The sequence below is a fragment of the Panicum virgatum genome, chromosome 3K (genome assembly GCF_016808335.1).
Source record: "Panicum virgatum strain AP13 chromosome 3K, P.virgatum_v5, whole genome shotgun sequence".
In the NCBI taxonomy this organism is placed as follows: Eukaryota; Viridiplantae; Streptophyta; class Magnoliopsida; order Poales; family Poaceae; genus Panicum; species Panicum virgatum.
Window position 1 is genome coordinate 336832 of NC_053138.1, and position 50652 is coordinate 387483.

Below are 50652 nucleotides of genomic sequence, written 5' to 3' on the forward strand. Positions count from 1 at the left end.
CTGCGTCGGCCGCTCCCCACGTGCGCGGCGGAGGCGGTCGCCGGCGGGAGCGCCCGGTGACAGCGCGCGGCCTGTAGGGGGTGGCGGCGGCGAGCGGCAAGCAGGGGCAGCGCTGAGGAGTGGCCTGAGGGGGGGCGTTGACAAGCGAGCAGCCTGCAGGGGACAGCACCGGCGAGCGGCCTGCAGGGGGTAGTGGCGGGAAGAACTCGCGAGACGGGGAGAGTGGAGAGCACGGGAGGAAAAGGCAGAAAACATTCGATCCAATCGATTGTCAAGGGATAGGGTCAGGGGTAAAATGGGTACTTCATATGCTTAGAAAAAAGAAAACATCAACAAAATTCGCAAAATTATGAAAATGAGCTGAAATCCCCATTTCGAAAGAATTCGCACGCTCGGTGTCATATTTTGAAAGGACTTCGAATTTAATGTAAAAAAAGTGACGTATTCGATGGCAAATATGGAAATTACTCGTATCCAACGCATGGCATTCCCTTTCCCTTCCCTTTTTGTTTGGTTTTTGGCAGGGCAGTAGTATCCCCTTCCTTCCATACCAGTAAGACTGTAGACCACGACAGATCGATCGTTCCGATGGCGCTCCGCGACGGGGACGCCGCGCTGCCCAACCTCTCCATCTCCGGCGCCGCCCTCGCCGCGCTCCTCCACCGCTGCGCCGCCGCCACTGGCGACTGCGACGGCCTCCTCTTCGGCCGCGCGTCCCACCTCCCGGCGCCGCCGGCCTCCCTCTCCGACTACGACGACCTCGCCGCCGCCGCCCCGCCCGCCCCCGCGCTCACCATCTCCGTCTCCAGCCACTGCTCGCTCTCCCACCCCTCCTCCCTCTCAGATCCCCTCGGCCGATTCCATCCCCCCTCCTCCTCGGATCCCTCCTCCGCGTCAGCGGGCGCCGCCGTCGGCTTCTTCTCCTCCCGCCGTCGCACCGCGCTCCGCCCCTCCATGCGCGAGCTCGCCCTCGCCCACTCCCTCTCCAAGACCCTCATCACCGCCCACCCCCTCCTCTTCATCCTCGTCTCCCCCTCCGCCTCCCCCAATTTCTCCACCCACTCCTACGACTACCGCGCCTTCCTCCTCCTCGCCTCCCGCCTCGTCCCGGCCTCGCTCACCGTCGTCAACGTCGGCCCCGGATTCAGGGACCAGTACCACGCCTTCTCCCCACAGTCTCCCATGCCCTGCCTGCCATCCTCGCCTGCGCCCGCAGGTCACGCTCACACGACCCTCGGAGAGAGCAAGGCGGTCGATGAAATGGTCGACGGGTTCGGGATCGGGAGGCTGCAAGGGATCCTGGGCTCTGCGGCAGGGCAGGCGGCGGAGATGGATGACATGTATGCAGGGATGCTCAGGAAGCTGGAGAAGCTCGCCAGGGAGGTGGAGAAGAGCAATATCCGTGTTCTCGAGCAGGTCTCTAAGTCTGTTTCTCAGATCCTGCAATTCCTATCTACTAGTATGCTGTTACTGCTCATCTCTAAATTGATTCTCCTGCAGAACTGCGGTTGTCGCATTGTGAATGGTTCAACAGAGGGACTGAGAATTTGTAGTAGTTTCTTTCCTGGTTCTCGCATTGTGGATTTTTGGTCGACGCAGGAAACCTATACACACCTTGATTAGTTGCTTGCATCTGCATTCAACAAATGATTTTGCTGGGATTGACCGTAACTATATCCATTACGGTTGCTTAAAGTGTTGTGTAACATCGGATGCTGACATCTAACAGAAGTCGGTTATGGATTCCCCTCAGCATTCTTGGGGGATTGGCTCAACTCTCCCATGCACTCCCTATTTCAAACTAGTTGTGTGTATTTGTATCGAACTATCCCTAGCAGGCTAAGGGGCACTATTTATTAGGCAGGTCTTGCATATTTTTACTTTTTCTTTCCATCCACGAGTGAGAACTCTTACAATCTTATATTTATTATCTCATTGATCGCACATGGAAACAAACATCAACAATCAATAACAAAAATTTGGAGCACAGAGGAGCAGGCTTTTCATTCCAGCATGTGCAATAAGAATGACCCAAAAATCCGATAATACGATAAGGTCATTGCATAGTTCTGTACTATCTTTGTCTTCCAATCTTGGAGCACCATAAACTAATTGTCTAGTGATAGCAGCCGGAGTTTGTAGTAAAACAATTATGTAGGCATGCAGCTTTTATTTTTCATGGCAAGCTAATGTAGTAGATTGTGACTTGGAGTTTCAGACTCTTAGCATGTAAATCTCTGTTTGGTTTGTTACATTGACGGACCCCTGTGTAACATTTGGCACCTGTTAAATTACCCCATAAGCTAGGCTCCTTAGGACCTATTTAGCAGGAGTCAAATTCAGAGACTACAATAGGTGTTTCTCTCTACAGGTTTCTATTGGAACGACTTCCCATGAAAAGATGTACTCAGTTGCATCAAAAATTTCAGGCCCTTATCCTCTATATCAAACCTTTTTCCCCCACTGCTTCCTCAGTTGTTAATTAGCCGATAAAGGATATATGTTCATCAGTTATTGATAATATGTTTCTTTCGCTCTATCATTGAATTGCTTTCTGAAGTTGATTTTGTTAAATTTTGTTCATATTATTTTTGTAGGAAAATCGGAACCTGCTGCTGAGGTTCAAATGTGCAGGAATGGAATAGGACCATAGTGTTTCTTGGTCTTATTAAGGTATGTATCGCAAGTTGAGGGGTTCTTCTTATTATGTCATGCAGATTTGAAATGGCTTGAATTGTTCATTAATAGTTCCAAGTTTTACTCATATATTGTTTTTTATGTGACCTTACTTTGTGACTGACTGCTTTTGGTACAGTAATCAAATGATTCTGAAGATAACCATAACATTCTTTTTTTTTATATGGGAAATGGGAGGGGCACTGCCCTCATATTAATACTGTGGATAGGAATACATAGAAACATGGGCTAGTAAAGTAGCCTGTTGCTGATTTACATTATTCTAAAGCTAACTAGCTAAGAAACATGAAGCATCAGCTATGCTGTCTGAAAAAGCTTTAGGTCACCACTCTCTTGGTGTGCTAGCCTGTGAATGTTAATCCGTTTCATTGCACACCAAGCTACCTGGAGCTGATCAAGGTTCTCTCCTTGATCTTAACTGCACTGCCTATGAAGCTCCCATAGTTCAGTTGTGTGATGGTGTTTTGCTGTTCTGGAGTTAGTCCTCATGGTTGTAGCTGTTCCTGTATTCATCACTGCTATATGTGTTGTGTTAAGCCGTTAAGCTTAAGCATTGGAAACAGTGCATTGCGTGTTAAGATTCCAACTCATTTTGTTGTGTGGTAGCTGGGCATGGTGGTTAGTTTTTTTTTTTTGTTGGATACCATCACTTGTGTATATGCTACATTGCACATGTTGTCATTGGCAGCACAGGTGGTCATTGGCAGCAGCAGTATTGATAGTTTTTGGATCCTGTTGTCATTATGATCATCATCATGCGCTGAATTGCTGATGGCTGTTTCCATCTGGTTTGCAGGGTTTCTAATGTTATGCCCTAAGGTGTATATGATGCCAGAGGATTGTCCCTCCAAGTTGGGAGCTGATAGTGTGCATTGGACCCGGCATGCACCGAGTAGCGAGTAGGGATGGTTGTGTGCCCGCGCGTGCGTGTGTTGGGTGTGTGGCGCCTGAGGATGGAGTCGGACAAAAACGGTTTTGTGTATGGCGGTGGTGGTGTCATTGATGGAGCAGGTTGGTGCCAGTAAGTTTGATGCATGAAGCATCTGTATTATATACTTATGAGTGTAGTGTAATGCAATCATTGTTGGAGCTTCCCTATCAGTCGTTGCTGAAGAAAAGAGGAAAAGAGCTTTGTTTGCTCACTCCATGCTGTGCTTTCATGTTAAGTACAGTATATTTTTTTTCATTTGATTTCTTTTTCTCGAACACGTAGGAGAGCTGCTTTTTCATTTGATTTTGTGCCGTACAGAAGCTTATTACAGTAAAGTAGAGAGTTGAATTATCCAGAATAAGATCCTGGTCGGACGGTGACTTTGTGTGAAGAATGAACTTATAAAGAGAAGGGAAGGGAAGGGAAGGTGGCCACTCTGAAAAGGACTTGTGAATTGTTGATGATTCAGGGAGGGAGGACGCTCCCAAGGACAGGTGGTACCTAGGGTGCTGCCGCTGCGGTGGAGACGATGCCTGCTGGAGTGCTGGTGGTAGGCGCAGGGAGGGAGGGAGCATCTATCATGGGCTGGATGGATGAGCATGACTCAATTGGGCAAAATGGAAGGAAGGCCAACCATGTGTTGGATTGCTGTTGCCTACGAGTGAGAGTACCACCAGTGGTCGTCGTTATCTGACAAGTCAACGTACTTGGAGCCTTGCCTGGATTCTGGATTCGAACTCCCTCCGTAGCACCTTCGTACGGCACCATCCATTGACCATTGATTAATAAGTTCAAAGTCAGTGCAATACATGAGTCCAAACCATATTTCGGCTTCCTTACTTTTCTTTGATCACTGATCTTTTTTATCTAGCATTTACAAGTGGGTGAAGTGGACCGGATCATCCATCCATTCATTCCATAACAACTGTACGGCCGCCAAATGGTTGTGGACTGGATAGGATATATCAGAATGCTACACTATCTTCACGATACTTCATCCATCCTAAATTCTAAATTATTAGTCATTCATTTTTCTAGATGTATATATAGAAAAGTCAAAACGACTGACAATTTGGAATGGAGGAAGTAGCTGACATGTAGAAATGCAAGGAGCCTTCTTTGTTCTTTCTTTCTATGAAAAGTGAGGCTTCATTACCAACTTTGGTGTTTTGTACATAAGAAATTATGCAGCTCTTTTTTCTTCTTTTAATAATTAATACCCTCAAAGCACCTTTTTATTTATTTGTCCCCTTGAGTTTCATGGGGTTTTGCTATTCTACTACACTCGATTGAGAAAAAAAAACTTGGAGAGGGGGACAAAGGCAGGCGGACAGCCGGACAGGCTGTGTGAAATGAGAGGTGAGGCTTGCCTTGGCACTTTGGCAACTAAAGCAGGAGAAGATATCTGGTGTACATGGGTGTTACCGTATTATAAAACACAATAGCATATGAACCGGTACAGGTAAAATTGTAACAAAAATATGAATTGACAGAGGACACAATTATCTGTGTAAATGTAAAATTTGAGTTTGAATAACGATTTGTGCAAGGAGGAAAAAAAATCAGCACTTGAATAGTTTCGGGTTGTGGATCAGACATGAACAGCTCCACCCTAACCATTTAGGTGTTGATTTCTCTTTTTTGTTTCACTTTGCACATATATATGATACTAGGCAAAACGCGCGCTACGCCGCGCCGGACTGGATCACGCCGCCCCCTCCTCTGCTCTCTCTCAGCTCCGGCCTCCCCTGCCTCGCCACATCTCGTGCCGCCTGTGCTCGTGGTCGAGGCGGCCCCAAGCTTTGGCGCAGAGCTCGACCTCCGGGACAAATCCGCCCACCGTGAGGTCCGCCGCCCCCTGCACGCGAGCCCGAGCGCCTTCTCCCTCCCTCCCACGCCGACGGCCCGCCTCTCCTCCAGCTCCTCCTCGACGGCGGAGAGCTGCGCAGCGTGGCAGCGGCGGCCGGATCCGCCCATCACCTGCGCAGATCCGCCCCTCCTCCCTCCTCCCTCCTTGCGTCTGGTGGCGCCTCCTCCTTCGAGCTCCGCGGGGAGGGCGCTCCACCCGAGGGCAGAGGGTGCAGCGCGCGCCGGAGCAAGGGCCCCTCTTCCCTCTATTCGGGGCGGCGACCACCGCCTCGGCCCCTCCGCCGCCACCTCCTTCCCCAAATCCGGCGAGCCGGGGGGCCTCCTCCTCCCTGCTCGCGCATTGAGCTCGCCGGCGGCGAGCGGGCGGGCCTCCTCCCCCCTCGCCCCTCCTCGTGGCCCGCGCTCCGGCGGAGGCCCGATCAATCCAGGCCCCGCGGCGGAGGCCCGACCAATCCGACCCCCCGCTGGGCCCCACTGGAAGGCGAGTGGAGGCAGTGCGGCAAAACCACGGCTCGCGTCGCGCGTCTCTCCGCGGGGGGGGGGGGGGGGCACGTGGCGTACTGTGGACATCATGTGCCTCTCAGCGCCCCTTCTCCAGGGCCGATAGTATATAGAGTATGTTGTCGGCAAAGCAGATAGAGCCTTCCCAGGGAGATGAAGATGAGTGGTTTTGCTTATCAGGGTAAGGCGACTACTAGGCTGAGAGGATCATATCATGGTGGGGTCAGGCGTTGGTCCTTAATATTTTAGGTACGACGCCGCACACCACCAACGTCAGCCAACCAATGTTTCAAACTGTACATCCTAAAATAAAGGAACACAAAAGAAGGCCGAATAGACAGGGTTTAGGTATGTGCATGAAAAAGATGCATGCCTTTGCTAGATGCCCAACAGAGTGAACGGTGCAGAGCTTTCTCATTCTCATCCAGGGTTTTTTTTACCGACCGGTTGCCTGAAACCGCCGGCCTCCGGTTCCGATAAACCGAACCGGTTTGACCAGTTATCGGAAAAAAACCAGTCAAATTCAAATTCAAAAGCGCCAGTTCAATCGGTTTCCACCGGTTAGCCGACCGGTTTGGCCAGTAAACCGGTCCGGTTTGAGTGGAACCGAGGAGTTGAAAAAAACCCGACAGAAAACCCACTTTAGTTCAAAATTTGAATGTTTGTATAACATGTTTTAGCCTAAATGAACCCTCCAACTCCCTTTTGCACTACTTTTACATTAATACAATGTATAACATATTTTATATTGTATTTGTATACTTTTGTATACACGTTTTTTTTGTTTAAATTCAAATGCCCGCAAAGTATACTAAATGAACGAATATTTGAAAAAATTTGACACCATTAGATTCGTCGCAACTTGAAGTATTTTTAGAATTTTTTTCATTTTTTCGAATTCCAATTTGAATTTTAAATTTGGGACGATTTAAAACCGGCCGGTACCGGAACCGGTCCGGACCGGTTTGACCGGTTACCGCGGTTTCCGGACCGGTTCCAGTGGGTAAAAAAAAACCATGTTCTCATCTCCAAGTTAGGTCTGTTGTTGACAAATACCTAACATTCCTTTCCTCTGTCCAAATCGTCAGCTACTATCCTCCTAGTTGAACTGGCAGTAGCTACAAAAAGAAGCATATAATTTGTGTCCTACTTTTTTTTTCTCTATCAGACGACACCGGTATAAGCACTACAGAAATGTAAGCGTAGTACCAACATATCAAAACAATTATTATGGTCTCGAATAAAACATATTAAGGCTTCTTAAAGTAAAAAGAAAGAAAGCGAAGGAATACACAAATGAATTGAGAGTGAGTAATTTAATTATTACTGTGGGTAGCTAATGGTGTCCGTACTAGTAGTACCTGGTTAATTACGGTGGACCCGCAGAAGACGACGGACGGCGGTATGGGATTGCGTGTCGCTGACAAAGACACGACGAACGGAACGGAACGGAGAGCCGTCCCCGGGGATTTCAGCAGCCAAGGTGCGGGGCCCACGTGTTGGTGACCAGGTATGTATGTTTAGGCTTGGCGTTTCGTAGTACCAGGCTGTACGATGCCGTCCTCCCCCTCCCCCGGATCGTCCTTCCCCACTCCACCTTCCTCCAGGAATTAAATTCCATTTCTGCCCCCGCAGGTACGCCCTCCGTACCGTACCTTCTCTCCAATCAGATTCCCATACCTTCTGTCAATTTCCCGTAATATCCCCGCTGGCGCTGATTGCCGACCAGCATGCAGGATCCTGGGGGCAAACATGGAAAACACACGAGCAACCCGCCGCGCCCAGAGAGCACCACGTTCCAGGGGCATTATCGTCATCACTCCCCTGTCTTGTGGTTAGTTATTCTTGTTGCGTACTACTCGCCGGCCATCATTCACCGCCTCCATTCCTCACCTGATTCAGACCACAAAGATCAATAGCCCATGGCCGCCGCCGCAGCCCACTGCCACAACAAGCGCCGCCGCCTCTCCCTGCCCCCCACCACCACCGCGCCCCCTCTGGACTCGCTCGCCGACGAGCTCCTCTTCCACGTCCTCGACCGCGTCGCCGCCGCCGACCCGCGTGCGCTCAAGTCCTTCGCCCTCGCCTCCCGCGCCTGCCACGCCGCCGAGTCCCACCACCGCCGCCTCCTCCGCTCGCTCCGCGCCCACCTCCTCCCGGCCGCGCTCGCCCGCTACCCCTCCGCCTCCCGCCTCGACCTCTCCCTCTGCGCGCGCGTCCCCGACGCCGCCCTCGCCGCCGTCCCCTCCGGATCATCCATCCGCGCCCTCGACCTCTCCCGCTCCAGGGGGTTCGGCACTGCGGGCCTCGCCGCGCTTGCCGGGGCATGCCCGGACCTCGCCGACCTCGACCTCTCCAATGGGGTCCATCTTGGGGACGCCGCCGCGGCCGAGGTGGCGCGGATGCGGAGCCTCCGGAGGCTGTCTCTCTCGCGCTGCAAGCCACTCACCGACATGGGGCTTGTCTGCGTCGCCATCGGCTGCCCCGACCTCAGGGAACTCTCGCTCAAGTGGTGCCTGGGGGTCACGGATATGGGGCTCCACCTCCTCGCCCTCAAGTGCAGGAAACTCACCACCCTGGATATCTCCTACACCATGGTGAGTGCCGCAGCTTTCTTCATTTCTTCACCCTTTCTACTTTGTGTGATTCCTCCTACAGTGATTTTCTTGATTTCAAGCCATGGGATCTGGGATCTCCCCTCTTAATCCATTGGACTAAAAGTACTTGTTTTGCTAAATCTACTGGCTTCAGTTAGCGCTTAGGGGATTGGACCACAGCACAGCAGTGTATGTATAGTTTCTTGATCTGCAACTGCTCTTATCGATACATAGCAATTGATCTATGCAACAAAAAGGATCACAAGTTTTGGTACCCAGTTTTATTTTGTCTTCCCATCTCTACATTTTGTGTGGCCATAGATCCATCCATTGCCGTGACTACCAGACGCACCTATCATACCGTGCTCAACTAATGGAAACATTTCGTGTGGCCATAGATTCAGTTTCTCTTCAACACCCGTGAGTACCAGACGCACCTATCATACCGTGCTCAACTCATGGAAACATATCTTGCATTCATTCTTGCAGATCACAAAAGAGAGCTTTCTTGCCATCATGAAGCTACCCAATCTCCAGGTGTTGACACTGGTTGGGTGTATTGGAATTGATGATGACGCTCTTGGCAGTCTTGACAAAGAGTGCAGTAAATCACTACAGGTGAGTAGTCATGTTGACAATATTAGGTTCTGAACTCTGTAGATGGCTAGATGCTTGATCTGAAGTTCTGAACTAATCATGCTGTACTAAAACATGTGAGGGACCGAAACCGGCGACCAGAGGGGGGTGAATGGGAGCCGATCAAAATTTCTTCCGAAATCGATCCGTCGGCCTATATCTCAAAATCACCGCAAACCCTACACCTAGGGTATGTGAGAATAGCTATGAACAAGCTATCTCACAATAGCACACCATAGAAAACTTCGCGGAAGCAAAACTGGAAAAACTCCACAAACTGCAGCACACTGAGTCAGACCGGTCTGACCGCTAGCACAGACCAGTCAGACCGGTCGGGCTGGAATTCAAAAATCCAGACCGGTTTCAGAGACCGGTCAGACCGGTCCCTTCCAGACAGCCCGAGACCAAAGCTTCAAAAGGCAAATCTTGAGAAAACGAAGTCCAAATTCGATGAAACTTAGAGGAAAACTTCGTAACTACCCCGTGAACATATCCCCAAAGGATCTGACCCAAAAGATTCACGGATCGAGAGAAATCGAGGAAAGATCAAAGAGGATTGGGGTTTTCTCAAGAACACAAAATCGCCAATTCGTGAGAACTCTCGATTCCAGTAGGTTTAGCACTCGGCTAGAAGGATTAGAATCGTCACAAAGAGTCCATCAAATCACGAATTCAAGGGTTGGTCTCCTCCAAACAAGAAACACACCAAAAGAGGAGAATTAAACCCAAAACGCAAGAAAGAAGGGGAGGACGAGATGCTCAGCACACACAAGTGAATCTCAAACAAATTTCATCCATTAAACTCAGAGGAATTCACCTATACAAAGGCTAGAGCCATCCGCCCATCATCCATCCACTAGATTGAAGAGAATAGCTATAATCTAAACTCTCTTTGCGTTGGAGTCCTTGGCCCTAACCTAGAGCAGAGGCTGGGAGAAGGAAAAACCCAGAGAAAACAAAAGACTCAAGAGACTCAACCAGCCACGGGCTGGTGGGGGTTTTTATACCCGGCTGCTGCGGCCAGACCAGTCCAGCGGACCGGTCAGACCGGTCGTGTCAGCAGCACCCTGCTGTACAGCTTCGATCGACGGCGGAGCTTCTTTCTTCGACTCGAAGTCTTTGCTGCGATGCCGCCACATCGACGAAGATCCGGTCCGCGGTTTTGGATGGTCCGCGAAACCCGGGTAGGTGGCCGGTTTTGAGAAAACCGCCAAAACCTCACGCGCGGGAAGATTCCCGCCTCCACGCCGTGGCCCAAGACGCCGTTCCCGCCTCGGCCTTCTGATGGCCCTAGACACCGCCCGACGCCCGTCACCTCCTCGCCCGCAGCGAGGCCCGAGACGCCGTCGACGCCCGTTGCCTCCGCCAGTTCCGAGACCGACGCCCGTCACCTCCACAACTTGGCGTCTTCAACCGCCGTCCGCCACCTTGGTTTTGTGGCGCAAACCAAGAAACCCGCCTTCTGTCGCCGCTTGCGCCCTCGATCCAGGAGTGGACGCCACAGCTGCCGCCCGGTCCGAGCTCCGGTCCCGGCTGCCCTTCACCGCCGTCCACCGCACGGTCCATCGGTCACAGCACCTCCACGGCATCTCCCCGTCGACACTCGACGCCCGTGTACCTGCAATCCAAAGACCAAGCGCACGATCACACCGCACGGTTGACAATTCACTCATCACAAGCAGGATAGAGTACTCTCGTTCCTCAATCTCCCCCTTGATGAGTGCATTGTCAACACACCACAAACGAACCAAGAGAAGTGAAACCAAAGAAGAACAAAGAAGCACGAAAGAGAAGAACTCAAGCAAGTGACGAAAGGCTCAGAAAGGCAAGAACAGTCACTTACTCAAGCAAAGATCGATCCCCTAAGACAAGGGCAAAGGCTCGACGCAATCGATCAAAAGCCAAAACATGACCCCTCAATGACAGAGGTAACGCTCGACGCAGTCATGCAAGAAGCAGAGGGAAAACGAGGAAAACCCGGAGCCAAGAACAAAGCAGAAACTCCTCAAGCAAAGCTTTTCCCTCTCACAAGTGCAGCTCTCCCAAAATGATGCACTCTCAAAGCCCTGTGCACAACAGGTTTTTCAAAAATCAAACAAGTCTCCCCCTTGTTCGATCACTTCTCTCAAAATTCTCCCCCTTGTTGGCACATGCACACATCAAGTCTAAAAAGACCTAAAGCTCCCCCTGAAGCTGAAACTCCCCCTGAACAGATGCTATGCAATGAATGCAATGCAGGAGGTGTAAGTGAAAGCATTCAGGGATACAAGGATATGAGCAACATCTAGTCACAAGCACGTGTGCATCCACAAACAAGACCTGCATCTAGCTCAACAGGGTATATCAAATCAATCTAGAGCTAGGCAAGTTCAGTCTAGGAGAAATAAAAGCATCACCCATGATCTAGCACTAACAAGTAGGAAATGGAAAGCAGTGCTACTCAAACTCATACAGGTGAGCCAAACTCAGTCAAAACTAGTTGCCAACATTCATTTTTCAATCAAATTTATAGCAATCAATTCTTAATGCCAGGGGTTAAAAGCTTGTCATGCTTTACTTAGCAACGAGGCCAATCCTATGTCAAAGACAACCAGAAGCTTAAAGCACTCATTTCAGTCATGCACAGCCTTGCCCGGGTTCTCGCAAGTGCAAAGTGAGCCGTCCCGAAAGCTCGATCAGTGCGACAAGCAATCCCACCTGGATCTTTTCACTCCATTTCAAGAACAGTTCAAACAATTTTATCAGATTTAGATCATTTCAAGTATAAATTGCTGAACGAAAAGGCACACTAGCATGAATAAGAAAGCAAAGCATATCAACACGCCCTAGCATGCTAGTAGCCAAGACAGGGTGATCATGTTTTCAGATTTTGAAATCAAAATAGCTTAACTCAGATGATGTCATATACACAGTGGAGCAAGGTATACATGATCAAGTTTATCAACTCACACTAGCAGGCACTAGAAGATCATAGCAATGTATACAAGAATGCTAGTGTAAGTGAGACAATGCAAAATGCAGACATGTACAATGCATATGCACAATGCAACTACCAAACCTAGAAAACAAAGAGAAGCAAATAAAATATACAAAGCTAACCAAAGAAAAGTCAGCAATCAAAAGGGGTAACAAACCCCAAGTTCCCCTCGCAAGCGAGCAAAGGTGTCCTGTTCAAGCGGTTTGGTGAGAATATCTGCGGTTTGCCTCTCTGAAGGGACATGGATCAGATCTATGTGTCCTCTCTCATGGTTATCTCGCAGGAAATGGAATCGGATATCTATGTGCTTAGTTCTGGAGTGTAGGATAGGGTTCTTTACAATGCTAATGGCTGACATGTTGTCTACAAAGATGGGAACCTTACCGAAACTCAAGCCATAATCCTGCAAGGTTTGTTTCATCCAAAGTATCTGGGAGCAGCAGCTAGCAGCGGAAGCATACTCAGCTTCTGTGGAAGAAAGCGCTACACTAGCCTGCTTGCGAGAGGACCAAGACACCAAAGATGTACCGAGAAATTGACAAGTGCCGGATGTTGACTTGCGATCCAAGCGGCACCCACCGAAATCGGCATCAGAAAAGCCCACCAAAACCAGAGAAGAATCCGCAGAATACCAAAGACCAAATTCAGGGGTGAATTTTAGATACCTGAAGATGCGTTTCACCACCTGCCTGTGGGAGGTGCGCGGCGAAGCCTGATACCGCGCGCAGAGGCAGACGCCGAACTGGATGTCAGGTCGCGTCGCCATCAGGTACAGGAGAGAGCCGATCATGCTCCTGTACTCCTTCTGGTCCACCACCTCGCCGTCCAAGTCCTCATCAAGCGCTGTAGATGTGCTGATCGGAGTCGGCTGAGGAGACAAGTCACTCATGTCGAACTTCCGCAGCAAGTCTCTAGTGTACTTGGCTTGATGGACAAAAGTGCCCTGAGGAGTTTGCTTGATCTGCAGCCCGAGGAAGAACTGCAACTCACCCATCATGCTCATCTCGAACTCCCTGGACATCTACTCAGAAAACTTGGAGACAAGAGCGTGAGAAGAGCCACCAAAGATAATATCATCCACGTATATCTGAACTAAAAGAAAATCAGTGCCAGATCGCATGAGGAACAAAGTTTTATCAACATATCCCATTTTAAAGCCCTGAGCCAGCAAAAATGTTTTCAATCTATCATACCAAGCTCTAGGTACCTGTTTCAAACCGTAAAGAGCTTTCTGAAGTTTATAAAAACGGTTTGGAAACTTGGGATTTTCGAAACCAGGGGGTTGCTTCACATAAATCTCTTCTTCAATAAAGCCATTCAAGAAGGAAGATTTAACATCCATTTGGAAAACCTTAAAACCTTTGAAAGCAGCAAATGCAAGAAAGATTCGAATAGCTTCCAAACGAGCAACAGGGGCAAAAGTTTCCTCAAAATCAATACCCTCTTTTTGACAAAACCCCTGGGCAACAAGACGAGCCTTGTTCCGAACAACCAAACCATCCTCACCCTGCTTGTTTTTGAAAACCCACTTCGTTCCGATGGGATTACAAGCAGGTGGAGGCTCGACTATAACCCAAACTTGGTTTCTTTCAAAATTTTCAAGTTTCTCATGCATGGCATTGACCCAATTAGAATCAGAAAGAGCGTGTCCAATATCTTCGGGCTCAAAAGAGGCAACAAACGCTGAATGAGCAAAGCCAGCGATACTTGTTACCTTGGACCTGGTGACTCGCTCGTTGAGATCACCTAGCATCTGTTGAGGTGGATGGCAACGCTGAATGTGTCGCGGTGCTTTCCGTGTCGAAGTCGCCTCCTCCTCAACCAAAGCTGGTGTCTCCTCAGGTGCAACTGGTGAAGCCTGAGTCACCTCCTCGAACAGCCCCCGTGAAGTAGACGTAGTCGGATCGGGGCCGTCATCATTGTCCGAGCTCATAGCAGAGATAGCTGGGTCCACAGCACGCGTGGTAGCCTCAGCCTCGCCATCTGCAGCTTCTTCCTCCTCATCTTCAAAGATGGAGGTGCCGAGCTCATCATCTCCTGCAACTTCAAAGACAGAAGAATTGCACGGTGCAGTCTCGTCGAAAGTGACTTCACAAGTCTCTCTGACGATGTTAGTATCAATAATCAGCACACGGTACGCTCTAGTGTGAGAAGCATAACCGAGAAAGACACCGTCAGATGAGCGAGACTCAAACTTATCAAGATTTCCATCTTTCAGCACAAAATACCGGCAACCGAAAACTCTGAGATGGTCAACACGGGGCTGGCGTCCAAACTGCAACTCATAAGAAGTCCTGTGCATGAAAGCACGCAAGAAAATGCAGTTGGACACGTAACAAGCGGTGTTAACCGCCTCAGCCCAGTATTTGCGAGGAGTCCTATGCTCATCGAGCATCGTCCTCGCCATCTCAACCATCGTCCGATTCTTCCGCTCTACAACTCTATTCTGCTATGGAGTGTAGGGAGAAGAATACTGGTGTTCAAGCCCTTGATCACTGCAAAAGGCGTCAAAACGAGCGTTTTTGAATTCTATGCCATTATCACTGCGAATCGCTCTCATGGCCTGGGGTAGCTCGTTTTTCAACCTCAAGATCAAGTCTCGAACAAACTCGAAAGCCTCCTCCTTGGTTCTCATGAAAAAGACCCAAGAATAGCGAGAAAAGTCGTCCACGATCACAAGAACATACCACTTCCCACCAACAGACATTACCCGAGAAGGACCGACAGTGTCCATGTGTAGCAACTCTCCAGGGTGAGAGATCATCAACTGATTAACATGCGGATGTGAAGTGGCAATCATCTTCCCGTGGCGACACGGATGGCAAACAAGGTCCTTTTCAAACTTCAATTTGGGCAATCCTCGGATCAGGCCAAGTGAGCTTAGTCTCGACAACAAATCGAAGCTCAAATGTCCAAGTCTCCTATGCCACTTCCACAAATCAGAAGAAGGACCAGCCATCAAGCAATGAGAAGGGCCCAAAGGAGTTCCAGAGAAGTCAACCAAGAACACTCGATCGCGAGGTGTAATCCGGCAAACCAAATCTCCCCTGGAATCCAAAACACGCGAGCAACCCTCCTTGAAGCGAACCTCAAACCCCTCATCAAGAAGTTGCGAAACAGAGAGCAAATTAAAGCCAAGATTCGAAACCAAAGCAACTTCTCTTAGGGTAAAGCGATCAGAAACTCGAACAACGCCAAGTCCACGTACCTTTCCTCTTCCATTATCCCCGAACACAATGTACTCCTTTGAGCGCATCGGGGTGAGGCTGGAGAACCATTTGTCATTTCCGATCATGTGGCGCGAACAACCGGAGTCCATGATCCACCTGTTCTCTAAGCCTCCGACCTGCACATCAGTAGTGAGACAAAGGGTGAGCAAATGTCTCAACACTGGGGGTAGCAAAGTGAGAAGCAAACCAGTGTCGAGCCATTTGCTCTACAGAAGGGTTAGCAAAATCAGATAAAGCGTATCCCCCGTCCCGTCTACCGCGTGACTGACGAACACCACCGCGAGGAAAGCGTGGAGCCTCAAGACCTCCTCCAAAGCCTCGGTCCCGTGATCCATAGCTGTACTGAAAACGACTAGGAGCACGACCGGCAAAGCGACCACCCGCTGGAGCACGGTAACCACCACCGTCTCCCTGACCTCCACCTACACGGCGCGCCCTAGCATCTCGCCTATCACCACACCGAGAAGGATCATGCACCCGAGCAGAGTACATGTCCGCGTTCCGTCTCTCCTGCTCTCTCCTCACAGCCCGCTTCCTCCTGAAGCAAAACTCCTCCAGGTGACCTTCTGTAACAGCACCGTCCAAATTAAACCGGCTTAAATGCACTAACCATCATCTTAATACTTAATCCAGTTACTGTGCACTTAAAACGGTGTAACCTGACAGGCTGTCGGGTAAAATCCCGATTAAACTACTGTACTCCAGGATCACAATTGCACTTAGACCCGTACGAAGACGAGCACAGGTGTTACCCGCATACAAAAATCTTCAAATTAATTTACAACACCAGTTTTACATAAAAGTCTTAAATACAAACAACAGAGTTCAAACGCACAGCGGAAGTTTAAAACTGAGTTCGAAATACAATACGATAGCTACGACGACGATAAAAGGTGAGCTCCACATCCTGCCCACCGATGTGACGCCAACCTGCCCAATCTTCACGGGGAAGACGGGGCCCACTCGACGGTCCAACCTGTAAGAAGCGGCTGTCCAATCCAGGACGCACAGATCTCCTCGAAGTCCGCAGGGACACAACCTGCTCAGAAGGGTTACAACAACAACCCTGAGTATACTAATACTCAGCAAGGCTTACCCGACTCTGGGTATACTTAGCCCATTACCTAGACATGCAAAGCTTTTTGGCTCTGGAGTTCTTTTACTGAAAAGCTGCTAGAAGTGAATCCTTACTTTCAATATTTTAGCTCCATTTAGTATACCAAGTATTACGAAGTTCGCCTATTCATCTAAAACACACATGGTGGAACAGATTATCTTTTAGTAACTTCCAAACCAGTCTTTTCCATCCCGTTTTCAATTCAACTTCTTACTACGATGTGACAAAGTGACCAAGGTTCTCTTAACCGAGAGAGACGGCGAATCGATCCGATTTAACCTTGCAAGGTGGACCTAACTCACACGACACGCGTAAACCCCGTCGGGCCACACACGTCAACTGTTCCCATCATCACCCCGACGTCTGAATCACGCCTGCCAAAACCCGGGTGAAGGGTCCCTCACAGCGAACTCCCAGAGAACTAGGAGGCGACATACACTCCCACACCCGCCATCATTCCACTCCCAGAGTAGCAGGTCACGATTCAAAGTATCGTTGCAAATCAGGTAATTAGCTTACCGGTTTCGACTACCTCCTACTTCCGGCATGTGGTTAGTACTGTTCAAACTCAGTCATCACTGCCAACAACGGAACGGTCCTCAATCGACACAGGCGGAGATTTCTTTTCAACCATTCAATACCATTAATCCAACTCACTTCCGCCCGGTCTCCAATTCTCTTACTCAACAAAACATTTCAAAGCCAAGGCTAAGGGATCAAGATCCTAAACTCGCGAGTGACAGCAATCACTCGACTTCTACCGAAAACCTATTTAGCAAAGCATTTCTATCGACACCTGCTTACTAGTATAGGCCCACGGTACTTAGGGAAACATGCATACTATGGTTCCATTCAACTCCTAGAACATACATGCACAATACTTAAATAAACATTGAATAAATTTAAATTATGGTTATGCTCCGGGGCTTGCCTTGCAGGTCAGCGGGGTTAACTAGGTCTCCGGGGGCGTGCTCAACGGCGTCTTCCTGCTGCGCTCCTGATCGTGGCTCCTGGACCGGCTCAACGATCAGCTCGTGGACAGCTTCGTTCGTAGCGTCTACACGAATAAAATATAACATGCAACAGTTAGGATATGGTGCAATGCATACGTGCTTACGATGCGAAAACCAAAGTTCAAACATTTAGCCTGAAGTGTTTTCTTTCAAAAACAACTACTGACTTTGCTTAGAGCAGCAAGGATTAAAACCGGAGTTTATTTTGTTAAGGTACACATGCATGAAATTAATCAATTACAAAAAGGATAAAGGAAATAAAATGAAGCTAGGAACTAATTAAAGATCAAAACTTAACACGCCACAGAGATCTATTAGCTAAACTTTGATAACAAGAAAGCTGCTGAAACGAGGTGCGTAACTAAAATATTAACACTTGCAGACGAAGAAAAGCATTTCTTTTAGCCCTAGAAAAGGAAAACAAGCAATAATAGCTCTACAAACGTGCTCAAAGGTTATGCACCTGAAACTTTTTCAGTGAACCACACATACCAAGAGTAAGCTACTGCAAATTTTTCATACTTTTTAGAGCCATGGAACTACCTACAATAATTAAACTAGGTTTAAAGCAAACTGAATTTTCACCACAGCAAAAGTGACAAAACACAGGCACAAGTATTTTTCCTCAGAAGCTTGTGATTTTAGAAACCTAACAAAATTTGTTTGGCATTTTTCACATTTTTCTGTAATTTTCTACGCAATTATGAACTTTCAGCCGAAATAAAGAATAAAACTGAAACATAAAAGGTAAAAGGGGGGGCTGACAGCCGGGCCCCACTTGCCAGGGACCCAGGCTCGCCCCCCTCCTCTGCTTTGCGCGCACGGGCGGCGCGCGGCCAGGCGCAGCCCGCGGCGGCGCTCCCCGCCGGCGGGGCCGGCCAGCGGCGCTGCGGCGGGGCCGAGCGGAGCGCCCAGGGCGGCCGGGATACATGGCGGAAGGGCGGACAGCCACTCAGCCCAGGGCGGAAGGCGCACAGCCACGGGCGGCGGCGGCGAATGGCGTTCCGGCCGCGGCAAGGCCAAGAGGCGGCGGGATGGGGCGGCGCAGGCTTCAGTGGGGCTGAGCGGCTGCGGGGCGTGCGGCGGTGGCCCGCGAGCGGGGGCAGGGAGGCCCGGCGACGTGCGCAGGCGGCGCTCAGCGCGTCCGCGGTGGCGCGGCGGCGCTCCGACGGCGGCGGCCGCGGATTAGGGTGGGGAGAGGGTCGGGGAGTGAGATAGGGTTGCGGCCGAGCTCACCGTGGATCGATTTTGCGCGGAGGAAGGCCGGAAGGGGGTCGTCGTCGTGAGGGGCGAAGCTCGGAGCGGAGCTTGACGGAGGTCGACAATGGTGGCCGCGGTCTGGAGCTCGGTGCTAGGCCGATTCGGCCGGGAAACAACTCAATCAGGCACGGGATGAGGCGGAGGAGGTGAAGGGCAAGGTGGAACGAGGTTCGGGAGGATCAGGGCGCAAGGAACGACGGCCGGGCGATGAACGACGGCCGGCGCTGCGCGTGAGGAGCTAGGGTTCGCTCAGTCCGCTTGCTGCGCGAGGAAGGGGAACAGGATGGATTGCACTGGAAGCCTCTCGACCTAGCGAGGAGAAGAGCGGCGCTCGGACGACGAGGATCGCCGGGATGAACGACGCGTGGAGTCGCTCGCCGGCGTTCAGTCGCCGGTATGGGCGCGGGCGTGCACAGTGCCGAGCACTGCAGTTCCTCTGCTCACTCGTTGACGATTTCTAACTCGATTTTTGACCAAATAAAACTCCAAATTTCATATAACAACTTGAAATTTGGCCAAAATAAAAGTTGGAGAGGATTAAAAGATCTACAACTTTCATTTTGGGCGGAAGTTGATTTGGAGCTCAGATCAAGGACAAAAACGAGATCGAACACAGCTAAGTAGATGTTTACTAAGCAAACACGATTAGCGTTAACGACGAATTTGAGTCCACGATTAGCGAGTTAACTCGTGATTAGCGAGACGATTAACACAGGGGTGTTACACCTTCCCTGTCACAGAACTCGTAGTGGTACCTCACCTCACGCTTGGGAGGTAGAGGCCTAGCCTACGGATGGGGAGGAGCAGCCCTCTTCTTCTGGGCAACCTGGGCTGTGGCAGCAGGGAGTGTGTCGAGGGGGTTCCTCAGCGCATTGGGCTTTGGAACCCAAACCTGCTTCTGCGGAGGTGCTTTCGGTGGTTCTTTAAGCACACCATCCGCGGGGTCAACAAGCGAAGGCTGTGTGCCCGTGCTAGCAGTGTTTCCAGCAGCCTTGCCAATCTTACCATACAACCTGTCAAAGTCTGACTTTGTGTATGTGTAACCGACCCCAAACCCATCACCACGCTTGAACTGCTTAATCATCATGCCCAACTGCGGCTCACTGCTAGAAACCCAACTTAGAATCGCCCTAAGGTATGTGTTCTCATTCTCCAAATTGGCTTTCTCTACCGCAAGACTATCTAAATCAGCAATCAAACCAGGGCAAACAGAGCAGTCAATAGGTGGGCTAGACTCTACGACCTTAGTCTTTCCAAAAGACTTGATCAAAGCGTTCTTCTCCTCTAGCTCCGACCTAAGCGTGGGACAAAGCTTACAAGCACCAAGCAAAGCAGGCCTAGATCTAAGCTCCTCTAGTTCACAAACAACAGTAGCAAACTTGGACTGCAAAGAAGCTAGATCAGACTTGAAGATAGGACACTCATCGCATTCAAGCACATTACTAACAATGGGAGCGTCCTTGACAAGTTCAAGCTCATGCTTTGCCTTGGCTAGCTCGTGAGACACGTCAGAAAGCGAAGTCTTAGCAACATCTAAGTTTGCGACATTCTCATCATGCTTGGCACGGAGAGCAACAAGATCATTCATGTGAGATATGCAACCAGTGCACTCATCCTCACTAGATTTCTCCCTAGCACAAGCCAGCTCAGCCCTAAGCTTTCTACGCTCTCTAGCTGCTTCCTTAAGCAGCCTCTTCTGGTTGTCGAGAGCGGCGTACAACTCCCTAACCTCTGTATCAAGCAGGTCGATCGTGGAGTTTACCTCTGAATCGCTCTCGGATCCAGGAGAAGAGCCGGAGTGCGTCGGTGTAGCATGTCCACCCGAAGATGCACGAGCACCATCGGTTTCGCCCGCCATGGTGCAGAAGCTCTTGCGCCGACCGGCCGCCAAGCAAAGGCCGATGAAGCCGGTGGCTTCCTTGTCCCGCTTCTTCTTCTTCTTGTCATCGTCGTCGGAGGTCGGTGAAGAAGAGCGGTCGGTGTCAGAGCTCTTGTCAAGGTCGCTGAGCTGCGCCAGGAAGGCCTTGTCCCACTTCTTGGCCTTGTACTGGAAGCTCTTCTTGAGCGACTCCTTGTCGAAGCGTCCTCCCCGGTCACGACTGCGGTGCTTGTGGCGCCGACGCTCCTTGTTGGAGCCTCCCTCGTCGCGGTCGCGGTGGCGATAGTAGTCGAAGGAGTTGTTCTGGCCACCGCCGGACTTCTTGGGACAATCGGCGATGAAGTGGTTCAGATCGCCGCAGTTGTAGCACCCAGGGTTCTTCTTCCTCTGCCTGTTGTGGTAGACGCACTGGAACTTGCTGATGAGGAGGCACAAGTCGTCGTCGCCTAGCGTCTCTAGCTGCTCATCTGAAACAGAAGGCAAAGAGGCAAGAGAAAAGCCAAGAACAGAGTTAGCGTTAGAGCTCGATCCACCTGGGCCAGTCACAAGAGCGACGCTCTTGGAAGGAGGGGCACCATTGAGCTTGGCTCGTGTCTGGTTATCCACCTCCGTGGCCTTGAGCTTGCTGAAAAGCTCGTTCACGGTCAGAGTCTCATAACCTGCAGACTCAATGATCGTGTTCACCTTGAGATCCCACACAGAGCGGTCAAGTGCGTAGAGCAACTTGAGAGCCTTCTCATGCTCTGTGTACTCAAGGGCACCAGCAGATCTGTTCGCATTGACCTTGTTCACAATCGACTGAAAACAACTGAACATCAAGTCAATGCTCTCACCCGGCTCCTGTGTGAAGTTCTCGTACTCACGCCGATGAGTCTCGAACAGTCTGGCCTTCACCTGAGGTGTACACTCGTGGTAGTTCTCAAGGCACGTCTAAATTTTGTGGGCTTCCTGAAAACCCTGGACGCGTGAGAACTCCGCACGAGAAACGCCAGCGAACAAGGCATTGACGGCCTTGGCGTTAGCCTCGTGCGGGGTCACCTGGAGAGGTGTGGTCCGAACAGCAAGCATCTCGTAAAGCTGGTTCTTGGTAATTTCCCAGACCTCGGCTCCCATGCTCTGCAAGAAGGCTCTCATGCGAACCTTCCAGATCCGGTCCGCGGTTTTGGAGGGTCCCGAAACCCGGGTAGGTGGCCAGTTTTGAGAAAACCGCCAAAACCTCACGCGCGGGAAGATTCCCGCCTCCACACCGTGGCCCTAGACGCCGTTCCCGCCTTGGCTTTCTGACGGCCCTAGACGCCGCCCGACGCCCGTCACCTCCTCGCCCGCAGCGAGGCCCTAGACGCCGTCGACGCCCGTCGCCTCCGCCAGTCCCGAGACCGACGCCCGTCACCTCCACGACTTGGCGTCTTCAACCGCCGTCCGCCTCCTTGGTTTTGTGGCACAAACCAAGAAACCCGCCTTCTGTCGCCGCTTGCGCCCTCGATTCAGGAGTGGACGCCACAGCTGCCGCCCGGTCCGGGCTCCGGTCCCGGCTGCCCTTCACCACCGTCCACCGCACGGTCCATCGGTCACAGCACCTCCACGGCAGCTCCCCGTCGACACTCGACGCCTGTGTAACTGCAATCCAAAGACCAAGCGCACGATCACACCGCACGGTTGACAATTCACTCATCACAAACAGAATAGAGTACTCTCGTTCCTCAACATGTGTTCGATAGTAGCACAAAACTCTGCTTACTGACCTTGCATGTTTGCACCGATGTAGGTTCTTGATATGTCTCATTGTCAGAATGTCACTGATGTGGGAGTTTCGTCGATGGTGAAGTCAATACCGAATCTATTGGAACTGAATCTTTCGTACTGCTGTCCTGTAAGTAGCTAATCATCTAGTCTTATTGTTGTATCATATGGGCATGACTTGAGCCCTTGCAGCTTAATTTACATCCCTCTTGTTGCAGGTTACTCCTTCTATGGGGAGAAGCCTCCAAAAGATTACTAAACTGCGGACGCTGAAGCTGGAAGGCTGCAAATTCATGGCTGATGGACTAAAAGGCATTGGAAGCTCTTGTGTTTCTATCAGGGAGCTAAGTCTGAGCAAGTGCTCTGGAGTAGCAGCACTTAGGGGTAGTCTAGTTTTAGAGGATGGCTTGGAGAGAAAGGAAAAGTGGTGGGCAGCTGGCCTGGCTAGTAAAAGAGGGAGGCGCCCTCCCTGGGTTGTTTGGTGCTGGACAGAAAAGAAGTATAGAGCCAGCCGCCCTCCTCTCCTCCCTCCTGGTTCTTCCTCCCTTCTCTCTTCTAGGTAGGATTTTAGCCATGGATTTGTGAAGATCTTGTACTGGATTTTCGTGGGAAAGGAGCCATCCCTCCTTGTGCCCACTGGGAATTGGAGTAAGTTTTCAATCTCATGTGCTTCATGTTTTGGTTGTGACAATTTGTGATTTCGTCTGTTGGATCATGAAGTGTGAGATTGGTGTAGTTCTTTGAGCTCATTGACGTGATTCTAAACCTTCTTGCCGAGTGGAAATCTTCTGGAAATCACGAGCTCGTCAGGATCTCAGTTCTTGAGCTTTTCACGTTTTTCAGAAAACCCCGTTCTTGATCACTAAACCTGCGATTCCTCCCAAACCATGAAGTGATTTGTCAATTCCTTGCGTGGACATGTTCACAAGCCCTTTGTGATCATGCCTACAAAATTTGGTAGGGTTTGGACTTGATTTGATCCCTTAAACTTTGAGTTTTGGATTGATCCGAGAAGAAAACAGAGGTTCTGCGCTCGGGCAGGATTTTTCCTTAACGCCGGTTGAACCGACGCTGGCGTTCCTGAGCATCGGATCAACCGGTGAGTGCTTTTGTCACGGGTTAGGGTTTTTGGGGTTTTGTGTGATTGCACCGGTGCTTTGATCTCCCCGACGTCGGTTTAACCGGCGTTACTAATTTGGTTTGTAGTTTTGGGCGTTGACCGACGTATAGGGTTTTGCCTACGTCGGATCAAACCGGCGTTCATTTACTTTGGTTTTGTTGTCTCTCTGGACAACTGCACCGACGCTCGAGGTTTTTGAGCATCGGTTTAACCGGTGTTCATTGCTTGGTTTGGTGCATTTTGTTGATCCTCTGGACAACTGCACCGACGTGAGTTTGCGATTTTATCGGTTTAACCGACGTTCGATCACCGGTTTAACCGACGAGGTTCAAAACCCAGCGTCGGTTCAACGGTGCTCACTGGTTGTTTGCTGCAGGCTCTGTATCACCGGTTGAACCGACGTCGTTCAAACGTGTGCGTCGGATCAACCGATGATATATACCTTGCTTGGTTCTTGCACTGCTTTCGTGCAATTGCTTCCGCACTTGATCGCTTTGGTTCCTAGGCTTGTTTTGTGTTAGTGTAGCTTCCTTGTAGCTACTCTGCACATCGCCTAGAACTCTGGGGTTGGGGTGCACTCTTGAATTGTGAGCCGAAGTTTTTGATCGCGATAATTTTCGAAGGCTCCCATTCACCCTCCCCTCTGGTCGCATTTCTCGGTCCTACATCTTATAAGCGTTCGTGTTGAATGGAATTGTGTTTAGTGAAATTACAAACCTGTGAACGCCAAAGTTTCTAATAATAGGTGTTGTCTTGTGCAGGTTGAGGTGGAACCTTGTGATGTATGGAAGCAACAGTCACAAGATGTGCTTGTACGATGAGAAGGCCTGAAGTGTAGCGATTGTGGGAAGGAAGGGCATTCGTCGTGGCAATGGATGCATTCTTGATTGGCGTCGTTATGGGAAGCAACAGTCACAAGCTTAAAATTTTGTAGTGTAATTGGTGTGGTACTGTGGAAATACTTTAGTTTGAGCGGAGGTATGCTGATGCTGTACACTAGATGAGTATATCCAATCCCACCTTTGTTTGGTAAATTTTGGACCAAATTTACCAAACAAAGATTACATAATATAGATGAATGGAAGCGATTGATATTGAAGGGGGTGATTTTGGGTGATAAGATACTTGTGTGATGATATGGCTTCCACTACTTTTGTTGATGGTCATGGCCGGTGCATGATGTTTGGAGTGCTGGAATTAAGTGGCTTGTGTGTGTTCGGAATCGAAACTGAAACATGTGCTTGTGGACATATCTGCCTGACTGCCTGCCTTATTTGTAGTGAAGTGATGTCTTGTCTCTGCTTACTAGTTGCAGTAACCAGAAGAGGTTTGCGTAGTCCAGATGTATGAATGAGTCTTGATACAGAGATTGGCAGGGTATTGTGGTTTGTGCGGAATTATTAAAAATGAAGTCGTAGTAGGAGTAGGGACATGACTTGATGCTTCAAGTTTGGAGGTGTTAGAAATTGGTTGCCATTCATGGAACTCAGGCACACAAACTGAAGCGAGAGCAGGCTTCTCGCCGCAGTTAGGCAAAGCAGGTCGAGAGAGCTAGGTAGGTAGGCGGCCATGGATAGCATTGAACAAGATGAAGGTGCCAACCAATGCTAGCATGGTGTACAGGCATCATGTGACAGCTGCCTGCCACCATGGCTGGAGCCTGCTTTGCTGACTGCCGGCAGGGCAGGGTTGCTTTGCCTGAAGCGTTGTTGTTCAAACGAGCCTCTCAACATCGTACCCACCGGCCAATGGCAGCAGCTGCAGCTGCACCTGCACAGCATCGTCCTTCTCCCTTGCCCTTGCCCTTGCCCTTGCCCCCATCCCATCCGTAGTAGGATGCATGTCCGTTCCGTCGTCCGTGATGCCTTGCCACCATTCCGTTGCATGACATGATCTCACTACTCCCTACCCGTCCTCATTAATGCGGGACCCCACCCACATTAATCCCTCCCTCCCCTCCATTAAACAACCAAGGCTCGCTCCTTAGCTTGGACAGGATCAGGGAGAGGACGGAGAGCCAACAGCAGCAATGGGGATCTGCTGCAGCAAGGCCAAGGCGCCAGCAGGGGACCTCGACGACGGCGAGCAAGGCTTCCCATGGATGCACGACGACCTGTTCCACCACCACCTCTGGACCAGCGCCGCCGTCTCCATGCACACCAAGCAAGGATGGAAGGGTGCCAACCAGGATGCCATGACCGTCTCCCAGGTGAACACCCATCACCTACTTCTCTCTAGCTAGCGCTCCCTTGCTTACAAAGATCCTTGGCCTCCTTGTAAGTATCGTCTCATTTCCTTTTGGCATCCATCACACAAGCTGCCGCAAGGCATGGTGCTGCCACTGTTACCATGCCAACTTTAATTTGCTTATCCACTGCAACTTGCATCCACAAACTCTTCCCCTCTTTTTCCCCCCACACCGTTGCATCTGCAACTTTGTTTTATTGTTTAACAACAATGCACCGGATCCATCTCGACTTACTGCAACCTGAAATGCACCTAATGTTCCAACCACCTGTGTTTCTGGGTGTTGTTGCAAGCTTCTCTGCCCAGTACAGTTGCATCTAGAAGGTAAAGTTACATCCATCTCAGCATTGCTGAACACTGAAATGTTACAGCCTAGTGAAATGTGTAGGGGGGGAAAAAGAAGGAAAACTGATTTTTTTACAAACTAAAATTTGCCTAAAGTTATGTACTTCACTATGTTTATTGCCCCCACCAATGTCCTGAATGTTTGAATTGTACACCAACATAAGGAAAACTATGGGGGGGGGGGGCACCTCCATATCTCGTAGTACATTATCAGCATCTGCAATGCAAGTACATTAGCTAGTCTTTCTCTTTTATATGCACAATAAATATAATTCGATTAATCTTGATGTGTCACAATTGTGTCAAGATGCTTAGGACTTTGCTGGCCACAAAGGCCACATCTTCTGCGGGGTATTTGATGGGCATGGCCCTCTTGGCCGAGAAGTCGCTCACCATGTCCGCGACACCCTTCCCTTGAAACTATCCTCTGCTTTGAAGCCCAAAACTGAAGAAGATCCCTCAACCCATACTTCCAAGCTCACAACTGAAGAAGACCACTCAAGCAATACAGATTTGCATTCCTGTGACAAGTCAGACTCCACCTCGTTTAGTGATGATACAACCGATGAGAAGCTCCTGTTGTCCACTTGGAAGAACATATTTGTCAAGGCATTTGACCAGGTGGATGAGGAGCTCAGGCAACACTCAAGAATTGACTGCATTTGCAGTGGCACCACAGCAGTCACTGTTGTTAGGCAGGTACTAATGCTACTATCATTCCAAGCTTGCAAGCTGTAACTTATTGTACTGGTAATAATAAATCCTGAAAACATATATATTCTCTTGTGTTTTATTTTTTTTCTGAGTAAACCTTTACTACTTTTGGTGCACAGTAAAACTAGAATTATGAAAGAGCATGAACTGAACTAGCTGAGATGGAAGCCCTGTTTTATTTACTGTATTCCCAATTATCTATAGAGCAGAGCAACATAACCAAAGTATTAATCTTATGTATTCTGTTCCCCAATTATCCTTCTCATGCATAGGGTGATCACTTGATTATAGCCAATTTGGGTGACTCGCGTGCTGTTCTTTGTACCCGGGACAGCAAGGACCGTTTGATTCCAGTCCAACTCACCACTGACTTGAAGCCAGATCTTCCAAGTGAGGAGTAGCATCCAAACTTTCTCAGTTCTCAGTTCTTGAAATGTATGTGTATCCTTCTTGATTGCATTTTGTACATTGTCTTTTTACTGTGGTAGGTGAACTCGCAAGGATTCTGAATTGCAAGGGGCGAGTTTTCGCCATGGATGACGAACCAGACGTGCCCAGAATGTGGTTGCCAGACCAGGATGCACCAGGCCTTGCCATGGCAAGGGCCTTTGGGGACTTCTGCCTGAAGAACCATGGCCTTATTTGTACACCTGAAGTTTACTACAGGAAGTTATCTGAGAAGGATGAGTTATTGGTGCTTGCAACTGATGGGGTAATAAATTCATTTATTTGATTGGCAGTTTCAGATTGACGTCACTTCCATTTTTTGCAGTCCTATTCCAAATGATCTGGGTACAAAATAGCATAACTCCCTTTTTATGATTAGACAGACAACAGAAACTGTTAATTGAAAGTGACATTTCTCTGTCATCGATTTATTTCATGATAGTTTTAGGTGATAACGACAATATGTTTTTACGCTAGCATGGACAAGAAAAGTTATATTTTTCGCTTGCTGGAAAATCATTTTTGTTCCGATTTCCAGTAGTGGCCCGCCTTGCTTAAAAAAGAAAGATTCCATTTTGCACGTTTTCAGGACTAGTACAAATTGAGTGTGATTAAGCAGAAGTAGGATAAATAAATCCTTTATGATAATTGATAAAGGAAAAGCGACTGCTAACTGAATGTTTGAAACCGATACATCCATCACTGTCACCTATTTTATTTAATCGTTAAATTTGAGTTGTCTAGAGAATAGTACAGAACAGCAGCAGCTTGATGAAAAAAAAATGCTTGCTTGTGAAAACAAATGTGGTGCAGATTTGGGACGTGCTGTCGAACAAGGAGGTGGTGAAGACGGTGTCTTCAGGCAGCGACCCATCCAACGCGGCGAGGCAGCTGATCGACCGTGCTGTCCGAGCATGGCGGCGCAAGTACCCGACGTCCATGGTGGACGACTGCGCGGTGGTGTGCCTCTTCTTGAAGCAGCCGGCGGCCGACGAGAAGGCGCCTCAGGCGGTGTCGTCGTTGAGCAATAGCAAGGTTGTTGTGAGCGGCGAGGCGTCAGAGGAGGGGACGACGACAGTGTGGAGAGCACTGGAGGGTGTGGCGCGGGCGAACTCGGTGATGAGGCTGCCGCGGATGGGGCGCGTGCTCAGCTGGCGGAGGCGGTCATCGAGTTCGCTCATGGATGAAGACCAAGACGACCGGGAATAATGATGATTTGTAAGTCGTTTTTATTTAATTTGATGGTGGGAGCATGCAATGCAATGGTCGCGAGCTTTTCTTAATTGGCAGCAGAAATGATGTTAGGATTGGATTGACACCAACATGATGCCGCGTCGCATTAATTCAATCAGCATTCAGCAGCAGCACAAAGCTGTTGGCAATTGCATGAATCTGCAGCATCCCTTCTTTCAGACTTGAAAAATTCAGTGCCTCTATTCTTTAAAAAATTCAGTGTCTCTGCTCCAATAAGAATTAGGCAGGCGGTGTTGGATTGCTATTGCTAAGCCTGTGTCGGGATCCGGACTATTATCCTCTCGTCCACAGCTAAAAATAGCCTCCTATTCAGTCTCTCGCAGGCAGAGGCAGCCGGTCAAGATGACAAGAACACCGCCTGTTACAAATTCAATAGGTTGTATGCTGTATACTACCAATAGTCATTGCAAGAACAATAACCATCTCTAAAGCAATGAAATCGATTGTTATCTCGAACAATAATTTCACGATTGGTTATCCTAGATATGAGCCTGATGGCGGTGTGGCAGTCACTGCAAACTCGGAGGTTTTTTGTGACCCTTATAGTTTCGCCTGGTTCAGTGGTGACAAGGCTAAATGCAATGGCAATCTTCTCACTGTGATGCACTAGAGTGTGCTCCTTCTCCTCGTCTTCAATGTCAAACATCACCACCTCAGTAGTCGGTTTATAACCCATGATCTTCATTTCCATGCCTAATTCATCAAGCTTTTCATAAATTTTATCTGAGAGGGGATGTGACTTGTCTCCGACATGGAACTCGTGGACCTTACCATCGAGTTCAACCCAGCTAGATGCAGGGACCTTCTCAACCCCCCTTGCCTTCATTTCCAACCTGAGCTTTGCCGCATCTTCCCATCTTCCACTGTTAGAATATATGTTAGAGAGCATGACATAGTTTCCAGAATTCCATGGCTCGAGCAGGATGAGCTTCTTCAATGCATGTTCAGCAAGGGCAGCATCACGGTGGATCTTGCAACCACCAAGGAGTGCCCCCCATATAACTGCATTTGGCTGCATTGGCATGTCCTGAATCAGCTGATGAGCCTCCTCCAGCAACCCCGCACGACTGAGCAGGTCGACCATACAACCATAGTGCTCAACCCTAGGGCTTATACGGTATGACTGAGTCATGTTGTGAAAATACCGCCGCCCATCCTTCACAAGGCCAGTATGCGTACAGCTGCAGAGCAGTCCAATGAAGGTATTATCATTCAGTGTCATACCTGACTTCTCCATCTGACAAACAAGGGCAAACGCAATCTTCTCATGGCCAGTCATGCCAAGCCCCAAGATCATTGCGTTCCAAACAATGATGTCCCTCTTCGTCATCTGCTGGAACACCATCCACGCCTCAGCTGTGCTCCCACACTTGGCATACATATCGATCAGTGCAGTCCCCAGGACTGGGTTGTCAAGAACCTCATCCCAGTGCACCATTCTGGCTGCTCGCCGTCCCAAATCCAAAGCACCTAACCTTGTGCATGCAGAGAGTGCCCCGGCCACTGTGTAACATTCTGGCGTCATTCCCTCTGCCTGCATGGTAAAGAACAGTTCCAGAGCCTCCCGCGGATGCCCACTAGAGGCGTATCCACCAACCATAGCGCCCCAGGCCACCGCATCCTTGTTCCGCATGTTGTCAAACACCGCCCTTGCCTTGTGCATCTCCCCGCATTTGACATACAGGTCCAATGCCGCAGTTGCCACGAACACATTCCCCGCGATCCCCTCCTGCCCCACCGCCCTCCACACTGCCTCCCCAGTTACCAAATCGGTGACGCGAGCGCAGGCAGTCAGGACACGGACGGCCGTGAAGCTGTCAGGACGCATGCCACTCAAGAACGCCTTCCTTGCGACTCCAACGGCTTCCTGTACGCGCCCGGCGTCCATGTAGGCGGTGATGAGCGCGGTCCATGAAACGGTGCTGGGGTGGGGCATTTCGTCGAACGCCTTGTGGGCGTCGCGCAGGAGGCCGCATCTTGCGTAGAAGCTGAGGAGGGAGGTGAGGACGTGGGGGTTGGAGTGGCAGGGGAGCTTGAGGGAGCGGCCATGGAGCTGGAGGCCGGCGGAGTGCTGGTCGGGGAGGCGGGAGGCGGCCTTGAGCGCGAAGGGGAAGGTGAGGTGGGATGGGTTGGGGAGGAGGGAGTGGAGGCGGAGGGCGTGGAGGTGCAGGCCGGTGGAAGAGAGAGCGCGGAGGAGGAGCGGGGAGAGGTCGGCGAGGAGGTGGAGTCGGAGGAGGCGGGCGTGGAGGAGCTTGACCGTGAGCGGTGGGTGGTGGGTGTTGCCGGTGAGGAGGCGGCCAACTGCGGCGGCAGCGTCCGACATGAACCCTTCCCTTCGCTGCTAGCATTGCTAATATTTAGAAAATTACTTTTCAAAAAAAAAAGAAATTTGGTCAAAATTTGAGAAGTTTGATTTTTTTTTTTTTTTGTGGCGGTTCTCCTGGACTGTGTGTGTGGGTGAGACCCCTCCAGCTTCAAGGTATGATGATCTGAAGCTACTAGTTGTTCCAGGTAGTTATAGGCTTGGTGCTTGAATTAATTTGGTAAGGAAAGGGTTTAGCTCGGTGCCCATTCTTTCAAGTACAAGAGTGAACAAGTCACAAATTTGGCAGCAGGTAGCTGCTGAAATAGACGGAGATCCTGGTCTTGATGTTGATGCTTGAAACAGTCACAAGATTTCAGCACTGGAAAAGTCTTGTCAAGGCGGGCGGGCACAGTAGTGAGTGAATGGACCACCAGCTCAATTCCAGTCCTGCATTGTTCATGTGCGATCATCCAGGAAGATGACGCATCAGCAGCGAATCAACTTTGGCATGCTCACAAGGTTCCGTTCAGGCTGCACACACAGGACGGCCATTCAGTTTCAGACTGGACTAAGCTCCGTCCTCCCTGATAGATGGGAGAAAGGCAATTCTTCTTGTAGTTTTCACATGATTAGTGTTCATGCTATCAGCAATACTTGAATCTGCTCAGTACGCCAAAAAGGACTTTGACAACATGTACTACTAAGGACGGCCAAAAAAAATAACAAGGAAGCATACAAGGTGCAGTTTACTTCGATGTTCTTCAGATTTCCTTCCTTTTTCTTTCGAAGATGGTCTGCAGATTTAGATACAAACAACAACGTAACCATGGTAATAAGATTCCACGGGTTCATATAAATAGGCGCCTAACTGGGATCTGGAAAACTGGTGTTTTTTGCAGCTTTTTTCTTCAAAGATTTATGAATAGGCACAGAAGAATTCAGGTTGACTATTAGGTTCCCTGCCATTTCTTTTTCTCTTTTATCTAGTTAATACAATATGGTAATTCCATAGGTTTTACAAAGACAGAAGAGGATTGTCGCGCCATCTTAAAATTAGTTTCTGAAACATAATACACAATTACACATTCACTGACAAAACGAAACAGACAGAAGAAGATGTAAAATATGTCTTTAATTTTTACTTGTTCCTTTTTGCAGTTGGGGTTTATACTATCATACATTACAAAAGTATGTGTTTTAGTATATATACACAGCAATGAACTCCATAACAAACTGAATTCCTTTAATCCTGTTTTCACCAAGATAAAAAAGAGTGGAGAAAGAGTTTACATGTAATCTATAGCATGCAAATCCAAATCCAACATGTCCGATATCTTCTGCTTCTCTAGAGAATAATTCCCCTTGTGTACAAAATAATGAGCAGCGACAGCAGAGTCACCATATTGATGAGCTTCTTCACCTTCTCCAGCCTCCAATTTCCAGCAGATGATAATCTACGATCATAATCATTCAACATTGCTCGGCTCGACTCTGACAAAGATTCATACTCCTTCCTCAGCATCACCGATGTTGGAATCGAAGAATTGACCGTCTCACTGTGAAGAACGCTGCTGCATTCGTCAGGTTTTTCATCCTCGACTTGAACCACTACAACCTGATGAACCACCGGTGGAGCCATCGTCGTGGTTTCGTCATGATCATCACTGCAGGGAACTAGGAGCAACGGCTGCCTCTCCTCGTGGCCACCGTCATCCACCTTGGAGTAGAGGATCTCGCCGTCGACGTGATAGAGGTTGGCCGTGCGCACCTCCTGTGCCAGCGCGCACGGCCAGCACAAGAGCCACCGCACGTAGTCCGTCAGCGACTTGGAGCCGCAGCACGCCCTGCTCCCCGGAAGGCCAAATCTCTTCCGCATCTGGATCCTCCAGTAGCCGCCGTAGAGCAGCCCGCAGGCGCAGAGAACCACGCCGGCGCCGCCGACCATGTCACCGATGACGCGGTCGCGGATGTGCAGCGCCGAGACGCCCAGCACCCAGAGCGGCGCCAAGCACAGCAGCGCGAACGTGACGGCGTGCACGTACGCGTTGCCGAAACCCAGCCTCTCCAAGTTCCACCCGAACACGCAGAAGAAGGTGCACGGCAGGGAGAGGCACCAGGCCGACGACGTGTCGCCGCCGCCGAAATCGAACATGCCGCCGGCCCACTCGGGCTCGATCACGACGACGTGCCCATGCCCACTGGAGGTGGGCTGCATTTGTGACTGTGTCTTCGAGACTGAATTGGAGCAGCCGAGCTCGTGGCCGTCTTTGCCCAAGGGACTGCACATGGTGTACACGGCAGCGGCGACCGGCGCGACGACGCCGAGCACGAGGAAGCCGTCCTCGCCGAGCTCGGGCCTGGTGGTCTTGGTGTACCCCCAGTAGAAGCCGCAGAGCACGTACTGGCACGCGACGGTGAGATGCAGCAGCGCCACGACGACGGCCATGTGCGCGCGCTCGCCGGCGCGCGGCGCGGCGCTCTTGCAGTAGGCGGCGCGGAGGTCGGCGGCGTCGTGGGGGCGCCAGCGGCAGAGGAGGAAGAGATGGTGGCAGAGCGCGGGGTGCTGGTAGATGCTCATCAGCGTGAAGAGCGCGTTGAGGACCTGGTTGTTGATCTCGACCCAGCGCTTCCTTTCCGCCGGCGCCGGGAACGCCCCGTCGAGCAGGCCCAGGAGGAGGAGCACCAGCATGCCGCCGGAGACGCCGACGCAGAGCAGCCAGAGCAGCAGCGCAATGCTCATGGGATTCTTGAGCCACTCCTTGGTGCACGTCCGGCGGGCAGAGGTCCAGTCGACGGCGGCCAGAACGACGCGGGCAGCGAATGGTTCGTTGCCGGATTTCCGGCAGCAAAAGGAGGGGAGTTCCCCGAGGCAGTGCTGCGGCGTGTTGGGGAGGTGGTGGTCGGCGTCGGCGAGTGGCGGCGTGGAAGGTCGGTAGTTGAGGAGCATCGCAGCGGCGCCGGTGGTTGGAGCATTGTCATTAGAGCTGGCAACGGCAAGGGCCACCATGGCGTAACGCTAGCATCTAGTAACGACAACTTTTGTGGTGGTTTTGTGGCGAGGGAGATGGAGATGGTCCTGGGATGGAATGGAATGGAAGACGTCCTCAATCTTGGGCGTCTCCTTGGTCAAACTTGGGTGCTGTGCTGACTGCTGACTTGAAAATCCGGGTGGAGCAAATTTTGTAGAAACACCCCTCAATTGGATCACGATCCAAATATTTGCAGAAACCTCTCTAATTTGGATCATCATTAATGATATCAATCTGTTTATTTGTAGAAAACCCCCTTATTATTTTCACAATACACCGATATCGATTTATCCGAATTTTTACCGGGCATGTCATAACTAACAGCCACACATAAACATTCTAGTCTAAAAACATGTTAGATCAGCTGTTGTTTAGGCATTTGCTGCATCATGCATGCTAATGCAGAATGGAAAATGTTCTGTTTCTTTTGCGTGCAATCATATTTTGGGATGCAAAAAAATTCATATAATGAGTGACAACATTTAAGCAACCATCGGTTCATGCAATAAACCGCTCAAGTATGACAGGGAAAAACAGACCATTAACTAACTACCTCGGTTCACATAGTTCAGGGGTACAATCAGCTAATGATGGCAAACATAAACTGCCTCGGTTCCCATACTCCCATCGATTTTTTTTCCCGGAGTTCTCTGAAACGCTAGCCCGTGGTTGGAGCGGCCTGCGGGCCCAACCAAAAAAGAGATTACATTTAAGGAAAGGCAAACCATCTGGTAACCAGATCATGCAATTCAACCGTTCAAATATGACAGGGAAAAACTACTGATGAGTAGCTTGGTTTATATAGTTCATCAGGAATGCAATCGCCCAATGATGCCAACCATAAATTAACTCAGTTTTTTCACACGCTCCCATCTCTCTTTTTTTCACGTGTCGATACACTATTATCATTGGAGGAAGGCCCTTACAATTGGAGTCAACCACCATAATTTATTTTATCTCCCGCGGACTTATTTGCCTCCAGCAATGAATTCATCCCTTATATTTTGCTCTTCTTGTTCAGAAGATTTGTTCTTCTCTAGAAATACATCGCTAGTTAGATTGCACCAATTCGCCTCTTTGAGGTGCTTCTTGCTTAGGAGTTTCTGTTTCCTCACGCTGCATCACTGCAGTATTGCTTGGTGGCTCCTCCTTCACGCTGCATCATTTTGCTTGGTCCCTATCAAATTGCAATGCTACATAGGTGCTCACTGACTCCTGCTCTACAGCTCTAGCTTCCATGTTATGCTTCACCACTTCAGCGCTACCGAGTGGCTCCTGTTCTACACATCTAGCTGCCTCCTTAGGTTCGGCCATTGCAGGATCTCTAGGTGGCTCCGGTTCTATTATCCTAGCTTCCTCATCAGATTGTAGCATTACAACTTCCTTACTGAATTGAACCATTGCAGCGTCTCTAGATAAGTCAGGTTCTACTCTTCTAGCTTCCTCATGGTGTTGAAGCATTGGAAGCCCCTGCTTTACACTTCTAGCTTCCTTATCAGCTTGCAGCATTGTCATATCTCTAAGAAGCTCCTGTTCCACTATTCTAGCTTCCTCTTCAGGATGCAGCATTATACTGTCTCTGGATGCCTGCATTGGGACATCACAATCATGAACATCCCCAGCCTCCCTAGCTCCATCCTTTTCATCATCAACAATCTGGTCGGTCTTCCTCAAGAATTTCCGCTTGTTCCATTTCTTTTTTCCACCACTTTTCTTGACTTTAAGTGATTTGAGGGTTTCAAGTGGCTTTTTATCTGTCTCCTTAACCTGCCTTTGTCCAGGAACAACAATGTACTTCGTGGCACCATTTGCACAACCTTCTGATTGACCTGCACCAAACATTGCCCATTTATGACCCAATCCAAGCAAGATCCAGAAAGGAGGGATAATGTTTGCATACCGAATGGCCCTGGATTGAATACAAAGAAAATTACCCTGGATTGCAAGAAGAGCTGTTCGGGCAGCTTTTATCTCTGCATCCTTCTTTGTTCTAGCTGCAGCACCTATGTATTGTATGCCACCAATCTCAACAGTGCATACGAAAGGAGCTACGCCTGAAGCTTGCTTAGAGCAAATGTAAGATGGAATGGCGTAATTCATCTTCTGAGCATACTCCTGAAGAAGATTCTTGCACAGGCCAGTCTCTTGCTGCAAAACATGGTAGGATGTATCGAAGCAAAACGTCAGTCAAGAAGAGGTACTGCCCTGCTATGCTAATTTAGTCATCCTAATTTCTAAGAACTATAGGATATCTTCAGATTATCTAGTATGCATGGCTCACAAACTGGGCAGAACAAATTTGCAAACATTTTCATGACTAATCCCCTACTATATTTAGAGGATATCTTAGCATAATCGAGAGCTTCAATAGTTACAATCAGACAGAAGAATGTATTGAATTTGGGGAAATGCCATGAAACCTAAAACAGACCTTCGTGATTGTACTCGGGTCCTGTTAGAAGATCATGGTTGAACTAATTAACATTACTTGAAAAAACTAACAACAGCAACGAACATACAATTTATTAGCAGTCTTCCAACACATTCCCCGAAGGCTTCACCATGGCAAGTTAAGTAGGGATAAACATATGTAATTTAAAGAAGCACGTAAATGTTCTAGGCAACATATAACAGTGAATGAGTTAGTTCGTTTTTGCCCAAGCACAAGAGGACATATAACTTGAAGTTGATGCTTTTGTTTTTGGAGGCTGATTTTGTATAGAACTTAGAATCTTTACTTGTTTAGCACAAATATCTGCGTAAACGAGTAACTTACTACTGCTGGGATGCTTCTGGTTTCAGTTGCTGGAACAGACTTGACTATCTCCAGAAGCGCAACTTCAGCGGCCGACTGTTCTGCAGCCTTTCGGCTGAAGAATCCAGGCAGCGAATCATACTTGGTGTTGTTAACGACCACTGTGGACTTGAATATTGGTTCGTGGGACGGGCCCTCTTTGAGGGTATGATACTCAGGGGTTGGGAGACCAGCTTTCTGCGCGTACTCTTGCAGGCGGCTCTTGAATACGTAGCAATTCTCAACCCCTGTGCGAAATCAAGCATGTAACAACTAAGAAAACGGCAGTATTGCAATGCTGTTGAAAAAAGAAGAGAAATTTGGAATGAGCTATCCTGGAAGCCTCTGGTATGATGGCCAAACAAGCTTCTGGTAACAAATAAAAAGACGCTAATGTCGTAAATTACTTTAAAAAATAGCTAGGGTGGGTTCCGGATGGACAGGTAATAACTGTATAAAGTGACAAGGTACTAGCAGAGATCATCCAAGAAATCGAGCAAGAAATTGAGCGAAATCGGCAAGAATCAGATGGGATTGGTTAGAGGGTTGGGGAAGCTTACTGATCCCGGCGGGAGCGACCGCGACGATGGGCCAAGGGGAGAAGTTCGTGGTGGCATCGGGTGGCGCCGCGCGTCCGCCGTCCATAGCCCTCCGCGCCGCCGCCTGGAGGAGTAGGGGTGAGGAAGGAGGGTTCTGTGCGGCGGCGTTTCTAGGGGTGGTTGTGCGTGGGTGGCTCTAGCATTTTCATGGATAGGGATTCGTGTGTTCCTCTCAATGGCAATCTGGTCCACCGAACGGTGGTGCCCAGGTGTCAGTCAGTTACAGTGCCTGTTTCTTCAGAGTTGAGAGATTGTGTGCGTAGGCACAAGAGAAGGAAGCAGCCTTTCCAAAAAAAAAACAGAGGGACTTTGTTCTAGAGGCTGCGGCTGGTGGCTAGTGCTGGTTTGTTGTGAGAAAAAATTACTGCTGAATGACTGGTGGTTGGTGCTGATTTGGTGTGAGAGAAAAATATTGTTGACTGGCTGGTGAAGCAGCCAGCAGAACAGAGTCTCGTGAAGCAGCCAAGCAGGGGGAGTGGAGTGGTTTGCCTCTCCAGCTACGGCCAAGGCGCACGCACAGGCTTACTGACTGACACTGTAAATGCACAACAACAGGCCTGCTAATTGCCAGGGATTATTGCTAATTGCTACAAGGACGTCGGTGTCTCGCCGCCGGGCATGGACCCTCCCTCGTCTCCAATGAGGGGAGAAACGCCGACGCATCCAAGCCGGCCGCGCAGCCGTCACGCAGGATGTCCAGCAGCACCCCCCGCGCCCGCGCGAGATGGCCGCTGCCACGCAGACGCAGGGCGCCCACCAGCTCCGACAGCGCCGGCGCATCCCACCGCAGGCCCCGCCTGATGGCCTCCCGCGCCATCTCCCTCGCGGCGTCCATGTCCCCAGCGGCCACGCACCCGGCCACCACGACGCCGAACGTCGCGACGTTCGGCGGGCACCCCGCGCGCTCCATGCACCCCAGCATCCGGCGCGCGCCGGCCAGATCGCCCTTGTCGCACAGCGCGCCCACGTAGACGCGCGCGCCCGGCACGAGACCCCGCAGGAGCATTTCGTCGAACGCCTCCTCGACGGCGTCCCACGACCCGCTCTCGCGGAAGGCGCGGAGCACCCGCTCGAACTCCGGGAGACCCGGGCGCGCCCCGTCGGCGTCCATCTGCTTCGCCGCGACCTCGTATGCCTCGGCCGCCATCCCCTCCCGGAGGAGCGCGTCGAGGACGGCGCGGTGGTCCGACCGGATGGGCGAGACGCCCCACCGGCGCATGTCGTCCAGGAAGGCTAGCGCTTCCCGAGCGGGGGCGCAGCGGCAGAGGGAGGCGAGGACCGCGCGGCAGTGGCGCTGGTCCGGGTCGAGCAGGAGGCCGGGCATGCATCGCAGGAGGTCGGCGGCGGCGGCGGGGCGCGGCACAGCGCGGAGGTGAGGATGCGGAAGGTGGTGGCGTGCGGCGCGCAGGAGGACGGAGGGGGCGACGCGGAGGAACGCCGGGGAAGAGCAGAGCGCGGCGAGGAGGGAGTTGAGGGCGCGGGTCGTGCAGCGGGCGGTGGAGAAGAGGGTGGTGGCGGCGGCGAAGCGGCCATGGCGAGCGAGGGTCAGCAGCAGGCGGTGGTGCTGGCCCGTGGCTTCCGGCGGCGCTACGACGTGGCTGCTCGCGCTCATCTTCCCTTCCCTTCCCTTCCCTTCCCTTGTGCACCACAGCAGCAGCTACAACACAAAACAATAGCAGCGGCTGGGGCTGAGCTCGTGTTTAACTGCAATCATCAACCAACCACATGATTCTCAATTACTACATTATTATAGTACCTTCGTTTACCCCCATTCCAAATCCAATGCTCTGGTTACAAGCATTCAACACACCTAGACATCCCCATCCCTCAATTGCTGACTTTAATTAAACACAAAGATGACGCTCATGCTTCCTTTCACTTGAGGATTCAATAAAACTACACCCAAGGAAAACACATCTTCGCACACATTACACTGGCACAAGACCTGACAACTGTACAAACACGATTCGTATTTACAAATGGGCAATCTGTCCATTGCTTACAATGCAGGTGGCTCAAGGGCATGGATCCATTCATTCAAGCCATGCTAAACCCCATCTAGTGCTATATTAGCTGGACAAATGCATCTATCTATTCAACAACATCCATCTGTGAATACACGAGACATGGGCATGCATTCTATTTCTTCCACTTGGGCCCCTATGCACAACCCCACTAGCCCAGGCAGCAGCAGCAGCAGCTGCCCCTACCACACCTGATTTATGGTGTCAACCATCTCCAAACCTTTTTACAGTTGGTAAAAGCAAAGGTACAACCCGAATGAGGTGACTATTTACATTTCGGTTAACCTAGGTATGATTAATTTATTTGGGGGGAGCCTCCAAGTTCAATGACAGGACCAGGGTAGGGGTTCACAAACCTTCTGCAAGGAGGCTAATGAATCTTGGCTTTGCTGTATCTTACAAACTGCACATGTCGCCCGACAGGCAATATGAACCGAGAGCCCCGGTCATATACCCACCATGTTGCCGGTGAACAGGCTTCACATCATCTTGGATCTTGTAGCTGGACCTTGGTGTGGACACATCGCCTTAGCCAAAATGATAAGGCCTTCGGTTGCATTGTTGATGCATGTCAAGGGATGTAGATCTCATCTTACTTGTAATTTTCCTCGGCATAGATAAAGACAAGAGCATTATCACCAGCACCAGCGGCCAAGAGTGATTTGTACGGGTGGAAAGAAAGGCAGTTTACACTGCCTATTCTTTGGCCCATAAATGATGGCTGGTAGCGAATTATCGTCAACTGCTCTCCTTCAAGACTGAACACTTTAATCATCTGCTTGGCTGAGCCACTAGCAACAACTGGGGCATGCCGATGAACAGCTAAAGCAGTAAGTGAACCCCTGTGTGCCTCAATAGTCAGGTAGGGTTCTGCTGCTCTTCTAACATCCAGAAACTGAATGTCTCCAGCTTGAGATGCACTTACAATCTGTGATACCATAGATGATAGAAAAGGGGGCCTTATAAAGCTTTGAGCAAGCCCACAGTTGCTTCAACAGCTGAGAATAAAAAACATAGCAATGCAAAGAAGTGGTAGAACATACCTTGTATGGATCAAACCCAGGCTGAAACCCTATGCCCACAACCTTTTCCGTTCTTGGGGCATGTGGCCTTGCCATATAGATCAGTCTACAGTATAGGAAAAGAATATTCAGAATAAAAAAATGATATAGGTTGACAGAAAAGAAAGAGGAAGGATGACATTGGATAGGGCACATATAACATTTGCATGGTATGCTGGCAAGAGGACAGAGGATGTAGATACTACTGTACTCACCTATCAGGAGAGCGAACATCAAATATCCTGACAGAACCATCAGCAAAACCAGCAGCAAAGTGTCCAGAGCGGACCTGAGATGCAGACTGAAACAGAAGCAACAAGCTAAGGTCATGCTCAAGAACAGACGATAGAAACAAGATTTAACATAAAACTTGCTGCAATAGCAAGAACTAAATAATTAAAGCAATCAAACAGCAAATTTCATGTCTATGGAATGAAAATACATGTGTTCTTGAGAACTTTCAATCAGTGGCGGACCCAGGGATCGAAAGGAGCCTGGGCCAAGCTTAAGACAACTCTATTACCATCTCCAGTAGAAGATTGCGACCACAGCCAAACATATTTGAATCGCTAGCTATTCAAACTGATCCTAGTTATTGGCCCTCCTCTTTTAATTTTCTGGTCTCTAGTGTTGACTTGAATACATGCATGCTGACTACTACTTGCCTTGCTTCTCTCTAGTAGTGGCCAGCGCACAAAGGAACTTCAGACATACTTTTACCATTGTGATGCGCTAGCATTAGCTTGTTGCACGTATAGCAAGGGAGCCCGGGCGAGTGCCCAAGATCGCCCGGCCCTGGGCCCACCAGTGCTTTCACCATGTTATAGGAGAACAACAAGATGAGCTGATAAACCATTACACTGGAGCACAGTACTTATTTTTGCTAGTAAAAAGACATAGTTTTAGACACAACAGGAGAAAATCCTTTGGGAAATTCCTATATTTGCCTCTTCTCACATTGTTCAGCCTACTTGAGACAAGTTCACAATCATACAGAAAGCAACACCAAAAGCTACTTCCACTCATAAAACCTCGCAATTTCAACTGCACACAATTAGTAGGAGTCTAGGAGGGTGCATGTGCATTAATATAGTGTGCCTCAACTCTTTTCTACTACATGTATTTTGTTTTCAATATAACTATCAAATACAAACCCTGAATTATATGATACTGTGACTAGCAGTCAAATACAGGTGCACAGTAACATTGCAAGTTACTGATTAATTTAAAACATGAATATCAAGTAAACACAGAATCACATATCTATGGTTATTTCCTCAGTAAGGAAGTGCAAGATAGCCTACTCGAATAACAAAAGGAAGTTGCTTGAACTAATATTTGAATTGCTCATATAGCACATGGTAACAAGAACTTACGAGGGCAGAAATCGCACTGTCACCAGATGACTGAATGGTGCTGAGAAGTTGTTCCTTGTCAAGATCCCATACCAAGATGGAAGACATGTCACCAGATGCATACTATTGAACAACAGAATGAAGCAAGTTCCTGTATTAGAACAGCCTACTGCACATGAAATAAAATTACAGAACCAATGGGAAAATAGTAGAATATTACCAGGCAACCAGATTGCTGCTGCCAATCGATCACAATACTGCGACCAGCAGCTCGATGACCCTGAACTGATGAGAAAGCAGTTACAAGTTTTTGTCCTCCCTTTTGAGTAAAATTTTTCCATATACGTACATTTCCATCACCTGCAACATGAAAATTAGATAATGCAGCGATAGAAGATATAAGTATACAAGGAAAAGCATAGAGAAGAGAGGCATACTTGAGGCAGCTAAAAGCAAGCTCTCATCAAGCTCGTTGATAAGCAAGAGTTTCGATAGCCCTCTGTCGGACAATTTATGGTTTTGAAAAGAGTTCACGGGTAGTGCATCATCGTAGTTCCACACTCTGACATGAGACAGAACTTTAGCACAACTGCACTAGTGCATTTCAAGCACCAGGATTGTTAATTGAAATAACAATTTCACCTTATTTGTTCATTTTCATCAGCTGCAATGACGATTGGAGAAAATGGCAACAATAATGCTGCTTTTGTACCTGAATCAAACCTTGTATCCCAACTAGCAATTTGGCTTGTCATCTTGCAAGCTGCTATTCCCAGGCCCCACAATAATAATAAAAACAGGTAAATAAGCAAGAATATCAACAAAAATAATGTAATGCGGACTAATGTAGGCCACGTACATGATCTCTGGCACTTAGCAATGCAATCTAGTGTAATTTGTCCTCTCTCTTCTCTTCTAGCATGGGCTTCTTCATTATCGTCAGAACCAGTTAAAAGTGGCCTAGAGAAGTATCCACAACTCCAGTTGTAAATTGTTGATTTGGGAAGTATGCTTAGATCAGCATTACTGGGAGCCGCAGCAGAGCTCAAAAGGGGATCAGCTAAGCCCTCAGGAGAATTCATAGGATGTGGTTTGAACTCCATAGAACACACTCGGCGTAATCCTGTAAGATAATCATGTTGAGGGGGGCTAACAGGAGGCGTCCTAAATGCAATTGAGAAGTTTCCTGCAAAATATTCAAAGACTCAATTCAATAATTATTGTCTTTCCCTGAACATGCACAATATTGAGGTATTCCGACCTCCAAGCACAGCAAGGAAAGTGAGGCAGTAAAACTTACCAGAATTCATATCAAACCAGGAAGAAGAGCGTGCCATTCCAAAGTTTGATGGAGGTGCAGATGTCTCCCCTTGATGTGCACCTCCACTGTTAAATCTACTGTTTTTCATGACCACTTGCTCGACACCTATAAGGGACAGTGCTCTCCGACCAATAGTTGCAATTCTTGGGTAAGGATCTTTAGCAACAGAACACATAGTTGATATATATTGAGAATAAATGACACTGTCAGCAGGCCTCGATCTAGTGTAGCTGAGGCCACCATTACTTGCATTGTCTCTCAGTAATATGCCTGAATCAGAGTGTTGGGAAGAATCATCTGACTGGGGAGAGCCATGCAGGATGCTACTTGTCGCAATCGGGCTGCTCGTAGAAACCCTTCCATCACGACCAGTGGCACTGCTATCACTGCCAACCCTTAGCACAGGACCAATATGAGAAGCAAGACCACTGCTGCCTTGTCGAATGTTGTTGGGACTGTAGACATTGTTTGGACTACTTATATTGGCCAGTGATGGAGGTGACTTCAGCAATGAATTGGTTTGAGGTTTCCAATACTCAGCAGCAACAGATTTGAGATGCTTATTGTGACCCAATGCAAAACGAGTAAGCGCTGGAAAAACATCAGATCAACTCAAAAAGGTTAAAAAGAATTTTCTTTCTATAGTTCAACACAATAAAAGGGTGCCCTACAAAAAATATTCATTTTTCTAATGCACATACCTATAGCAACCTCACATCTAACAAGGGGGCTACCATCTGAAGAAACCTGCAGAAGGCTTCGAACGACATTTATTTCAGCTTTTACTTTTTCATCATCATCAGAATCATCATCGGCGCCATTTGATGATGTTGATCCCATATCCAGAAGATTCCCAAGTGCAAAAACAGCAGAAGCTCTGACCTGGCAAGACCAAATATTTAATAAATATATTGTGAAGGAAGCAAAGGAAAGAACAGATGAAATATGAAGGCATTGTACCTCAGGTTGGGGCTCCGATAACAAATAAATTAAAATTTCTGGTGCATTTGATTGCAGACCAAGTAACTGAGCCTCAGCAAAATCTTCCCAGAGTTTGCCAAGGCATAAACAAAGCCACTGCAAAAGCAAAGGCTCTGCCTGTGCATCATGGGGATTTTCAGGTTGCAGATGTCTCAGACAAACATCTATAAGACATGCATGAATACAGGCCTCTTGACCCGTCCTATGCCCATCCACAATAACTGCTAAAACGAAAGCGGCCATTGCACGCTGATCTGGGTAAGCATCCAAACTGTCAAGAAACCTGATAAAATATGCATGTCCTCCGTCTTTAACCAAGTCCACCTGGCACGACTGCCATTTGGGGAAAAGTATACAGGTTAAACTCCTGATCCTTACAATACAAAGGAGTTTCCCAAGACTAAAAACAAGAGTGCATACCTTATCAAGAGATAGAATTTTCGTCCATATGAACACAAGAATTTGACGCAACTCCATTGCACTTGTTTGAAGCAGTTTGAGCACATAAGGAAAGATTCCAACAGACAGGGCCTAAAACAATGAGGCGAAACGGATTAGGCGCATCTGAAAATAAATAACAAGCACTTGTCAAAAGGTACATGCAGAAGAGCTCAAGTACAAACCAAATCAACTGCCCATGGTCCCATGTCAAGAAATCTTCCAAGCAAAACAAGCGCTCTGAATCTATGTGATTGACTAAGCAGGACCTGCACAAAACTGATGTAAGAAAGAATGGAAGAAAAGAAACATAGTAGATAGGATAATTTAAGAGAAAGCATGCGAAAGAAGAAAAGAAACATAGTAGATAGGATAATTTAAGGGAAAGCATGCGAAACATTTTTACTAAATTAAACTTATAGAAGCGAAGAGAAGGGAAATGAGGTACTTCTAAAGAGCTAACATATTTAAAGTGGGTTTTGCAAATGATATTGACCTTTACAGAACTGTAACATAAAAATGTATTACCTGAAGAACTATAGGTAATTGTTCTGGGGGCTTCTTGTCCTCAGAACCATGATCAAGCCACACTTCAAAAGCCGTCAGTTGTTCCGTGAAAAAAGGGCTTGGCTGGTTTGAATTAGGAGACAAATGAATTGGGTATACTGAAGTGATTATAGATTCAAAAGGCAAAATAATACTAAACAACTGATGTATTTGTTAATAAAGGGCTAAGCAACAAGTAGAAAACCTGAAACTCTGCATTTGGATCAGCAATTAACTGAGGAAGCTTGGAAAGGCAAATCTCAGCAGCCATGTCCCATGCGTCCCTGGGATTTCACAAGTTACAAAATGCACAAAATAGCTAATGCAAAAACATAAGGACTAATCAGGTTAGCTACCACATATGGTGTTGATGTGTCGGTGGTAACAACGGATAAGAAATTGGAGAACAATTTGCGGATCGCATGATTCTCTCAGCAAGCAGGAAGTTACGGAAGAGACTAGCAACCAGAAGATCTTGCCTGAAAAGCCTTTGGAATAGATCTGCACAGTGAAACTTTATCATAAACCCAATACAGCCAGACATTTACTTTAACTCAAATGATCTTCTCTGATTTTCTTTTTTTCTCAAAAATATTATATCTATCTCCTAGATGCCGTACCATGAGGAAGAACATTCCATGCAATAGTGTCTGTAATGGCAGTGAAAATCCAATTCAGTTCTCCAAGAAGAGTTTTACGGTCATTTTGCCTTCCAGGAATTTGGTCAATAAGAGAATGATCCATAGAACCACGGAGTAATGATCTCTTACAAAACCTGCTTAGTTTATAGGCATGGCCCCATGTAAGCACAAAATGCAGGCAGGCAGGGAGGGAGGGAGGGAGGGAGGGATGGAGAACAAACCAGTGCAATGCCATCTTGATGGGTGTTGTAAGGCAAGCCGTAAACACATCAGCAGGAAATTCTGCACTCTGGGGAAGTGTTTGATGTGCTTCGCAGGCAGCAAGAAGAATGCAATCCTTCTGCGAAGACGAAGAGGAGCTGGAACTCCAGTCTAGGCGCTGAAGTAAACAAAAGTCACTACGTAAATTAGATGATTCAGAAATAAGAACAAAACAGACACATAAATCAAGATTAGCTTCAACTTCAAGAATAAGATATATAAATTAATTAGCATACAGCATACCTCTAGAAAAGCTTTCACAATAATTCCAGCTGCTGAGCAGTCAAAAACATAAATGGAAGGTGTTTTTAGCCAAGAATCAAGATCAGTAATCGGAAGTGGAATATACTGCGTGTAACTCTGCAACAAATTACAAAAAAGACATTTTATGAAAGACGCCTATGATAAGTATATGCAGCAATCAGTACAGTGTCTTAGTAACATTTACCTTGTTAAACACCCAAATCTCACCATTAGTTGTAGGCTTTGGTACACCATGGCCATTGTAATGGAAAAGGACTCTCTCTGATCTGGCATATCTGCGGCAAGTATTACAAAGCTTCTTAACTTCCTCCACAGTTGGATCTAGCTGAAGCTTGTAACGAGCCTGCAAGCGATGGACACGAAGAGCTAAACAATCAACATCAAAATTCAAAATACCACAGAAGTTAAACAGGAAAGCAAATTCTTCACCTTAGGTTGCCAGCGCTCATACTGTGAGTGCAAAGTTTTTCCAATATTTCAAGGGCCTTAGGAGGTGCCATAGAAAATGGATCTGAAAAGAAAGAAACAAAAATCTATGAGCAGATCTCAAAGCAATTCATGAGGGAAATAACAGTATTTAAGTACAAAATTATCAACCAATATGAATTCCCATGCCTACAATCTAGTAGATAAATTTTTCAGTTTCTTGACAAATAATTTTTCAAGCACTACAAAGTTGTAATTCATCGACAACGAAACACCAGTTATACAATTTTCATCTCTGGGATTGGTACATAAAATGATTTAAAAACTATGAAGCAAAATAATGTCATATGGGAAACAGTAGGTACCAGACATTTCATTGCTACGGTTATTTGGCATTGAGAAATGCAAAAGGTTACGAAAAAAAACACAGTTTCAATCAATCAAATGGTGAAAAGCAGATCATTTTTTAGTGGATCCTACTTGCAAGGCATATTCACATGGGGATGAGCTAAATTCCACACACATCATAGGCGAAACAGATTTATCAGATGCAGATAACTGTACTTTTTCCCTCAGCTAATAAGAAATTTGGAAATATACACTCAAATAAACATTTACCTATCCAGCACTCCATTCTTGCGCAAGGGGAGATTTTAATTACATCTGGTGGATCAACACTAATGTTCAAACATAATACAAGGGCAACACATCCAGTCTTCATCTGCACAACCAAATTCATCATTAGTGAATGTCATGTAAACATGCAAACAACATACAAAAAGCACGGAGAATGATCTCATGGGCAGACAAAACAAAACATTAAATAGCTATAAATTCCCTAATGACATAGTAATTTATGTTGCGGACCAACACTCAAACCATTGCATGCCAGCTATAAACACCCGATGCCCCATCTGGTCTGGTGCTTCATGCAATTGCAATATGCACAATGTGGCATCCCTGAGACTACTGTGTGCTTACACGCCAGCTTTGTTACAGTGTAATCACATAAGCATTCTTTAAGCCTCCAGTGGCACTAATAACTTGGGCAGCAAACTTTGCTTCAGCCAATGGCTATACCAAACAACATGATCCATGTTTTAACTTATAGGTTTCACCAATAGTAAACAAGTGACTAAGTATTTCTTTAACAATAAGATGCCAGTCACTGATAACTTGTGTCACTTGGAAGGGAGACTAGCCATTCATTTTGAATGCAACAGCGACTATTGGATCCCAAAAACACTCTTGAGGGCAATTTCCATTTTGTTGTATATATAGGTATGTGCAAGGAGGTTACCATAATCATCACAGCATTGACAGGACATGTTAAGCAAGTCCAGAGTAACACTGTTTACTTGGTATCCAAAAAAAAAGGACTGGTTAAAACACTGGTAATCAGGGGCAGAGCTAGAAAGCCCCTCTAGCCCACAGGCTAAGACAGTAAACAATACCAGGTTAATTAAAATTATGCTAAAATAATACTACTTTAGTCTAAATACTATACAAGGCTTATGTGGGATGAACTGAGCTGGATCCGTGCTGCAGCACGCCCGGCACAGGGTGCCTGGCTCCGCCCCTGCTGGTAATCACCGTGCAATGCTTAACTGGTCGCTAAAAATAAGAATGGGCACGAGTTACGAGTTTGATGTCATAGCAGGCTACAATAATTTCCATTTTGTATTAATTGTTATTAAAGCCAATCAGTGCGATACACCCAGAGGCGGAAGATACTCAGCTGTGGCAAACAATAACTCACTCCACCACATCCAATTGTCCAGCTTGCAAGACTAGTGAACTTGTCATTTACTTATTCCGTGACTTCCTGGAGTCTCATTACATCTGGCAGCGCCGCAGTTAAAATCTTTTTGGTAACTGGAAATTTTGATTAACGATGTTGAGTTTGCAGGTACTATATAACCACTTCAACCGACTAATTTATCATTTTTAAGCTCAATCAGTTAATTGCAACCCTATGAATCCCCCCAAGCCGAAACGCACCCAATCCAGCAAACAGTCAGGTATAATAGCAGAATCGGTAGAAAGCGCATCTGCATACTGGATCGCATCCATTACCCGGTCCTTTGGGCGCCACTTTGAGACGAGGCCGCTGGTGGAGGGCCCGGCGGCGGCAGCAGCCTCGTCGATCCCCTCGTGGCGCTGCTCGCACAGCACCACCACCACCTGGGGCAGGTACACCACGGGCGCCGGCTTCTCCACCTCGGCGACCTCCAGCCCATTCCTGGGCTCCGGACCGTTGGCGACGGGGAGGTCATCCGTGACGTGGTTGTGGTGGTGATTCGGCAGCGGCGGCGTGGGCGCGGCCATCGATGGCGACGGCGATGGGGACGGCGAGGACGAGTAGTGGACGAGCCTGGACGCCATGAGATCTCCCAATGCCATGGACGCTGGGTGTGTCTCCTGCTTATCCCCCTCAGCCGGCAGCCATGACGAGGTGAGGTCGGGGAGCTTGGTCACATACATGGATCGAATCCGGCCAGCGTGGCGAATCGGGAGGGGGCAGCCAGGTGGTGAGTGGGGTGGGGAAGATTGGGCGGAGGTTGTTGGGGTGGGGAGGGGTTTAGGGTTAGGGTTTGGACGCGTTTCGAGTCCAGGGAGGAGGAGATGGGAAGCCGCGTCCCGGTGCGGGGCGGGAGGAAGCAGAGGCACAGGCAAGGCAAGGCAAGGCAAGGCAGGCAGACAACGCGAGCGAGAGAGATTGACGGGGCCGGAAAAGAAAATCACTAGACTACTCTCTTCTTCCCATGTTTTTTTCTTTTTTACTAGTTTGGGCATGCTTTGCAGAGTACCCGTCTTCTTTCCACTCTTCCTCCCCATTTTTCTCATTATCTAGTTTTTGCCCTTTATCTTATCTAGTACGATGAGAAGCACTATCTTATCTGAGTATTTTATTTATTATATTTCAAAAAAATATTTTATTAATAATATATATTTTAAATAGAATTTATCTTGAGAGATGGACCCGTCGGTAGGGGTGGTAAAGGGACTAAAATTTTGAATTAGAAAATCTAAAGGACGGGCCCTAAAAAGACCAGGCTCTAATCTTATACAATTTTGAACTAAATAATTTAAAAGACTTATTGGTTTGTGAAGGGACCACTAGGGCCATAGCCCATTACCACCCCTACCCCGCGGATGTATGTTGACGGAGGATTTCTCCAGCCGGGTGGCGGATTGCACCCGCCTAATCCTAAGTGTAGGATGAGCTTGGGACAGCCAAGGAATGCTCGATCTAGAGGCGTATGAACACGAAAAGCACACAAGGATTTAGAGTGGTTCGGGCCGCCGGAGCGTAATACCCTACGTCCACAGTGAGTTGTATTGCCAGAGCTTAGAGAGTGCTGTATGAGTGCATGCTAGAGACCTGGAAGAAGCCTCGAGAACTTGTGTCTGTGTGAATTGTCATCCTACCGTGCGTGCTCTCCCTTTTATATGACCAAGGGGAGCACCTACACTGAGCGGAGCCCCGACATGTGGACCCGGCGATATATTATCTTACAACGTACGAATCTTCTGACCAGGCGTGGTCTTGAGCTGTCCTGTAGGAGTAGAGTCTAGCCTCTGCAGCCGCGCGTCGAGGTCATGATGAAGCGCCGAAATACTGACTCAGTCCACTATAGCAGCGTGTGTAAGGATCGATGGATCAAGAGGGGGTGAATTGGGCCTTTTTCAAATTTTTAAAACAAGATAAAGCAACCTTAACCTATGCAATACTAGTAAGACTCAATTCACCAACCGGCTAACTAAGCAACCTACACAAGCTATAAAGAATACAACAAAATATAAAGCTAAGCAAGGTAGAGCTAAATTATCATCTCTAGGGTCAAGCACATTAATAAATTGCATGAAAGTAAGTGCTTGAATGTAAAGAGTGGGCAAGAGACGACCGGATTTTTTCCCGTGGTGTCGATGTGTTGGCACACACCCCTAATCCACGTTGTGACACTCACTAAGAGTCTTGTCACCTCCCAAGTCACCGAGACGAGGGTGCTCACTAAGAGTCTCCGTTCAC

General features: G+C 48.5%; 6 protein-coding genes and 2 pseudogenes across 7 annotated transcripts; 3 read left to right on the top strand and 5 right to left on the bottom strand.

Annotated features, from left to right (window-relative positions):
* Window positions 1-535: 535 nt before the first annotated feature.
* LOC120696513 lies at window positions 536-3839 on the top strand. Its single transcript, XM_039979445.1, has 3 exons — window positions 536-1416; window positions 2598-2673; window positions 3494-3839. Exons 1-2 carry the CDS (start codon window positions 589-591, stop codon window positions 2643-2645), a joined length of 876 nt encoding a protein of 291 aa, XP_039835379.1. The 5' UTR covers window positions 536-588; the 3' UTR covers window positions 2646-2673; window positions 3494-3839.
* A 4010-nt stretch (window positions 3840-7849) lies between these two features.
* On the top strand, window positions 7850-24398 carry LOC120700299 (F-box/LRR-repeat protein 3-like). The gene is made up of 5 exons (XM_039984529.1): window positions 7850-8595; window positions 9085-9213; window positions 22473-22577; window positions 22666-22874; window positions 24329-24398. The coding sequence occupies exons 1-5, from the start codon at window positions 7921-7923 to the stop codon at window positions 24396-24398; spliced, it is 1188 nt and encodes a 395-aa protein (XP_039840463.1). The 5' UTR covers window positions 7850-7920.
* Window positions 24399-25472: 1074 nt separating this feature from the next.
* Window positions 25473-28705, top strand: LOC120696515 (probable protein phosphatase 2C 73). The gene is made up of 5 exons (XM_039979447.1): window positions 25473-25776; window positions 26475-26858; window positions 27146-27263; window positions 27362-27585; window positions 28134-28705. Exons 1-5 carry the CDS (start codon window positions 25597-25599, stop codon window positions 28527-28529), a joined length of 1302 nt encoding a protein of 433 aa, XP_039835381.1. The 5' UTR covers window positions 25473-25596; the 3' UTR covers window positions 28530-28705.
* Window positions 28706-28735: 30 nt separating this feature from the next.
* On the bottom strand, window positions 28736-30909 carry LOC120696514 (putative pentatricopeptide repeat-containing protein At3g08820). Its single transcript, XM_039979446.1, has one exon. The coding sequence runs from the start codon at window positions 30895-30897 to the stop codon at window positions 28966-28968; it is 1932 nt and encodes a 643-aa protein (XP_039835380.1). The 5' UTR covers window positions 30898-30909; the 3' UTR covers window positions 28736-28965.
* Window positions 30910-32076: 1167 nt separating this feature from the next.
* LOC120700503 lies at window positions 32077-33871 on the bottom strand. The gene has a single exon (XM_039984768.1). It carries the CDS (start codon window positions 33824-33826, stop codon window positions 32225-32227), a length of 1602 nt encoding a protein of 533 aa, XP_039840702.1. The 5' UTR covers window positions 33827-33871; the 3' UTR covers window positions 32077-32224.
* A 745-nt stretch (window positions 33872-34616) lies between these two features.
* LOC120696517 (double-stranded RNA-binding protein 8-like) lies at window positions 34617-37572 on the bottom strand. Its single transcript, XM_039979448.1, has 4 exons — window positions 37263-37572; window positions 36685-36950; window positions 35843-36056; window positions 34617-35737 (listed from the first exon to the last, which is right to left on the bottom strand). The coding sequence occupies exons 1-4, from the start codon at window positions 37345-37347 to the stop codon at window positions 35070-35072; spliced, it is 1233 nt and encodes a 410-aa protein (XP_039835382.1). The 5' UTR covers window positions 37348-37572; the 3' UTR covers window positions 34617-35069.
* A 111-nt stretch (window positions 37573-37683) lies between these two features.
* LOC120696519 lies at window positions 37684-38953 on the bottom strand (annotated as a pseudogene).
* A 192-nt stretch (window positions 38954-39145) lies between these two features.
* Window positions 39146-49268, bottom strand: LOC120696516 (annotated as a pseudogene). The gene is made up of 23 exons (XR_005684206.1): window positions 48696-49268; window positions 47238-47340; window positions 46623-46704; window positions 46378-46536; window positions 46173-46289; window positions 45890-46047; window positions 45648-45802; window positions 45384-45528; window positions 45233-45311; window positions 45010-45111; window positions 44667-44750; window positions 44464-44574; window positions 44023-44376; window positions 43764-43944; window positions 43042-43653; window positions 42601-42927; window positions 42384-42507; window positions 42179-42303; window positions 41962-42101; window positions 41763-41864; window positions 40602-40687; window positions 40369-40453; window positions 39146-40253 (listed from the first exon to the last, which is right to left on the bottom strand). The product of XR_005684206.1 is annotated as a regulatory-associated protein of TOR 1-like (transcript).
* Window positions 49269-50652: the final 1384 nt, after the last annotated feature.

Coding starts and splice junctions, on each gene's coding strand:
- LOC120696517 (XM_039979448.1), bottom strand. CDS start 37,347: ATGGACGGCGGACGCGCGGCGCCACCCGATGCCACCACGAACTTCTCC. Junction 36,057..36,684: donor CCAGAAGCATCCCAGCAGTA/GTAAGTTACTCG, acceptor CATGTTTTGCAG/CAAGAGACTGGCCTGTGCAA. Junction 35,738..35,842: donor AGCTCTTCTTGCAATCCAGG/GTAATTTTCTTT, acceptor TGTTTGGTGCAG/GTCAATCAGAAGGTTGTGCA.
- LOC120700299 (XM_039984529.1), top strand. CDS start 7,921: ATGGCCGCCGCCGCAGCCCACTGCCACAACAAGCGCCGCCGCCTCTCC. Junction 8,596..9,084: donor TGGATATCTCCTACACCATG/GTGAGTGCCGCA, acceptor TCATTCTTGCAG/ATCACAAAAGAGAGCTTTCT. Junction 9,214..22,472: donor AGTGCAGTAAATCACTACAG/GTGAGTAGTCAT, acceptor GCACCGATGTAG/GTTCTTGATATGTCTCATTG.
- LOC120696515 (XM_039979447.1), top strand. CDS start 25,597: ATGGGGATCTGCTGCAGCAAGGCCAAGGCGCCAGCAGGGGACCTCGAC. Junction 26,859..27,145: donor CAGTCACTGTTGTTAGGCAG/GTACTAATGCTA, acceptor TCTCATGCATAG/GGTGATCACTTGATTATAGC. Junction 27,586..28,133: donor TGGTGCTTGCAACTGATGGG/GTAATAAATTCA, acceptor AATGTGGTGCAG/ATTTGGGACGTGCTGTCGAA.
- LOC120696513 (XM_039979445.1), top strand. CDS start 589: ATGGCGCTCCGCGACGGGGACGCCGCGCTGCCCAACCTCTCCATCTCC. Junction 1,417..2,597: donor ATATCCGTGTTCTCGAGCAG/GTCTCTAAGTCT, acceptor TTATTTTTGTAG/GAAAATCGGAACCTGCTGCT.
- LOC120696514 (XM_039979446.1), bottom strand. CDS start 30,897: ATGTCGGACGCTGCCGCCGCAGTTGGCCGCCTCCTCACCGGCAACACC.
- LOC120700503 (XM_039984768.1), bottom strand. CDS start 33,826: ATGCTCCTCAACTACCGACCTTCCACGCCGCCACTCGCCGACGCCGAC.